General features: G+C 57.6%; 2 protein-coding genes across 2 annotated transcripts; both read right to left on the reverse strand.

The window, feature by feature from the left end:
* Positions 1-1,186: 1,186 nt before the first annotated feature.
* On the reverse strand, positions 1,187-12,462 carry SLC25A31 (solute carrier family 25 member 31; the record flags this gene model as incomplete). Its single annotated transcript, XM_084245612.1, has 6 exons — positions 1,187-1,387; positions 2,815-2,940; positions 3,948-4,102; positions 5,780-5,897; positions 9,459-9,586; positions 12,225-12,462. 6 exons carry the CDS (start codon positions 12,460-12,462, stop codon positions 1,187-1,189), a joined length of 966 nt encoding a protein of 321 aa, XP_084101738.1.
* A 3,003-nt stretch (positions 12,463-15,465) lies between these two features.
* INTU (inturned planar cell polarity protein) lies at positions 15,466-48,870 on the reverse strand (the record flags this gene model as incomplete). Its single annotated transcript, XM_084245613.1, has 16 exons — positions 15,466-15,577; positions 16,266-16,423; positions 17,254-17,443; positions 18,457-18,554; positions 19,808-20,290; positions 20,830-21,051; positions 21,652-21,714; positions 22,659-22,712; positions 24,819-25,008; positions 25,305-25,382; positions 26,827-26,916; positions 28,851-28,969; positions 32,083-32,286; positions 33,225-33,310; positions 37,812-38,347; positions 48,782-48,870. 16 exons carry the CDS (start codon positions 48,868-48,870, stop codon positions 15,466-15,468), a joined length of 2,772 nt encoding a protein of 923 aa, XP_084101739.1.
* Positions 48,871-69,842: the final 20,972 nt, after the last annotated feature.

Here is a 69,842-nt window from a genome sequence, read left to right on the forward strand (position 1 = left end):
CCTGTCCTCTGCTCTGGGGCTCCCTGCAGTCGGGGCACGGGGTCCTCGCCGTCTCTGCCTTCCCCGCGCCCGGCCCAGGGAGGGTCCCCAGCCTCACTGTCTCCTTCGCCCCAATCCACCGCCTCCAGAAGCAGACAGCCGGGTGTCTGGGCATCCTGCCGTGGAAGCAGCGCCTGCTTGAGCGCTAACTGCTCCTCCGGCGGTTGCTCAAAGGGGAGGAGGGACGGCAGCTGCTGCGGCCACCCCCACGCTCTCATCCTTAACACTGTTTATGGGACTCTTCTCCTCGGTTCCCATCGCCGGCAGTTTGTTACGAGAACCTGCTTTTCAGTTTTGTGTTCTCTTTATTATGTTTGTCTTTGATTTCCTGGGGATTCCAAGCAGCAGCGCTAGTTCCACAACATTCTGAACAGACGCCTGTGTCCCTGCAACTTTAAGCCAGTTCCTAATTCTGACAAAAATTTTGTTACTCTCTGCTTGGTAATAAAGTTTGAGTCGAGGAAAAAAGCCTCATATGTAACTGTTTTAAACTTACTTTATTATCAGTAAAATACATGAACTAATCTTTTTTTGTTGTTGTTCTAAGATAGATTGACATAGGCAGAACTTTATTTTTGAGATAAAAGCTAGATAATCATCACTTTAGCTTTTATTTTCCAACTATAGGTTTACAGAGACGTACGAGTCATGATCCACTTTTTATGATCAGGTCTAGCATCCACAATGAAAAACTACATCCCAGCAGCACTGTAAACGTACTCGGAGCTGGCGGGCAGGATGTGGCAGGAGAGAGCCGACGGAGCCCACAGACAGGACAGCGTCCCCAGACACACCTGCAGCGGCACGGCACGCTGGCAGATGCGAGGACGGCCACACAAAAGCAGTAGCTTTAAAAGAAGACACTTTCATTTTGGATTTTAGCACACATTTTATTTTTTCATCACAAAAGTAAGAAAAGGATTTTAAACTAATAGAAATAACACAATGTCTCATTAAAGTGAGTTTGAGGCTAAGTAGAAAGAGAGCCTACTTAGCAGTTATCTGATTTTTAGTATTTAAAACCTTGAAAACAGTCTGTGCTTTATAGTGGAATTAGCACTTAGAAGATACTGAGTAATAAACACAATATATTAAAATGTACACATGGCAGCTATGAAACTTATATTTAACAAGCTAGATGCATTTCTCAATCTCCTGAGGAATGACCTCCGATATCAAGATTAAGCAAGTATTTAATTTTGTCATATAACACCAACACCAAAGCACCCCCTGTCCCACGGAGGATATTAGAGAAGGCACCACGGAAAAACGCACCGACCCCCTCCTGCTGGTATATCTTCAGAAAGCAGTCCCAGGTTCCTTTATACTGCCGTTCCTTCTCGCCGCTCTAGGGAAAGACAGACTTTGTCATCATCATACCAGTATCTTACCTTTTTTTAAAGTTTGTTTTCTCAAATCGCTGCTCATTCTGTGTGGGATCTGATGCCCGCCCCCCCCGTGCAGCCCCACGGTGCTCCACCACCACAGCCCGCGACTGTCCCCACCGGCCTGGGCTCATCCTGCCCATGAGGTCCGGCCCTTCCCCTCCAATATCTTATCTTAAAATAGATTTTATTCAGCACCAAGGGCAGCTAAAATTCACACTGTATTTTAGTAAGTGTTTTGAGTTAACAGAGATATACTGAATTTTGTACCTAGTGGTTGGAGAAAACACTTTTTTCAGGGACACTTGAAAACTGGTCATCTACTGGGTTTCAACCAATTTCAAAAGACGGCATCGCACACCAAGGGAGTGAGTCCATGGGTCATTTACTGGCCTTGACTGCATCGCAAGTAAGTGAGAAATCAACAGCAAAGAAAGATAACTAGAAAAATGTGCCAAATATTGAAAAAATCCATCTACATAATATTTAAAACCTAATAGCCACAAACTCAACAACATTGTTAAGATGCAGTTTAAGTGGCAACTTGTAAGAAAATTAATGACCATGAAATATTAGAAAGGAAAGGCTGAAAATGTGAGCAACCTTAACATCTTTAGAGAAAGAATAAACCAAAAAGCAGAAATTAGAAAGTAACTAGCAGACATAAAGTGAATACAAAATAAACACCAGAAAGCACAACAAGTTGAATGTTATTAGAGGTTTAAAATACTTTATCAACAGATTTCTGGAATATTTAAGGAAACACAAAAGAGGCCCAAGTTACCAGAGACACCGAAGGTGACCTCAGGGCAGCTGTCACCCCAGAGGAAGAGGCGGTGTCGCACAGCTGCCCGAGATCGTCGTGATGACGCAGAAGAAATGGGTGAGTTTTGAAACAAGATGCGATTTACCCAGAGAAAAGAAACGCTGGGCCGCTGCTATAGCCATTAAAGACACGCTCTCACCTGAGGAAAACCCTCTCATCAAGAAAGCCACGTGTCCAACCGCTCTACCTGTGAGCCCGAGAGGACACTCAACTGGAGCTGACCCTGTTTACTTTCATTAAAATATACAACGGCGACCTGTCAATTCGACCGGCTGCTTTTCTACCACGTCGTCAAGAGTCCCGCTCGCCCGGCCCCGGCCCCACCCTTCGCACGCCTCGGGCGACAGGACGCTTCTTTCCCAGCTGCAGACATGGGAGAGGCCACTGGGTGAGCCCTGGTTTGGCCCTGGAGAGGATTCTTGGCAGACGCACTGGCAGATTAGTAAGCAGAGTGGAGGCAGAGGCTACTCCTTCAGCCAGAACCTCTCTAAACTGTGAGTAAGCAGCACCGAGCCCCACAGACAGCAGGACACCCAACAGAGCTCCGAGCGCCCCTGCACACACCTGCATCATCATGCGCCGCCTCACCGTGTCGAAGGGGTAGGACAGGAACCCAGAGCACGTGGTCACCACTTGGGCGATGAAAAACGACACAAGAAACGGGGTTTCCTTAGGTTTGGGGAGTAAGCCCTAAAGAAGAAAAATGTATAAAGTAACCACCGAAATTTCTGAAACATCTTAAATTCTTACGTCAAATATATGAAATATGAAAAGGATTAAATTATACCTAAAATGCAGTAAAAACAGTTGGATTTCATGTGGAAAGAACAAAATACTGACAGGAGACCCTCAGAGAGCAGAGCGGCGGCACGTGTGGCTGCACAGCACGCACAGAACAGAGAACTGCGTCTGCTTCCACAGAGACCGGTGGTGACCGCACAGGGCGCGCGGGGGGTGGGGGGTGGGGCGCAGGGTTCTGCTTGGCTCCTCCTCAGAGTTGGAGAAATGAAAGAATTCCCGCTATTTTCTTTAAAAGGGGACTCTGCAAAGCTCCCCTAGAACACCGTGAAGATGTAAAGAAATTCACAAGGCTGCTCCGAAATGGTAGCCAGCGCTGCAACTGTTCCTGTGCCAGCACAGACTTCGGGAGACAAGGATGTGTCTTTCCAGCTGCAGACGCAGGAGCGGGGACACCACGAACCCTGGAACCTGCAGAGGGCCAACTGCAGTGCCCAGCATCGCAGCCTGGTCCCCGAGGCGCCCATTCAGCGTCTGAGCTGGGCGGGTTCATCACACCCACTCCAGGTCTGCGTCGCCTCCTCTCCACAATGAGACAATCGACATTATTTGCAAGTAAAAGAGCGATAATAAAGTGAGTACAAGATCAGAAACGTTACAAGAAGTCTACTTGAGTATGATGAAAGCCCAACTGGCACGCTTTCGACGGGCAGCACGACGCGGAGCGTCTCCTTCATGCAAACAGCTCAAAAGCTCTGGCTTATGCTTTAGACCCAAAGTCAGATCCGTTAACAGTCGTGATTGAATCAGGTTATCGTGAAGCTGTGACTAAAGTTTTATTTCTCTTTTCATTTATTTTGATACTGTAATTAAAAGTAAACGCATCTGCTGAACATATTCCTAATTAGAACAGAAACCAATCATTTCATTTAAACACACTAGTTAGAGCCCCGAATTACCTTAACTGTGTCATAAGCTCCAAAGTAAGAGGCTCGGTACACAATGATGCCCTGGACGGAGACACCGAACCCCCGGTACAAGCCAACGACTCCATCTGATTTGGCTATTTTTATTATGCAGTCACCCAAGCCCTTGAATTGCCGCTCTTCCGGACCTGGAATAAAAAAGCCGTTGAAGGTTTATCAACAGCCTTTTCTATCCGAGAAACACTTTAATCAAAGTAAACTTAATTAAACGTTGTACAGTTTAACTGTTTGGAACAGACTCTCAGAAATCTTTCCAACAAGGCGCCCAAATCAAAATCCCCCATTTGTTTAAAGACAGTTAAGATTCAAGTAGTCTTTGAAATGATTTACCCAAAACAATCCCTTGGAGCAGCCATCTACTCGAACCTCACTCCGGTAACCTGGCAGGCCTAAAACAGTCCATACAATTATCAGATGCTACCAGCTGGGGCTCGGAAGATACTTAGGAATGAAAAACACAGATGGCTTCCCCTGAAGAGCAGAAAGACAAAGCTGAAAGACTAGGTCGAGGTCGCACACCCCAGAGAGAAAGTACTCCAGGTTTGGGCCCAGACCTGCAAGTCGGGTCACACGCGTGTGGCTTCCTAGTCACAGGAAAGCTAGGCTTGCGCTGTTCCGAAATCTGTGAAGTGTGCGATGTCATCGTGTGTACGGCAAACTTACACATACGTTAAAATACTGTATTGCTAAAAGATGCTAACGATCCCCTGGGCCTTGAGTAGTGAACACTTTTTGAGGTGGGGGGTCTTGAAACAGCATCTGAGAAGCGCAACAGTGCAAAGGGCAGTAGGACGAGGAGGGCCTCGAGCTTCAAGGATGGCTAATGTTCTAGATGACTCAAGCTACTCTAGTTGTTGTTTTTATTTTCCCTTGATTCCGAACTCCTTTATTGTACATGGGATGTCTTTCAAAATAAGCTAAATTCTCCCAATTTAAAGTAAAGAGAAAACTGTAGAACTGAACTGAAGATGCAAGAGTTTTCACTTTGTGGTCAGTACCAAGAACACCTGGACTGCCGGGCAGACACGACACAGAACTTGGGCATTTTCCCTGATCCTGCATCTAAAATCGTGGTCACCCGGTCCTCAAGTCCCCTTCCCGGCGCGGCTGCTGCACGGCAGCGTACTGCAGGCGCCGGGTCACTCCTCTTTTCACAGCATCCTCCATGACTGGCAAGGGACAGGAGACAGAAGCGGGGCTCCATGGCGCATGCGAGGGACAGGCACCCTGCACTGAGGGCAGGCACCCGACGGCACCCCGCTGATTGAGCCTCTGCTCCCCTAGGAAGTCCTATTATGGTGCCAGTAAAGGGATAAGACAGAGTGGAAGCATCTAGACCAAGAATCACACACGAGAATGAAACCCACCAATTTCAGGAAGCTGCAAGGAGGTGGAAGAGCGGAGTGACCATGCGGAGCAGGGAGCCCCACATGGACAGCTGCTTTGCAGGGGGAAGTACTGTGGAGAGCTAACCCATTTGACCCCCGAACCTCAGGAAGACAGCAAACAAGGGCATAGCACACGGGAGATGTGACAGAGTGAGACAGAGGCAGACAGGCCACGGGGGAGGGCGCTGGGCCCAACCGAGAGCGAGAGCCCAGCGCACGGGGATGGGCCTGGAGGGGAGGCTGTGCTGGGGCCGTCCCCGGGGGAGCAGGAAAAGGAGCCCCCTTCAGTGTGCACCACAGCGCGCCCGGCGAGATCATCTCCGGACTGCGCCAGCACTGCGGTCACAGCCCATCTCTCCAGAAACAACACAGCGGGAAAGCACAAAGACGGGCGGCTGCACGTCAGAAGCGCCGTACCTTTCCCGACGTCGGCGCCCAGCCGGGTGCGGGCAAAGTCCAGCGGGTACACCACACATAGGGACGTCGCTCCTGCCGCACCGCCAGAAGCCAGGTTTGCCAAAAACCACCTCCAGAACTGCAACGTAGCGAGTAAACAAAGTGTTTGTTACACTACAGACTCTGACTGCTTGAAATTCTTATTTCCATAAAGGTAAACAAATTGCTTTACAAAGTGGGCACCTACCGCAAGGCCGGTCAGTGCCGCAAGCCCGCTTCCTCCCCGCAGCCAGCCCTCTCAGCTGGCAGTCTAGATGCCCACACACAAAATTCCAAAACGTTCTTTTTGTGTAAAGATTTTTTATTTATTTATGCATATGAGAACTGGGGTACAGGCCAGAGATGTGGCGGGGGCCGGGGGAGGTGAGAGGATTCACCAGAGACAGAGCGGGGAACAGAAAAGGCAGACTGACCGAAAGCACTGCTGAGGGGAGCAGCGGGAGGGACAGGAGAGGTCTGCCGTGCCATGTGGGCAGCTCCCTGGCCGGGGATGGAACTCGTGCTTCAGTGGCTGCAGACAGCCTCACAGTGCTGAGACTAACCCCTTGTGCCACCAGGGAGGCCCAAAATTCCAAAATGTTCTAACGGCCCCCACCAAAAGCAGTCCATATGAGGAGGAGAGGCCACGCGAGCTAACCCTCTCTCCAGACCACATGTTCCCCGCCACTAGTCAGGTTAGGACTGAAACGCGGCATCTGTGCAAGCTTCGGCTGTGCCCTTCTGTGGTGAGGATGGGCGGTGATACTTCATCACGTTGCAATTTTATTTTGTAATTTTAATAGAACAAAATTTAAAAAGCCCCCAAGCGAGTATTATGTTCAAGCGCTGACGTGAAAATTGGCAGAGGCCAGCTGTGAGCACCGAAGGCCGTGAATAGGGCCTCACTGGCCTACAGTGCGCGTGGCGGGTTCTGTGGACAACAGCTGGCGTGTCCGCTGCCCCAGTCAGTGGAGCAGCGCCTGGCAGCTGGAGCTCGCCAGGCAAAGGCTGTGTGTGGAGCTTCCGCAAGCCCGCGCTAGGCATTGCCCCGGGCACGTGTGTGTTCCGGTCACTCGCCCACTCGGGCCGTGTTCTCTGGCTCTCAGAGCTGACAGGACTGCTGTCTCAGTAACTTCGGAGCTCTCAATTTTCTCTTGGCCTGGAATGCCCTTATTTTTCCAAATGACAAATTAGTGATTTATATTCTAATGCAATGCCTCTTTTTCCATGAAATCTGATTTTCAACCCATCTGAAACTGTGTGTGATGTGCCTCTTCCCAGAGTGTTTCCTTGCAGAGAACTAGAGGGGCACACGTGTCCAACGTGTCAACGAGCTCCAGATCCTCGCTCTCAACACTGCTCACAGGCACTTCCTGGGACATAAGTACGCCTGATCTTGCCGCCACAGATGACACATTTCTGGAGGTCGGAATAATTATTCTTATTTGGATTCCAGCACCACGTAACTTACCCATCTACAGCGCGCCAGTCAACGGGTTTAGTGTGGTCAGCGCTGTGTAACCACCACCACGGTCAGAATGTCTTGACCCGCGAGAAGCCCCGGCCCGCCTGCGCAGTGCTCCTCGGCGCCCCACTGTGGAACGGCGGCACGAGAGCTCTGTCTCCCATGCAACGCCACGTCTCAAGGGTCATCTAAACTGCAATAGGGGTCAGCACTTTACTCCTGTCCATGCCAACTATGTCCCACTATGTGGATTTCCCACTTTCTTTGTGGCCGCTTGGCAGCTCGTGGGTATCCTGGCTGCCAGACTCCCGGCTCACCCGCTGCTCCACAAGGCGGGGTAAGCCGTGTCTGGTGACGGTATCAGGCGTGCGCGCGCCGTCCTCAGACTCCCCTGGCAACTGTAAAGTGACACTCCTAAGTTCTGTGGGGCCACCAGGCCTCAGCGCCCAGTGAGATCGGCAGATCACACCTGACCCCAGGGGAGTGCATCTGTGAGCTGGCAGGAAAGGTGGGCCTGAGTATTCCTTGGGAATTTGACTCCAGAAATTCTACGCGGGTTAGTGGTGCAGACAGACCTGGGAGAGGGATTAAGTAACATTGAAAGGGGTCAGTCTACCCTGAGGCTGCTGTAGGCAACAGGCCTTCTTCCCACAGAAACTGCGCATGCAGGACAGCAGCCCTCACAATAAACGCATGAGGTAGGGACAGCCATACCCGATTCTCACCCAGGGAAACAGCAGAGCACCGGGATCCAAATCCGTACCTTCCGGTTCTAAGGCTACAGAATTTCCTTCGTTACCTTCATACCTTCCACTACCTACGGGCAGTGCAAAGTATTCATAGCAGCTTGTAAACGAAATGCAAATTGTGAAAAGGATAAAAAAGGAAATTAAAGGACAGAACGAGGAAGAAATATTCTATGCAGCTTGGTTGGGGGGAAGAGGACAAGAGACCAGCCCCAGGAGGCAGGAGACCAGGAGAGTGAAGCAACCCAAGATGCGCACCTGGAGGCGCAGAAGCAGAGACCAGACCTGGGCATAGCTCCTGAGTGGGCTGTTCTGAAACTGAGATTTTGTAGCCAAGGGCATGACTGACTACCTTGAAAAGACAAATCACCTCTGCCATAAAAAAAGAGTCCTTTAGGCCTCCCCAGTGGCACAGTGGGTTGAGCACCGTGCTGTGAAGCTGTCTGCAGCCTCTGCAGCGTGGGTCGATCCCAGCCAGCCAGCCCGCTTGCTACCCACATGGCACGGCAGACCTCTCCTGTCTCGCCTGCTGCTCTCCTCAGCAGTGCTTTTGGTCCATCTGCCTGTTCTGCTCCCTGCTCTGTCTCTGGTGAATCCTCTCACCCTCCTGTGCCTCTGACCTGTACCCCAGCTCTTGTGTAAAAATAAAAAATGAGCAAAAGAGATTCCTTTAGCCTAAATTTCTTATTTTCCTTTTTTGAATGATTTGCTCTTCCCACATACATCAATTTCAGATAAATAGACTCTTAGTCATAAAAAAAAAAATTCACTTCTTTAGGGAGCAAAGGATCTCAGTGATATGACTACATATCTTAATAAAAGCTGATAAAATGCCAAAATTTCCTAGTGTCGTAGACTAATGATCATAAAATAAGTCAGACTGGGCCTTCCTGGCGGTGCAGCGGTTGAGCGCTGGGTTGCGAAGCTGCCCGCAGCCTCTGCAGCGCCGGGTCGATCCCCGGCTGCTCCCCGGCCACCGGAGGAGGGTCCCACATGGCGCGCAGACCTCTCCTGCCGCCCGCTGCTCCCCTCAGCAGTGTCCTTCGGTCCTTCTGCCTGCTCTGCTCCCCGCTCTGGCTCTGGTGAATCCTCTCGCCCTCCCGCGCTTCTGACTGTACCCAGTGCTTGTATAAATAAATAAATAAAAACATCTTAAAAAAATTAGATTAAAACTTTAATTCAAAGAAATGTTGCCTTCAGATAAAACATCTTAGTTACTAAAACTATGTTGAGGTTTAAAAAAAATTCAATTGTTTTACATATGCAATTTCTATGATTTCTATGACTCAACACAAACTACGTCAACATTACTATTTTTGATCATTAACTTTTTACTGTGTTTAGATCATGTAATTTTCCCCACTACTGGAGCACCTTCTCCTCTAATACCACAGGTAGGATAAATGCAATTATTTCTTAGAAAATCTTAGAATTACTAAAATAAACTTACCTGCTTTTCTTTATTAACTCCAGACATGAAAAGTTGTTTGTATTTGTCCTTAAAAGCAAAGTTTAGAGCTTGTGTTGGAAAATACCGGATAACATTTGCCAAATTGCCACGCCAAAAGCTGAAGAAACCTACAAAATAAAACACAGTAATATAAATTTATATTGTCAGTAACAAGCTTAGCTATTTGAACTACCTAAAACTTTTTATCTTTTCTCATGAAGAAAAATGAAGTTCATGTGTCTCTTCTGGGGGAAAAAAAAGTGTCCAGTCCATGTACCACATTCCAAGTTTGTTGATTTCCAATAAAAAACCTTTAATACCTAAAGACCTATGGAAAACACTGTCAGCTAAGTATAGGGCTCTTTAGTTGCAGAACAACAGAATTGGTCAAAGAAGCTAGTAACCCCCTCCTCACTTGCAGATTGAGATGGACAATTGTGATGGTGATAAAGCTGTTAGAAAAAGCTGGTTTTGTATTTGTACTTAGAACAAGAAAGGGATGAATCTAAAGCATCATGTTTATATTCTAGAACCTAGCCAGAAAAGGAGTCAATTCATAATACAATCTCCAGAGGCCTGATGGAGTTCAGTAATCACCCCACTGCTAATCTCCAGGGACTGACCCCCTCACACCCCCCGCCATGGTGTTGACAGCCTTATGGTTCAGCCTTCAAGATCCAGCTGCCCAAGAATTCAGCAGGCTGGCGCTTCACTAGCCAGAGTCGCTCTCACTAGACTGAACATTGCCCAATGGCTTGACCCTGCTGCTCGGATGGGACACCCCCAGGCCCAGTTTGGAGAAGGCTGGGAACCGTCTTGTAAAGACAAAGAGACTGAAATGAAAACAATCTCCACCGACTGGGCTGCTGGCGCTCGGGCACTGAGAACGCGGGACAGAGGGAAAGGCAGTTGATAAATGCCTGTGTGGGGAAAGCAGAACCTTGGAGACTCCCAAGCCGACTATCAGCAGACACACAAGGACAATTTAAAAATAGATTTCAGAGCTGAGAAATAATCTCAGTACTCAGCTGGTACTCAAGGGACTGAGTTTTTAAGAGTTTTGTTTTTTAATGATGCAGGTAAGGACGATTCACACTGCATGAAAGTGGATGACGGGCTCTAGAATGAAGGGAGCAGCCACTGCCACGGGAACTGACCCAGCTTCAGAACCAGCACAGCCCACACGACCCCTTCAGAGCGCACGTCTCCTGACGGCAGCGACAGGGAGGCCTGCTGACACTCGGAACGTGGTTTAAAACGTGCAGGTTCCCTTGTACACAGATTTTTTAAAAACAATAATAAACTACCACATTTTGGAATCACTGACGAGTATATGAATTTACAAACATTGATGTTCAATTTCCAAAGATTTACCGCGGTATTTTCATGCGCACTGGTTCCACGCTGGCACTCCATAGGCATATGGCATAATTAGCTTACTTTTAAGAAATGAATTAATTTTTGGATTTTTTAAATTTTTGGACAGCAGAGGCTTCTCTCCCCTTCAGTGTGCTCGCCACAGTCCACCAGCAGGCGCCAGGGCGCATCACACCATCTTCCCTTGGACCCTCCCCCCAACCCCCACCAGACGCCCTATGTCTAGGGTCAGTTTTCAAGCCTGTCTTTATCTGGTTTTTCTGTATTGGTTCCACACATAAGCGAAACCATATGATACTATCTTTTTTCTTCTGACTTATTTTGCTTATTTTGCTTAGCACCAACTTTTCCAGCTCCTTCCATGCAGCCACAGATGGCCCGAGCTTCTCTTTTGTGACGAGTGAGAGGTGGCGACACCCCATCTTCCTGAGGCTCTCCTGTGTTTGGGGGCTTTAGGTTGTTTTCCTGTCCTGGCTATTGTCAACAGTGCTGCAATAAGCACAGAGGGTCGGTCTCCTTCCACATTAGTGTTTTTGTGTTTTCCGGGTAAATCCCGAGGCCTGGGACAGCCGGGTCCTGTGGCAGCCCCATCCCTAGAGCTCCGGGGCGCGGCCCGACTCGCTGAGACTCCGCAGCAGCGTGGGGGCCGGCGAGGGCGCGGGGGGCTGCCGCGGCCCCGAGGCGAGCGGGGCTCAAGAAGCCCGTTGGCGGCCGCGGAGCCCAGGAACGGCCGGTCTCGCGTCCGGACGGGCAGCCGGCGCTGGGGCGCGTCGGCGCCCACGGGAAAGCCCTTCTGGAGCGCAGCCGCGCGTCCCTCCGGGAGAACCAGGCAGGGGAAGCCGACGCCAGCGAGGGGCATCTGACTTGGGCCGCTCCCGGCTGACCGGAATTTTTTTACTTGCTAGAAAAAGTAACGGCCTCAGAACCGAGGGCGCCGAGAACCCGCCGGGCGCCGAGAACCCCGCGGCCCGGCGGGGCGTCAGGGGACCGGGTGTCGCCAGGCGGACGCCCGCGCCCGCCGAGGTGCCCGCACGCCCCGCCCCGCGGCCCCTGACAAGGCCCGGGGCGCCGGTGGGGGGTGGGGGTGGGGGGAGGGCGGCCTCGGGGCGCCCGCAGGCCGGTGGGGGGTGGGGGGTGGGGGGTGGGGGGTGGGGGGTGGGGGGTGGGGGGAGGGCGGCCTCGGGCGCCGCTGCCCGCGGTGGGGGGCTGGGGGCGGCCCCGGCGCCCAGGCGCCCGCCCCGAGGGAGCGCCGGCGGGGCAGACTCGCGCGGGGGCCTGGCCCCAGCAGCCGCCCTTGGCCTCCTCGCGCCCTGCCCGCGCGGCCCGCCCGCCCGCCCCAGCCGGTGACGAGCCCCCCGCCCGCCGCCCGCCGCCCGCCGCCGCACGCACCCTGCTCGCGCGGGATGCGCAGGAGGCAGTCGGCCATGCCCTTGTAGCGCCGCTCGGCGCGGATCTGCCGGGACGAGCCCTGCACCTGCAGCAGCAGCTTCACGCGCTCGATGGGCGCCACCGCCGTCTTGGACACGGCCGCCGCCACGCCGCCCGCCAGCAGGTCCTTCCCGAAGGACGCGGCGTCGAACAGCCGCGGGCCCTTCCGCTCCGCCTTCCGCTTGGCGTCGCGCTGCATGGCGGGGCGCGGCGGCTTCGGGCGGGCAACCGCCGGGCGTCCTGGCGGGAAAGCGACGCGGGGCACGACGGGAGCGCCGCCGCCGCCCAGTGCGCACGCGCCCCCAACCGCCCCACGCCCCGCACGCGCGACGCCCCGGCGCCCCGACGTCTCGCCGCCCCGGCGCCCCGACGCCCGCGCGTGGCTGCGCTGGCCCGGCGCGCCCTCTCGCGCTTCCGGGGGCGGCGCGGGGGTGACGTGCGCTGCGTGGCGGGCGCGGGCGGGGGGCAGCGAGGCCCGGCGGGGCGGGGGTGCCGGGGCGGGTCGAGGTTTCGGGGCCCTGATGGGGGGCCGGGGGCGCGGCTTCCGGGGTCCCGTCGGGGCGGTCGGGGTCCCCGGCCGGCCGGAGCGGAGCAGACGGGCGCCGCCAGGACGCCGGGCGGGCTCGTGTAGAGACCGTTTATTCACACACGAACCGGGCGCGGGCCGGGGGCGCGGAGGGCGCGGGGGGCGCGGGCCGGGGGCGCGGAGGGCGCGGGGGGCGCGGGGCCGCGCACGCGGATCTGAGCCCCCGGCTGCGGGCCCGCGCGTGGGGCGTCCGCGCGCCGTGGGGCCCCTGCGGCCGGGGTCGGGCCCGGGTGCGCCCGGCGTGCGGAGCTGCGGGCAGCTGCCCAGGGCCGCGCCGCCTGCGCCCCGGGAGCCGGGCGTGGGGCTCCGACGCCGTCTACAGTGTCCGGCCCGTCCCGGGCATCAGCCCCGCCGCCGGGCGCGGCCCCTCCCGGCTTCGGCCGTCTGCGCGGGGGGCTGCCGGCCGGCCGGCTCGCCGCTGCCGCTGCCGCTGCCTGGACGGGCGGGCCCGTGGGCGGTCGGGGCGCGGCTGGCGCTTCCGTCGAGGGACCGTGTCCCGGGCGCTGTTCACAGCCCCAGCCGCTCGCGGCGGCTCTCTCGAGGGCTCCGCGCGGGCGGGACTTGACTTCAGGTTCCAGTACCAGAGATTCGGAGCAGCCGCCCCGCACAGCCCCGCAGCCCCGCAGCCCCGCGGCTCGCGCCCTCCTGGCAGGCGGGAGCTCTCCCTGCTTTGTTCTCTCATCTGAGGAAAGGACACAGAGGGGGCTGCGGGGGGGGGGGGAGGACGCGTGTGGGTGCTGGGCCGGGACTGGTGTTCGCAGTGCGCGGCCCGGGAGTGGGGGCGCTGCTGGCTGCACACACCGTCCAAGTTCTGGTTCTGCATCTGCCGAGCTCGCCCCCGGCGCCTCTGCGCAGAGCCCGTGCCCCGTTAGAAAAGTGGCAGAGGGGCAGGCGCTGGGGTCACTAGCCAGTGGTTCACTGTCAGACGCGGGTCAGGACACCCTTGCCCGAGGGCGGCCAAGCTGGCCTGCAGGGCCCGCTTCAGCATCCACCTGGGGACGAAGACCAAGAGAACGTTTGCTGTATCTGGACAGTGCAGCACCTGGGCCACAGGGGCCTGGAGGTTTGCACCTACAACAGAGCGCGTGGCTTTCCCCCGAATTAAGACTCGTAGTTCTTTTGTCTTTTATTTCTCTTGATTCTTTGCCACCAGATCAAAATCTCATTAAATGAAACTTGTATGGAAAAACCCTAAATTCTTAGTTCAGCCTGTTTGAAAGTCTGAGATGGTCAATAGATCCATTATTCCTTAAAAATACTCAGTACCACAACTAGGCAATCGTGTTTTGGGGAAGTCTAGGACATCTAATAAAAACTTAAAGTGCTTAATGCCCGCTTGCGCCCCTGAGCAGCCCGAGGCAGCGTGAACAGCAGGCGACACTTCAGGACCCCGCGCGCCCAAGGGGAGGCTGTTCTAACCATTTCCACAGCTCACGAACCAACTTTGCTGCCCTGGTGTGGAAGTTGTCATTAAGGCCCACAAGTCCCTAATGGGGTGGAGTTAGTCTGCTGAGCTGGAAGCCCCCAGGGGAGGACAGGCCTTTCCCAAGACCCGCCTTCAAAGGGTGTGGCCCATTTGGTCTGACTGAGCGGGTCTGACTCATGTTTGAGGTGGGAAAAGCAGAGGCTGACCTCAGGCTGGAGTAATTTGCCCTCCCAAGCTTTCTTCTTTCTGAAGAAGAAAGAACCCAGTTTGTAAAGTCTTGGGGGGGCAGAGGGCAGGGGGAGGTATCTGTATCCCCGGGAAGACCCACCGCCTGAGTGAAGGTGCAAACTTGTCACGTTCTTCTTCCTCCTCTGTGCAGCAAAGTCTGAGCCAAAGGAAATTCTCCCCCCACTGGTTCCCTTTCTCTGCTAAAGGTCAAGCAAACTATTATTCATTAAAATGTCCCCCTCTGGGAAAACCTACACATGACAGAATTGTCGGCAATAATCAGCATTTAACAAAATAAGTCATCTACGGATTTCCTTAGCCAACTTTCTCCGTGCTTTTAACATAATTGGTTTTTAAAAAAGATTGACAGAGAACTCTCCAGCAATTCCTGAACGGTATAAGCTGTGTGTGACTGACGATACTTCAACAAAAAGTAAAACAAAGTTTATGGACAAATAGTTTAAAAAATATATCCCAGTCAAAACCGCTGACGTGAAAGAGTAGAGAAAATCAAATAAATGAGTTGAAATTTTAACTCTTCGCTCTCTCTGCAGTGAGGTAGCTGCTAAGACGCTTGCTTGACCTCGTGAGGAGCTGGCGCGTGGACATCACAAAGTGCCGCTGAGCCCGAGGAAAGGACACGAGATACACTGCTTGTGCTGAGAAAATACACAACAAATCGGGTATTTTTTCAAGACAAAGATTTCCTGTGCTAGTTTTACATAGAGCACTTCACGTTATTTCAGACTACTCGTAAAGCAACGCTGTACGCCAACGTGGACGTAAGCTGGCAAGCCCGGCCTCCTCTGCTGACCAAGCGTCTTCTCCGAAGTCTCACAAAACCACCAAAGGCGGTGCGCATCTGACCCAGCGGCTTCCAGCTCCATGTTCAGCATCACGCGGAGGAAAGACACCGGCCGCCCCTGCTTGGCCGCGGCTCCTGCTGCCTCAAGGAGACGCGGCTACAGGGTTAACCCAAAGAACAGCTTGAAAGCCATTTCCATGGCGATTTCTGTGACTGAGTCATGGAAACAGACGTAGAGTTCCTGCAGTTTGGGGTGAAGAAAGAGTCTCCTGTGGAGGAAAAGAACACATTTCTGGGACACAAAAACAAGAGAAAAGGTCTCGCCTTTCAATGTATTTTTTGTTCCGAAAGAACCAGTAGTAAATTAAAAACCACTCATCTAAATCTATAATGGGGGAAATGCAGCTAGATTTATTTTTAAAGGAGATATGCCTTTGGCCAATTATTTTTTATTTTCCCAGAGTATAAAGAGCCTATTTTATCCACCTGCATTACTCAATCTCAAATAGTCAGTGTGGTCAGTGCCGTCCGGCCGTCCCGGCAGCTCCAGTGTTTCAGGTACACCCCCTGTCCACAGGCAGTGCTGGTTAAAACCTTAAAGTGTAACAGCTGTTCTCTGCCAATAGTACTGAATAGGGATGAACATGGAAAACTTTAGTTTTCTGACTTAAAGTTTTAATCTGTATTGAATGAAATACGAAAGATTATACAGGTGAAAATTAGCATCTAACAAAAGCCACCTATAGATTTCTTCAGCCAACTTTCTCCACCACCCAGTAGGGCAGCACAGGCAGGGCTGTGCGCCCCAGCCACTCACCCCGCTGCCCAGGAGGCCAGGCCCCGGCCACTCACCCCGCCGCCCAGGAGGCCAGGCCCCGGCCACTCACCCCGCCGCCCAGGAGGCCAGGCCCCGGCCACTCACCCCGCCGCCCAGGAGGCCAGGCTCCGGTTACTCACCCCACCACCCAGTAGGCCAGCACGGGAGGGGCTTTGCGCGGGTCAGCCCAGGGCTCAGGGGAGCACTCGAACAGCACACCGTGCTCCTTCACGGGGGTAAGAGAAGACCCAGAATTGGCAGCGCCGGCGGAATCTCCACCATCTAGTGCCTTCCTTTTCTGTAAGGTAGCAGGTATCAGACCCAGCAGCGTGACTTCCCAGCGCTTCCACGCAGACGCGCGCCGCTGGCCCTAACCGCGCAGCACTGCGGTGCCTTCGCCGCCCTGGAGCTTGCTACCCCCTCGCTGACTTGCTCCCTTAAGCCTGGAGTCCTCTGTCTGAGCAGTTCTTCACAAATGCGTTGTTCCCTGCACTGAAATGCACAGAAGCTTCCTGCTTTTGTCATTTCTTTTGAGTCCCAGACTCTCACGGGACTCACCTATGCGAAATTAAGTGTTTTTCTCCTGTTTGTTTGTTCTATGTCAACTGAATTGTCAGACCTGCCAAAGGACCTACAAGGGAGAAGGGAACAGTCCCCCTGCCCTACAAGCCTTTGCTCTCTCTCACAGTCCTCATGGAGTTCGCCAAGCACCCTGTGGTCCACCCTCTAGAACACATCCAGAACCCAGTCACCCGCCCATCTCTTGCCTTGAGCCGCCCTCCTCCTGCCTGGCCTCCGCCCCCCGCTGCTCCACACAGCAGCCCGGTGGGCCTGCGGATACGAGGATGGGTGTCCAGCCCCTCGCAGAACTGCCCCCCCCCCACCACAGCTCCTCCCATGTGCGCCCACACCCCCCGGGCAGGACTCCGGGATGCCAGGCTCGGGGTTATGAAGCGGAGCTGCGAGGCCAGGGACAGTGGGGACAGTCCTTTGCCCCTCAAGTTAGGTTGGGTGACCATAAGAAACACGTTAGGTGGAATAGTCGTGGCCCGGCAGACTGAGGAGAGGGCTCGCGGCGAGACCACGTAGGGAAGGGAGCGCGGGCAGAGCCGCGCCGGTCAGGCCCACCTGCGCCCGCAGCGTCTGCTGGAAGACGGCTCGGATGGAGAGGCAGCAGCGGTGGAAGTTCCGTATCAGCTGCGGGTGGATGGAGCCGCTGAGCTGCGCCACCTCCTCGTGGGTCGGCGTGATGAGGATGCCTTGCACCGTTTCTAAGGCCACGTAGTGGAAAAGTGTGTTCTCAGGGCCCGACGTCAGCCTGGAAAAGAAGGAAAACGAGGCGTGAAGTCAACTTGGAAGCACTGCTTCATGTTGAATGGTTAGGCTCCGCGTAAGCCTCGTCCACCGCATCATGTCCGGGGTGCAGCGTGATGGGCCCAGGAGCTGGGCAAACACTTGGTCCCCTGCTCCTTGGCTGAGGGACAGCTCCAGCGCCCGCGGGCCCGTGACAGGAAACAGCCCGGGGGCCGAGGGGTGAACCACACGGACGGGGCAGCCTGGCCATCCGGGTTGGCCAGCACCCCCCAGTCCTGAGTCACAGCCTGTGCCCAACTCAGGTGTGAGCCCAGAGAGGGCTCAGACAGGGACCAGACCAGACGGCTGAACGCAGCCCGCAGCCGCGTCAGCTCTAGCGTGGAGCCTGCGACCACGACGCTCAGGCATGACCACCATTAACAAGGGCGAAGCTGCGTCCAGAGCCGGAAAGCCCGAACATGGCGGCTGGCCTGGCTGCGCCCTGGCCTCCTGCCCTCCCCGCGCTGCCCCTCTGTCACGTCTTTGCTATTCCACTCTCCATGCGCGCCTTGCCGGCCCTTCCTTCCTTGCCTCTTCAGGCCCGCCTGCGGGCCCCAACAGGCCAACAGAACCTCTCAGCGCTGCTGCCGCCACCAATGGTGAGCACGGCCGAGGAGAGGTCCACTGTGAGCCGTGGCCCCTCGCCCGCACGCACGGAGGAGCTGAGGGGTGCCGGGGAGCCCCTCGGCATCCGCCAGCGTCTGGGGAGTGAGCGCAATTCAAACGTCAGCTGTACGAGGGGGAGGCCATCGTGGAGGCCAGAGGCAGGGGCGCTCACATTTAGAAATAGCTCTTTGTAGACGTTCTACCCCTTCCTGGGGTTCCTCGAAACCAAGCGCTCTAGGGAAGTAGCACAGCATCGCCTGCAAAGTGTAAGGCGCGTCACGCCCGACTGCCAGCACGGACCTGGCCTTTCTCGCAGAAAGCCGCCAGAGGGCACGGGGTTTGGGTGGAAGGGGCACGCGGGGAGAGCCTTACTTCACCGTGTTGTACGCGTCCAGGTCTTTCTCTGAAGCGCCCTTCTTCGAGCTGCCCAAGTTAAAAGGACTGGGAAGGGCAGGCTTCTTCTTAGTGACCTGGAAGCACAGCAGAGGCGCTCGTATCCGAGGGCGGAAACCAGCGGCAGAAATCCCATGAACACGTCCAGGTGCGCGCCGGCCTCCGCAGCGCCGCCTCCGGACATCCACATGCTGGCCTTCCCGTGCGGCCGGCTGGGCAACCCCCGGAGGACGCGTATGTCCCCCGCCTGCTCACAGAGCTGCATGGGGGTGCTGAGTGCACCCCTCAAAGGGGGGGCCGCATCTCACTTATCTTTGGACCCGCTCTGTGCCACACAGCGCTCGGCACACAGTAGGCGTTCAGGCAGCATCTGCTGCCGCCGGGTCTTAGTGTTTATTCAGCCTCTCGTGGGAGCCGCCCGCCCCTTCCTCCGAAGCCACGTTTCCTGCTCGGCTCCTCAGCGGGGCCAGGACAGCAGGACCAGCCCGGGGCCTCCGGCAGACGCTGGCGGGTGCGGGGAAGCAGGAGCTGGCTCTATGGCTGTGCCATCCGGCCCACAGCCGGGACTGAGCCCGCTGCTCCTCCACGCTCGCTCCCGGGGGCGCCTCCAGCGGCAAAGGCACGACTCGGCCGTTTCAGAGCGCGGCTGCGCACAGTCACTACAGGCTGCTACTCTGCCGCCCACGCGGGTGTCACGGCTTTTTTCGTGGGGAAAAAAACCACAGAAAGGTGACAATCAATCTGGAGAACGAGCACTTTCTTTGCTTTGCTGTCACATGTTAGATTCCTGAGTATAGAGTCCAGACCTTCACAGGGGCAGGCAAGGAAAAAAATCTATAAAACAGAATCTATAAAAATTTATAAAAAATAGAGTAGGGCCTCCCCTGGTGGCGCAGAGGTTAAGTGCTGGGCTGCGAGGCTGCCCGCAGCACCGGTTCGTTCCCCGGCCGCCGGCGAGGGTCCCACCAAAAAAAAAAAAAATAGAGTAAGACACAAATATCCACGTATATATACTTTTGTTTTAAGTTTATGAGTCACTTTTTGTGTCTGCTGAACATTTTAGGGCCTATTTTGCCCAGTTGGCCCCCAGACGGGATGCACTGTCAGCCGCGAGTGGAGGCGGGGCTGGGGGAGCAGGCTGGGTTCTCCCCACTTGCCATCGGTGCGGGGCAGCAGCCTGCGGCGGGAGAGTCCCTGGTATCTTGTTCTGCCACCCAGACAACCGCCAGTGCATTTGCACAGTGCTCTGCCGCGGAGCTGCCCTGCGGCTCCCCGAGGGGACAAGGAGGCAGCGAGGCCTGATGGGCACTGGGCCCAGACAGACACTCACCTGCAGCGAGGCCCCGCCGTCCTCTGGACCCTCGGAGCCCTGAGCTTCTCTGGGCTTCCGGCCCCCATCAGAGGCGGGGTGGGGGCTCAGAACACCGCCTTCTCCATTTTCACAGCCACTGTCGGAGCCGCCGCTGCCCCGAGGAGGACTGGGCTTCCGCGTCCTCAAGGAGGCGTCCCCGAAGAGGGCCCTTCTGCAGGCCGGGGAGGCGGCCGCCCTGGAAGCTCCCTGCAGCCTGCTGAGGATGGGGGAGCTCGTCAGGCCGTCTGGCTTCTCCTGTGACCCCGCGAGGAACCAGTCAGCACAGGACAAGCTGGGGCTGGGGGGAGCAGCCAGCCGCGCCTCCAGCCGGGCCTCCGCCCCTCTCAGCTGCTGCAGCGTGGCCCGGACCTGGTCCACGTAGACGCAGTCTGGGCCGGGACTCCCGATGGCCGTGGACGCACAGCCCCCGGCCTCCAGCAGGACGCACAGCACGTAGTGCCTCTGGAGGAAGGAAACGCACACTGTGGGGCTCGCGGCACGAAGGCGTCTGAGTGTGACGCGTGTGCACACATCCGTGAACATGCCGGCCTGGGCACGCACGAGTACGCGGTCACCACCAGCGCTGCCCTCACTTGCCTTCTTTGTTACTCTCGGTGCCCTTGAACACCCTTGGAAACAAAACCTCCTGACACCCCCTCAGAGGCCACTCCCAGCGTGTGGAGACTGAGCAGCTTTGAAGGGTCAATGGCGGGGCCCTCCCGCCCACACGTCTCGTGCCCCCACAATTTCTCACAACAACCCAGCAGTGAGAGCACCACAGAAGCGGGGGGGCAGGCCCGAGGCCCCACTAATCTCATGGGGCTTCAGGGTGGCATTGCCTAGTGTCAGAGAGTGTCAAGGAGAGGGGACCAGTGGCAGGACTTGCTGGATACTGGTGTTGGGAGTGCTCCCATTTTAAACTGCCTTGTTTGTTTCTATTTAGTCAGGAAGTGGCCAAAAAAAAAAAAAAAAAATCCCAAGAGAGAAGTGCAGAGACTCACCAGGCCAACGATGAGCAAAAAGTACCTGCCGTCAGGGCCCTGGAAGGCCGCGCTGTCGGAGGGCACAGGCGGCGTCGGGTGGTGTCCGGGGAAGACCTCCCGCCACACCAGCAGCTGGCCGACCCGCCGCTGGGCCGCCAGGGGCTGCAGGCCACGGTGGCGGCAGTAGGCGGCAACGTCGGCGAGGTCGTCCACGGGCAGGTGGCTGCAGAGCAGGTAGCCCTGGGAGGGACCAGGCGGCAGGCAGCGAGCGTGAGACGCGGCGTCACCAGGTGTGTGGGAGTCCCCTGGGCCTTCTTTGGGGCCGTAAAGTTTCCCGTTTCAAAGGGGACGAGTGGAGACATGCTAGGAATAAGTGCTCCCCTGAGATCCAGCTAGAGGGCAGAGACTGACACCTGCACCCCACGCCAGCAGAGGGGGTGGCACTGGCCTGCGGGTTTGGCAGAGTCACTTCCCCCACTCCTGGGGGAAGTGCAGAGGCAGCAGTCGAGGCAGGAAAAGCCTCACCACGCACCCTGGCTGCGCCAATGAAAATATTTCAATTCAGTGGACGCTTAACTTGCTTCACGTGCAGCCAGGGACCGAGCGGCAGGAGGGCACTGCGGCAGGAGGGCCTGCCCCGGCACTCGGCGCTGGAGGAGCGAGTCTCCTCAACGTGCCTGCCAGGCCCGGGTGGCATGAACCAGAGACGCGCTGGGCGGCAGAGGCGGAGTGTCCACGCCCAGAGCAGGGTCGCGGCGGCCTCGCCTCTGTGAGCGTCTGCGGAGTGTGCGTTAGGCGGCGCAGCGGTGAGCACTGCTCAGCACCAAGGCTGCTGCTTACCTTGTAAAACAGAGACGACCCCACGATGGTGTACAGCCGCCTCCGGTCACAGTGGTCCTCGGACTGGGGGACAGACAGACGGGGGGGAGGGGTCAGAGAACGCCCCGTCTACCGCCTCTGAGACATTCGATCCGCGGTAACGGGCTCTCCATGAGGCCTCCCTTAGGGGCCAGGGCACAGGCGCGCGGGGAAAGACAACGTGCACGCATGTCTACGCTGGACCGAGGACAACTCTGCCACTGGTTCTCAGTGGCTCCGAGGACAGAAGAGCCCAGAAGAGCCGTGACCCCAGGAGCAGCTGCAGTGAGGCTACCTGACCAGCATCAGCGCATGTTGCCCTCACACCAGGCCTGTGGGTCCCTCCGGGAGCCACGTCCTGACTCTGACAGTCACTGCCAAGATTCCCCAGTTCTCTGGACGGCGACACCCCCATGCTGCCGCTTCTGTGAGCACGACCCGGTCCCCCCAGCTAACCCCGGGGAGGTGTGCGGGGAGGCAGGTGAACGCGGCGGCCCCTCCTCCGCATCAGGTCTCTCAAGTGTTGCTCCTCCTGGGTGGATGCCCGGCCCCCTAGGGCTGGCGAAAGCTGCCAGGTTGTGACATGAGCATACGCTGCCAGGGGCATCTGGTACGTTTCTAGCCCCGACTCCACCCCCGTCACTGCCCTGAGGAGCCCTGGCTTCTCTGCTTGAGCTGCTAAGTACACAGGCAGGTGCCGGGGCCTCACGGCCCGGCCACCCCTCTTCTTGGCCTCTCTGCTGGATGGAGCCGGGACACTTCTTTACAAGGCACATCCTTACTGGCACACGCACACCCCCTCGAAGCCGCGAGGTGGCACTAATGCACCCCACTGCAGAGCTCCTGTGGCCACCGCCCCTGAGCAGAAGGGCTTGGGGGAGCAAGGGGACTGAGCCCATGTGGAGAGAGCCCCAGGGCTGCGGCTCTCCGTGGGACGCGCCCGAGGGCTGAAGGCAGCAGCAGCGGGGCCCGCCCTGGCCCATGCTCACCAGCTCTGCAAAGTCCGCAGCCTCCAAGTCGCTCAGCGCCATGTCCAGCTCAGTCTACAGCAACAAAGTGACACAGGATTTAACTCCCGTTAGTAAATTTTTAGTAATGGCCGTAAAAAAGCATTTCACAATATCTTAAGACACGAATACGTCTCTTTCTCTTGTGTTATTCAAGAAATGTCTCAACATGGAACACCTTGTATTAAGCTGTGCAGTGACCAAAAAATGGGTCCTTGCAGCCACAGGCATTTCTCAGTCAAATCTCAAGTCTTGCCAAATCGGCTTCTCCCTGGAGCCAATGCGAACCACCCGCGAGGTTAGGAGACTGTTACCCAACTTCAGTTAGAAAAAAATATTAATCTATTAAAATTCTTAGAGTGACAAAATGGCAGTGCAGCCAACCGACTTCGCTGCTCTTGCTTCTCTGCGTCCTGTTTCCCCACAGTTGGGTCCTGGCAACCACCAGCGGTCTCTGCTCTCTCTCGCCTGTGTTCTGCATGAAGTGCCCGTGTGAAAGGATTGTTCATCTTTGTCTGGGGATTAAAACACGGAGGCAAGCCTGCCCTGGGAGCTGGCGGCGGGAGACTGCCCCCCAGGGTCGTCAGGAAATCCCTCACTCGGGCTGTGGCCTTTGTTTCCATGGAAATACCCAAAGGCTTCCCCGTTCTTGTTCCTCTCTGAAGCATTCACAATTTTTAAATAGCCTGAATTTAATCTGCGGTTTCATCTGTGACCACGTACTTCCCCTGAAAGTGACTGGCGGCAGGAGCGCGCGGCGTGGACCACGGACGTGAGGAAGAACCTCCCCGCCAGAGGCCAGGCACCCTGTGGGCGCCCCAGAGGGTGCCAGTCACACCCCAGTGCCCCGTGGCCTGACTTATCCCCCTGTGACCCACAGCCTCAGCTTCTAGCAAATTCTTCATGTTCTGCTGTTGGGGCGCTGGCTTCTCTTGTGAGAAACCGCAGGACAAGCGAAAGCCGCCCCTTGGGGTGTCTGCTCTGGGGCAGCTGGGGGGCTCAGTGGGCTGCCCCCTCCCCAAGGGAAAGGGAAGGGGTGCCCCTCTTATTCCAGCAAACCTAGGAAAGGTGACCAGGGAGAGGAAGAACAAAGCAAGGAGCTTTAAACAGCTGGGGACAGCCGGATACGGCAGCAAGAACAGGGAAGTTTTCATCCAAGTTAAAAAATAACCATTTCCACTCAGTTTATGCGGCACCAGTTACTCCACACACGCTTCTCACTAGATTTCTTAGGCATGAAATTTCATTAGAAGCTACATTGTCAACAGGCCCTATGATTTTTAACACAGCAAGGAATAGCAGAGAGAGAGCGCGAGCGAGCGGGAGGGCGAGCGAGCGAGATCTTTGACTTTGCTAAAAAATCAAACACACAAACTCGAGGGGCGACTGTGTTTCAAGGTCACACTCATCAGCGATGTGACTCACTCTCCGGGGCGGCTCCCAGCTCCCCTGCAAAGACGCTGTCACGACCCCCCCAGATGACAGAGCCCTGGACACAGCCGAGCCACAGCCTCACAGCCCCCCGCGGGCCTGCCCCTGCTGTGAGGGAGCGGACGACCCTGGCCCACAGCCGAGCGCGGGGCGAGTCCCCTCCGAGGCCGCTGTCCACAGGGCGTGCGCCCGCCCAGGGATGGGGCAGCCATGGCCTCGGCGAGGGCCCCACGGCGCCTCCGGTGGGACGCGTTTTTCGGCTGAAATGTGTAAAAGTGACGAGGCGCCAGGACGAGGCCTCCTGCTGAGCCACCCTGCTGAGCCAGCCGGGACGGGGCAGCGGACCCCGATGTTCCCGTGAAGGAAGACTCTGCCGTCACCCGCCGGGCCGGCTCCAGGTCGTGGCTGTCACCGCCGTTGACCGCTGGCGTCTGTCCAGCGGCGCCGCCCCAGCACCATCGGCTCGCGATACACAGAGTCACAGGACTCAAAGCAAGACACACCGTCTGGTCGCGATTCCTAAAAAGGCTGTGGACCAGGCGACGTGCTCAGGTGAGGGGAGACGGTTCCTAGCAAGGACGAACAATGTGTATGCGGCCAGCGCCCCTGGCCCCCCTCAGCCACCGACTCTCACCGTGACCCCGAGAGCAGTGAGGCGTGCAGGGAGGAGGCCCCAGTGAGGGTCCTGCTGGTCTCTGAGAGCCTCAGTACCTTGAGGTCCCGGGGGAGCATCAGCCACCGGACGCCGGGCAGCGTGTCCAGCAGCGGGGTGCTGGCCGCCTCGTACCACTGCGCGCAGGGGCCCACGCCGCCCTGCAGCCTCAGGGGTCGCAGCACTCTTTGAAAGAAGGAGCTGAAGAAGTGGTCCAGGTGCGGAACGTGGTCGGCCTGGCAGAAGGCACTGGAGGCAGGGGCTGGAGTCAGCACCGGCGCCTCCGCGAGCCCCCAACCCCCGAGCAGGAGCCGCCGCCCTCACGCTCCTGAGGCTCCGGGGCAGGAGCCCCCTCGCGTTGTCACCCCACACCCTACTCCGAACTGCACGGTGGGTGTCCCGTGAGGGGCCCATGGGGCCTGGGCGGTGGCTTGTCTGCCACAGAAAAGGCCCAAGTAGGGGGCTAATGTGACAGCCACAAAGCCACTGCTTGGGAGCAGGAGCCCGCGCCTGTCCACGGCCCTCACCTGTCCACAGAGCCTCACCTGTCCACAGAGCCATACAGGAACGTCAAGGTTCGGGCGACATCTTGGATCATGTCTCGCTGCTGAGGAAGAGGGACTCTAAAAAGAGCAGACACGGCTGTGTCTGTGACACAGTCATGGGCGCCTCGCTAGGGAGCCCGATGCCCCCTCACACCTGGGGCGGGCGTGCGGGGTGTCTGCCAGCTGCGGAAGGCGGCTGTCTATCACACTAGTGGCGGCGGAGTCTGCAGTCTAGACTTGGGGCCAAGCAGGGAAACGCTCTATCACTATTTCTATGCCAAGGAATTGACCCTCTTTTGGGGTTCAGGCTCCCCTTGTTAAATGCACTGATAACCACCAGCCCCTTCTCAGGCCCGCACTAAGGGCAGAGCTGGATGGGGCCAGGGAGCAGGCCTCCGGGGGCCTGTCCAGCGGCATGTGGACAGCAGCCCCAGGGACACCCTGAGCCTTCGGCGCAAGGGCTCCTGACCGTGGGACCCTCATGAGCACCGGCGCTGCGTCTCGTGTCCCTACGTCTGGGCGGCTAGTTATGTGGGAACAGGTAACTGCTGCCTAACGCAGGGGCTGGTTCCCAGTCACTGGTCACAGCAAACAGCCCGGCCGTGCTCACACAGGCTGGCTAATGGTGCGGGTAGTTTGATGCAGAATCAAAAGAAAATTCATCCGATAGGGAGTTCTACAAGCTTTGTCAGGCACACCCTCTAGCATTTGTTCTGCCATATGATTGTTATCTGGGGCCTCCCTGGTGGCACACGGGGTTAAGTCCCAGCACTATGAAGTTATCTGCAGCCTCTGCAGCCTGAGTTCATCCCCGGCCAGGAAGCTGCCCACAGGGCGCAGCAGACCTCTCCTGTCTCCCCGCGGCTCCCCTCAGCAGTGGATTTCAGTGGATCCACCTGATCTGCTCCCCACTCTGTCTCTGGTGAATCCTCTCACCCTCCCACACACCTCTGGCCTGCACCCCAGTTCTTGTATCCGTAAATAAATAAAATAAATCTTTATTTGGTCATTACTCGGTAGACAAGATGTGATCAAACAGAAGATGCAAGTGTGTTTAACAGTTTAACGGGGCCAGCCCAGTTACTATTTAAAAGAGGCGAGAGCTCAAACTTGGGGTCTGAAAAGTCCTAGGACAAGGCCGGAAGCCTCGCCCATGTCCCTGGGCTGCCCCCGGTGCCTGCCTGCCCCCGGCTCTCAACATCCTAAGACAAAGCACCGGGAAAGGCGGACCACGGCCAACCCAGTCAGAGGCGCTCTGCGGGGACAGACGCCTTTCTGCAGAACCTCCATTCTCCAAAATCCCCACGGAGAGGAGCCCCACAGAGACTCAGAGCCTGGCGCTGCAGGAGCGGGCGAGAGGCGGGCGCCTTCCCCCGAGGTGTGGCTACGGCCTGGCTCGTGACCTGGACCCCCGGCACTGATGAAGGAGGAGGCCTTGGCTGCCAAATGTCATATTTTAGGGGAACAGACTTTGTTTTGGAAACGACTTTAAGGGAAACAACGACAAAAAGTCTTGACTCACTCTTCGGCAGGCAGGCCCATTAACAGCAGCTTGTGAGATTCTTTCCAGTACGTCACGTGGATTTGTTTTCCATCTACAAGGAGGGACGAGCTGCGGAAAAGCAGAGGCAGAGGTGAGCTGTGAGCCCCACGGCACAGCCCGGGGGCACAGCCCCTCCAGGCTGCCATAGCCGCTCATGCGGGAGGCCTGAGGCCTGACTGAGAACTGAGAGCCCATAAACGCGCTTCTCGCAGATGCCTGGCGGCCACAGAAACCGCACAGGACTGTGTGGTGACAAGGATTCTTCTGGAACGTTAAAAATAAACAAAAACCTCTAAGTCAAACAAAAGCAGATCCATGGCAGAAAAAAGATATGCTGACTTCTTTGCTTACATTTTTTTCTCCTAAAAAGCTCCCGCTGCAGGGCATTAATTTAAACATATTTCCTGGTTGCCTGTTAACGAGCATCAACAAATGTTCATCACTAAAGGAGAGGCCCAAGAAAGGAAGACGCAGTCCCAGCTCACGGGACGACACTGAATACGGGTCACGGGTGTGTCAACGAGTGACCGGGAGACAGGTCAGGCTGGAGGGCGGGTCTACACAGCGGGGACCACGCAGGGTCACATCAGTGCTGCTCGGACTGAGCCCCCACCCTGCAGCTTCTCCTGCCTCAGCTAAACGAAGGGGAAGAGACAGTTGTGTTCTGGGGGGGGGGGGGGGGCTGCGACTTCTGCCGGTGACTGTCGGTGTGGGAGGAAGAGGAAAGAAAACAGACTGACCGTTTTCCTTCCCTGAATGAAAACCTGTGCCTCGGCATCTACCGGCTGGATCCTCAGGGCTCTGCATGGAGGTGGGGGGGGGGGGGGGCTTCTGAATATGAATTGCTAAATAGGATTTTTCAAAAAGGATTGTACTTTTGCCTTAACAGAGTTGAAACATGCACATTTTTCTGGGAAATATTTCTAGTCAGACAGTACAACTTGTACTGGGTGTTAAAACTGTGACAAAAGACACGTTACTAAGAAACCCCTGAAATAATTAATTTCATATTTATTGTCTCACAGATTTTACTTTCAGCCTGCACTTAACTATTTTCCACATGTTTCATTCACATCTTATTAATAATAAGATCCAAATATCAAATAACATCTATCCTCAGGAGTAAAAAAAAAGATCCAACCCATATGGAGAATCTTAAAATAAATTTTCTGTCTTTCTAGTAGGGTTAGAAAGGAGGCCGTGCCTTGGAAGTTGCCCCGTGGAAGACAGCCCTTCCAGCAGCGTCTCAGCTGCCGCCCTCGGGGACTCGCTGAAGCAGGGAAATCCACGAGACAGAGAGGAGCGAGCAGAAGCCACGAACTCACAAACCCACGGGCTTTACACGGGTTAATTTTGTGATAATATGAACTATATTCTGCAAAGTCATTAAAAAAATAAAAGGCGTGCAGCCTGCTTTTGGGACTGCACACTCCACCGAAGCGGGCCCGGCCCCTGTGCCCCAGGAGGTGCTCGCGCGACTGCGACCCGACCCACCCAGGCCCACCCAGCCAGGAAAGCAAGGCGGCTGGGATCTGGGCTCCGGGGTTGGCTCCACGAGGCACTTTCTCTCTCAAGAAACCACTGGGCATCGCAGTAATTGCCCCAGGCCGCGTGGGCGCCTCCCCCTTCCCCCCGCAGGGGGCTCCCCACCCGTGTCTCCCCCTTCTTTGCGTGTCTCCCTCTTCTTTGCGTTGTGGGAACTGGAGGTTCTGAGCGAAGCGCTCCCCTGGCTCAGTCTCCGCAGCCTGGGGCCTGGCAGGCTGGCGGCCAGGATCCCAGCAGGAGGCGCCAGACACCTCAGGACCTTGCCCCCAGAGCACTCACTGCCTCTGCTTCCAAGCGGACCGGACACCAGGCCCCCCGCTGCCCTGAGACCCGGGCCAACCCCCGCTGCCACGGTGTGGACGGCACGGAACCCCGAGTCTCAGATGCTGGCTGGCGTTCTGTTGCTCGGGACCGCGCGCGGCAGAGGACGGCGGACAGCTGATGACAGGGCTCGCTACCTGGTCAGGCGGGTCCCGGTCACGCTCTCCAGCATGTCGCAGAGCGTGAGGAAGATCCCCCGCACGGCCCGCAGCCTCTGAGACGCAGCAGACACTGGGTAATGGTAAAGAATTTCCTGCTGGGGAATGAAAAGAAGCCAAAGATCAAACTCCTCAAATTTCCCAACTTTTCTTTTTCGGTCCTGGGGAATTCAGGCTTTGTAGTAAGGAAAGAACAGAACAAAACAAAAAGAATCCTTTCGGCCTCATGAGGGTTTTGTGCAAACTTAAGACTGCGTGGAATTTTGAACACACTTCGCATTTAAAATACCGCATCTGAAACTCAGTTACAGTCAAAGGTGGTCACGGCACCAAACTACATGCCGGGTGGGGCAATGATTAGCTGGAACACTTTCAAGTCATTTCAGACAATGTTTTACATTTTAATATCCTTTACAATAAATCCAGACACTGCTATTTTTTTTTTCTGTTTAATGATGGATAGCGATTTGCTATCTACACGAACACCACATGCAGCTGCCAGGAGTCTTTACAGTCAATTGTGTTCATGCTGACACTGAAAAGAAAATCTTCACCATCTTTGGTGAAATCACTAAGTCTTTCAACCCCAAACAGACTAATCACAAAGCGAGAATGTGAAACCAAACAGGAAGAGAGAAGGACCTCCACGTTATAAAATCTTCTGTCTTAAGTTTGAGAGGTTTTGCTCACCAGAAATCAACCGGCATCAAACCCTAAAAGGAAGCTTATTTTAAATCAGGGAAAATACTAGATACAGCAGGTGATTCACAGACTGCGCGAGGTTCCCAGGAGCCAGGTAGTGCCGGCAGGTGCCTGGTGCTGGCTGGAGCGTCCCCACGGCGGGGGTGCACCGTCTCCCCTCACTTTTTGGCTGGCATTTAAAGCAGCATGCTATTTTTCTCACAAGGCACATTAAAAACAGGCAAAATAAACATTTCTAGAAAGAAAATTTGGGAATTCAGAGTAAGCTCTAGCTACGCTGTTTATTTTATTTTTTTTTTTAGATTTATTTATGCATATAAGAACTGGGGTACAGGCCAGAGGTGCAGGGGGGTGGTGGTGAGAGGATCCCCCAGAGACAGAGTGGGGAGCAGAACAGGCAGATCCACTGAAATCCACGGCTGAGGGGAGCAGCAGGGAGACAGGAGCGGTCTGCTGCGCCCTGTGGGTAGCTCCCTGGCCAGGGATCGAACTCCTGCTGCAGAGGTTGCGGGCAGCTTTACAGCACGTGATTAATCCCTTGCACCACCGGGGGGGGGGGGGGGGGATGACGTTCACTGACCATACCAGTGAACTATTAACACAGCCACATGGAAGCCCCAACACCTAGAAGCTTGGTTCTTCCTTGATCGCCTGCCTGCTACAGCTTGCTGCAAGCCTTGCATGGGCTCTCGACAGGAAACGATCATGTGACATGGCACATCTTGGCAACTTTCACATTTGGACCAATTGTAACTAATAATAAAAGGGACATCCACGTTTTTTATAATTTTTTATACTCACTGAGCCCATACAATATATGCAAATTGCTACGGAATAAGCTGGCCAAGTACACGCTGCCTATCGATGATCTTTCTTGTTATATTTCCAGTGTAAAAGCAGTTACAGGCATTTCATTCTAGAGCTTAAGACACATAGGGGCTGAGATCTGCTGCGTCTGCTAAATAGGTTTAAACCTTGACCAGGACATGATCTCATTATATTCAGCCAAATATCAAATACTACTTTTTTTTTTCTTCTCTCTTTCATTTATTAGTTTTATATTATAAGATCTGGAAGGGTCAGTTTACAATTTATCAAATGCTACTTTCAAGGGATAAAGGTAAGCTTGTTGATTAGTTTTCTCCAAGTCCGAATCTTGTGGCCGGAAGAACACCAGCTTTTATTAAATATGTGACTGACAAGAAAGCAAAACGTGCCCTCGCTTGTAAAGTCACAGTGGTCACGACAGTGGTCTGAGAAACCTCTGTTCTGCCTCAGCAGCAGGAGGCGGAGGCCTGCAAAAGCCCGGCAGGCCGTGGTTCCCACCGACCTAATTAGCTGCCTAAGCCCTTGTTAGCAGCGGCACGGGGGGGGGGGGGGGGGGGGGGGGGGGGGGGGGGGCCCGGCTACGCCTCTCTGGGGCCAACGAAATCCTCTCCTAATTAAAATGTCGGCACAGAAGTGTCACGAGACAGAACCTGTTCCTTTGAGCAGCAGCGACGCGCTTTCCCAAGGAAAGAAAGGAGGCAGTGAAAGGCCTCTGTGGAGCCCCCACCAGACAGGCGCCCCGGGCTGCGCATAATGGGTGCTTAAGTGTCTCGCTCCTCTCAGACAGAAAGGATCAGTGATACGTGCAAGACATCAGAATCGCCGGCTCGGAGGCGGCGGGGTGTTTCGGGATGCAGAGACACCTCCCAGCGAGTCCCTCTTCCATTTCAGTCCCTGACCCCGTGTTGGCATCTGCAGCAACACAGGGACGGGGCAGCTGGTGAAAGGCGCGGCATGGAGGGGGCTGCGTGGGCCCCGGAGCCATGAGATGAGGCTGAATGAAGCCTCCAGACCACACTGGGGACACGGGGGGCCAGGCGGCCAGACACCGGGCAAAGCGCGCTGAGCTGTGTGAGAGGTCGAGGGGCTCCCGCTCCCGAGCACCCCTTCCCACCACGGCAGGGCAGCTGGACCTGGCTGGCAATGGGGGTGGGCAGGAGGGCAGGGCAGGCGCCTCCGAGGACCCCATCCCAGGCTTTGGTGGTGAGCCGAGGTGAGCGGCGCCTCCCGCCCCGGGGTTGGGCCGGCCAGCCCAGCAAAGACCTCTTCGGGAGGATGCGAGCTCGCCATGATTCTCCGAGAGGAGAGCTGGGGGGCCTCCCTGGGGGCGCAGGGTGAAGTCTCGGCACTATGAAGGTGTCCGCAGCCACTGCGGCCTGAGTTGGATCCCTGGCTCCCGTCTCCCCGCTGCTCCCCTCAGCAGCGCATTTCAGTGGATCCGCCTGTTCTGCTCCCCTCTGTCTCTGGTGAATCCCCTCACCCCCGCACCTCTGGCCTGCACCCCAGTTTTTGTACAAATAAATAAAATAAATCTTTTTTTAAAAAGGGGGAGAGCTGGAGTCAGTCACCCCAAGGAACACATGGAGAGCCCCAGGACCGGGGTGGGGTGCGTGGGGTGCACAGGACAGTGAGGTGAGGGGTGCTGCAGAGGCCGCAGCTCTCTGCCCTCTGGGCCGCTCACCTCTTCCCTCGATGTCTCGGAGTCGAGCTGCAGGGTCAGGTACATGACGACGTGGGGGGGGCTCGGGGCCTCCTGCGGACCCCCCGCCGCTGCCCCTCCCCACAGAATTCTCGCCAGCTCAGTAGTGCTCGTCTGCGCCTTTCTCTGTCGGGGTGGCGACACCTCCTTTTTCACAGCATATGCATTTTCGAAGGTGAGTTTCACCTTTAAAGATGAAAACAGGGTGATTTTCACAAAGAAGGGTCCGCCTGCGCGCCTCCCCCCAGGGCCTGGAGGGCGGCTCCACACACCGGCCGAGCTATTACTCGGAAAGTGTCTGTGTGGACGAGGCCGGCAGAGGCACTGGACGTCCTCGCTGTGCTCTTGGCCACCGGGACAGGCAATGGCCGGAGCCGCGCTGGCGCGGGCGGCAAAACAACAAGAAGCTGGAAGGACAGGAGCGGCTGTGCGGGGCGCGGAGGCCGGACCCACCACCCGAGTGAGCTCCCGGCTGACACCCAGGGGTCCTTATCACAAGTAAAACACCCACTTGACGCGATGGCGGCCGTTCTGAGTTCCGAGTGGCGGTCACTGAGCAAGGCTGGGCCCTCCTCTGCGCCTGGAGCGGCAGCCTGTCCGCTCTGACCGGGCAAAACCCCACACACGGATTTCCTTTTCTGAGCAGGTGGGGAGGGAGCTGAGGTCCGAGCTCCTCAGTGCAGGCAAGGTCTGATTCAGGTTGGGGCGGAGCGGGCGGCCTGCGTGGAGGGGGGCGCTGAGCAAACGCACTGGCCACGCGGGGGGCCACGCCTGGACGGTCGGTCGGTCGTTTCTTCGCAAAGCTGTCAGTCACCCCAGCGAGAGCCGCCTCTCCCGGGCTTGCTCTCTGGCCGGCGAACCTGACGCCCAAGGACGTGCCCGGGGAATCAGAGCACGGCGTCCACGGCCGGCACGGAAGGGCAGTTGCGGGGGGAACGTCAAGCAGGAGGAAAAAGAAGCAAAGAGCCGGCGCGCTGTGGAGGCGTCTGCAGCCCCCTCGCTCGTTCAAGCGCCCCGGCCCGCCAGCGCGGCCGGCCGGCCCCTCACACACGCCGGCTCTGAGCACTTATCAGAGGAGACGGCGCCAGACGCACCCATCGGGAGCTTCTCAGAAATGCACCCACCTGTGCTGGCCCCGGGACGCAAGACAGGACCCTCTCCACGCTCTCTGCGGTGACCTCGACGTCGTTCACAGCCACGAGGACGTCACCTGGAGAGAGAGTCATGTGGACGACGGCCCTGGGGCCCCAGAAGCTCTCCAGCCAGGGGTGGGGGGCCACCAGGGGCCTGCCCGGGGCCTAGCTCAGCGCGCTGCTGCGCCTGCTCAGCCCCGCACCGGGCACCGCCCGAGGCGTCAGAGGGGAGCGCCCCACAGGTGGGAGAAGCACAGAACTCCAGAGAACAAAAACCAGGTACCTCACCCAACAAAAGTGGCCTGAGCCACGGACACGCTGGATGAGGGCGAGCAGAAGAGGCCTCACAGAGGCGCAGGTGGGGGAGCCAGCACGGGACAGAGAGAGCCTGGCTCTTAGGGGCGTAGGAGAGCCGAGGGGCTGCCCCTCCCCGCCTTCTGCCCCGGGGAGGTTGGCAGCCTGTCCCAGGCTGGGCGCTCGGGCTGGACACCCGGCCTCGTGCCGGTCACTCATCACAGCACGTGAGCAGCCTGGTGACTCTTCAAGCAAGAACTGGCAAAGGACGACACATTGCCAATTTCAGATCAACTTGGAAAAAAGTAACATTCCCTTTACTTCTTTTTAAGTAAGTGATTAAACACGTGTGTGCATCAAATTCTTTACAGCTGCGAAGATCATGAAAAAGGATCAGCGAGCCCAGTTTGTTTCATACAAGCCCCTTCGAGACGGTTCTAACTTAGAACATTGAGAATGTTCCACAACCTTGACCTTCCATGACTGTCGGAGGCTCCCCCAGCCCTCCGTTCTCCCTCAACGCTGGGGGCCCAGTTCGGCCGCGAGTGTCCGGAGTGTCCCGCAGGCGCCTCCAGAGCCAGCAGCCCGGAGGCGAGTCTGAGAGCGAGCCCGGGGCAGGCGCCAGGGAGGGAGCCGGAGACGTTTTCTCTGCTATGAAAGAGCTGTAGGATCCCACTTCTCTCTGTCCCAGAGTTTGTTCCCTTGCTATGGGTGCCCCCCTGGGGAGACAGGGACAGATTCTGAGCCCACGCGGGGAGCCTGTCCAGACGGAGAGGGGCGGGGCCCAGCTTGGATCGTTGAGGGAAAACCGGGCCTGGGGACTGAGGGGCAGAGAAATGGGGGCGCTTCTTCCATCAAGACAGGCGCCAGGACCCAATACAGGAAGAGGGTGATCACGGGCTGGGCCCCACCCCTCACCGTGGCTGGTCACTGGAGAACACCCGCCCTTCTCCTCCGGGCTGGCAGGTGGACGTGCTCGGGCAGGGCTGGGGCCGCTGCTCTGCCCACCGTGCGGCCCGACGCCCAGGCTCACAAAGTGCTTCCGAAATGAGGTCCTGACTGCTGACTGTAGGAGCAAGGACTGCGTGAAAATACAGCACCGGGGAATGCGCTTTATCTTTTTTGCACAATTGTATTTTCCAAACTGTCTGCAACAAGCATATACGATTACTGTTTCACTGAGAAAAAAATTTAAACTCACGTTTTTAGTAAAAGAAACCCACCGCCATGGCAGGCCGCGTGGCGGACGAAGGGACCTTGCAGCTGTGGGTGAGGATCGTGAGCTGGGAGGCCCCAGGAGACCCGACGGGACACAAGTGTCTCTGGGGGGTGTGCTATCAGCCGGAGGCTGGGCCCGGTGGGGACCGGCAGCCTCTACAGCCGCCCAGGGAGGTACCTGCCCCGCGTCCACCTTGTGCAGGACGGCCCGGACACCCTGAGGTCCTGCTGAGCCCTGGGGCAGCGCTGACCTCCACTCTGTGAGGTGGTCAATGTGTCGTTCTGGTTTGGTTTTTGCTTTTGATTTACTTTTTTGTTTTGGGGGAGATTTTTATTTTGTGTGTGTGTGTGTGTTTCCCTTTAAAGGGTGTTGTTTTAAACCACTGAATTTTGGGAAATTTCATGGCAGTGAAAGAATAGGCATCCCCAGCCCACCAGTGCCAGGGCGTGCCAAGGCGGGGAGCAAGTGGGGCTGGCGCAGGAGCCGTAGCTGGGGACAGGGGGGAGGCCTCGGGAGCAATAAACGGGGGGTGCACAGCACCGGGAAGTGTGTGGGGAACGGGGTGAGGTCAGACTGTGATCTACTGCGTCAGGTCAACTGAGTCAACCTTGACGTCAGGGCAGAGGCCCAGATTCCTTACAGCTACCTCGTGCCGTTCTATACGCACAAGCCAGCGCCCCTGCTGACACAGCCCTGAGCGCTGAGAGAATGAATTTTATTTACGTTTTGAGCTCTAGTCTGGGTCTCATCCACAGCATGCAGACTCCACACCAGAGACAATCCAGGCCCTCCCAGCCTGGAGCCCTAGGAGTCCCGGCTGGGGCCCGGGCACCGGACTCTCACTCAGAAGCCCTGGTGGACGGAAGTCCCTGACCCTCTCCCTGATGGTGGGGGGGTGGGCGGGGGTGGGGGGGGGGACATGCACCATTGATGGTGGGGGGGGTGGGGGGGTAGGCGGGGGTGGTGGGGGGGACATGCACCATTGTGGTTCTCGTGAGATGGAAAACAAAACAATAAGGGTGCTGGAGAAATCGCTGGGGACCCCAGCACTGGCCTTAGTCTCAGTCATTACAAACCTTCACACAAGTGAGGCATGAAGGCCTTTTATCCTTGGAAGACTCACAACTAATAGGGATTTTTATGCTGGTATGTAGTTTTTAGAATTGGAATTTTAATCACCAATAAATAATTAATTTTATGGAGATAAACACAATTTCATTAACATACATTTACATTTAATAAATAATTATGATGTAATTGTTTCAATAATTAAAACGATGAACATGCTTAATTTATGAGTACTTTCTACTTAATAAATGATCAAACATGAACTTATTAAATTTAAATGACCATATTTCTGCCTGAAATGTTCATGCTTTTAATTTTTTATTACTACTGAAAAAGCCTTCAAGGAGTGTTTCCCTCCTGGCCCGTGGGGCAGCGCCTTGCCATGAAGGGCCAGCGAGTCAGCGCCCTCCAGGTGGTCTCGCTGCCCCACGCCCTGCTCGGCCTGGAAGCGCTGGACGCCAGCCAGCTCCAGCTTCTGGCTGAGGCCCGACCACCACGGGATCTGCTCGTCAAACATCACGCCATCAGTTCCTCTAACCACAGAAAAAGGTCCAGGCCACTCGGGGCTGGCAGGGGCACAGAGGGCGTCTGACCGGCTTGGCCCACTTCTTTAGGGTGAAGGCCTCAGAGCGGATGGACTGGGTGGAGTGGCACACTGGGCAGGCTGATGCCACTGCGGTTACTGGCTGAAAGGACGCAGCCACTTCCTCTCGTTGCTGCAGGGAGGGGCGCTCTGTTCCCCTCCCCCACCCAGGGAGCATGAGGCAGGAGCACGGTGTGGCCAGGCCCAGCATGGCCAGCGCAGCATCCCCACCAGCCCACACAGGGTTCTGTGGGGAGCCACAGACAGGTGGGGGGTGGCTGCAATTACCTGGAAGAGTCACTGCCCTGGTCTGTGGGGGTGCCACGGGGTGGCCGTGGGCTAAGGTGGGCCTCCATGTGGCCGTGGGGTTCCGAGGGCACAGCGGAAGCCGCATCACCCCGTGAGCCCACCTCTCCAGCCGCTCCGGCCACAGCAGCAGGCCCGCCCACCCGGCTCTGGACCCGGCTCGCAGCTTCCAGCCAGCCCCGGTGCCCAAGAGGAGCTGCCCACCAGTTTTGGACCCGTCTGTCCCCGCAACTCGACTACTTTCTCCAAGTAACTACACCCGGCGTGGTCTTTGTAATCCTAGAACTGAGCAGGTGCTCAATAAAGCATTTGTTGAACGAACGAACGCACACGAAATTCAGATGTCAAGTAAGATCTATTCTTAAGTGTTTCGAAAGTCTCCATCAAAATTCCTTTATCACAACTCGCAGGCGGGCTCGGCCTGAGACTCGGCTTTTAGGATAGTTGATAACATGTGAGCGTCATCACTAACATCCTCACCTATGACTAGTGTATCTTTGAGCAAAAGCTGCCTCGCCCCGGTCCAGCCCCTCCCACAAGTGACCGAAGACATCAACACGTTTTCTAAGCAACTCAAGCATCTTCCGGCAGCGTAAGGCGCGCCGGGCAAACGATATGCTCGTCTGAGCACACGCTCTGACTGGCGCGTGGGTTTACCGTCCCCTCAACACGGAGATGTCCGTGATAAGCACCTGTGAGAGGAGATTTCCATCCCACACCACCACGGCTCGGCCGACGGGAAAGCTCAAAGCCATGTAAGAACAGTGTCCTCCAGGGCAAGGCTGCAATTTAAAAGTATTTCTAAATACCTTTAAATCACATCTGTTTGTACCATGGTATTGGACACGGGCCCCCAGACCTCGAACATCACTGTGCCGTCAGCTCACGTCCCAAAGTGAAGGCGATGTCTGAAATTCATAGCCCAGAAGGCGCAGGTTCCCCCGGCCTGCCAGATGCCCGCCCCCGCACGGTGGCCTGCCTGAGGAGTGCCAGCCCCCAGCGGCCCTGTGCGGAGCTCCAAGTGGCCCTTGCGCCCTGCCTGCCCACCCCTCCAAGGCGGGGACCCCGCATTTGGGGCACCAGGCCGGGAGAGCACGGCCACACTTACCGATGATGACCTGGCCGCTCTTCATGGCAGGGCCCCCGGGTCGCAGGCCGTGCACCATCAGCCCGGCCCCTGCGCCCGGCCGCCCCGGCCTCCTCCAGCTCCACTTGGTCTGGTGGATGATCCCCAGCAGGGCCTCCAGCAGCCTGGGCGCCTCCTTGGCCTTGGTGGCAGCCAACGTCCGGGGGTTCACGTAGACACTCACGTCTTTGTATCGCTGCTGGACCACGACCCCCGCCCTCGGGTGGGACTGATGCTTCAGGATGGACACTGGGCCCTGGGCGCAGCTATTTTTCTTCTTGGAGTGCTTGGGCAAAAGCTTTTTGCTTTTCAAAATTTTGGTGAAGCGCTTGAGCGTGGGTTCACTCTTCTGCCCCGCCTCCAGGTCGCCCTCGATGATGACCTCCTTCTCGCTGAACCTGACGCGGGTCCCGGCGGGCGACTCGGGGAGCAGGCTTTCCTCCTCCTCCTCGCTCAGCTCCAAGTAAAACAGCTCCCCGTTCTGCTGCACGCTGTCCAGCCACTCGGGCTCGAGGTCACTGTGGAGAGGAGCAGACAGTCTGACGGCAGCCGGGCCTGAGGAAACGGCGGTGTCTCCCTGGGGGGGCGGGGGCCGGGGGCAGGGGTGGAAGCGCCCTGATTATTTCCGTCTCCTTCCCATTTCTAATTTATCGTGCGCCTCCACTTTGTTTCCCACTATACAACCTGGAGGAACGGGGAGCGGAGGAGACGGAATCCTCTCCTGGGAGCTACGGCGACAGAGGAGAAAGCAATAAAGGAAGAGACGGCCCCTTCTACAAGCTGCGGTTTTGCTGGACTTCTGTCAATTAACTCAGCCCGTTAGCTAATGTCACTGGACGGTAATTTACATCGGGACTCAAGCGTGCGAGTCTATCCAGACGTAAGTCCTTGGAAACTGCACGTGCAAACCCCTCCTTCCACTGTCAGGTGGATGGACGCTCACCCACCGCCCCCAGCGGCCTTTGTGCGCACAATAAAGTTCCGGAAAAGAAACGTTCCCCTTCACGAACCGACACCCCTGCTGAAAACCGGTTCATAACCACGTTAACAGCGGCCGCGCCTGCAGCCCGGGATTTCGGGGGACGCCCCTTGCGCCCAGCTGCCGCGGGAGAGGCCAGCCGCGCCCAACCCATTCCTCACAGGGCTGTTAAATGCCTTTTAACTGGGAAGCAGCCCATGAAAAAACAAAATTATTGTTACTAACTGCCCGCAACGGCATTAAACGGACGCGTCCTCGGATAACCAAGCTCGTGTGACCCTCGACCCGACCCCACGCCGTGGCCTTGCTGGCTGCAGAGGAAAGACGGATGCGGACAGACTTCAGAAACGCGAGCTGGATTCTGGTGGGAAGGTCTGATCTGTGTGCGAATCACGGGATCCGATGGGAGACATTTCTCTTTTTTGCAATTTTTTTTAGCAACTCTGGTTCTTTTAACCGAGAATCCAAGGGCTCTTCTAAATACCGTGAAGATTAAGCCTGAAACCACACTGTCCTATTACTCGCCCTGGCACTGACCACGCCTTTGCCTGAAGGTGACCCGGACGCATCCTGAGCACCAGGAGCGGCGCTTTGACGGCCTGACAACTGGCGTTCCCTGCCCTCGCCGGCTCGGGGGCGCCATGTGGCCCTGGGCACTGAGGTCCCGTAGAGAACAGCAGCCCCGAGCCAGCTGCCCAAGCCCGCCCCGCCCGGGACCAGGACCAGGCCACAGTTCTACACGGTCACGTGTGAGGACATCTGCCCACGGAAAGAGTGAGCGGACCCGCTTGCTGTGCAGCTCCCTCTGCGCCTGAGGTGCCCCAGGGACGGGCGCTGAGACACAGCTTCCTCCTGCGAACCTGAGGCTCGTCTCAGCCTCTCAGACCTGAAGGGGAAACACTGGGCCCAGGCCAGCACTGGCGGTGGAGCCCAGGCAGTGCCCGCACTGGGTCCGGCAGGATCACTGGGTCAACACGTCGCTTCCTCCAGTGGGAAGTCGCCAGAAGGAATCAGGACAGCCCCTGGCAGTGGAGGCAGAGGAGACCCTAAGGGAGGTTCAAGAGGATAAGCAGCCAGGAGGGGGCTGTGAGCTGACGGGGAGAGGGGAGGGTTCCAAGAGGCACCAGCAGTGGAGGCCTGAGGGGCCACATCCAGGGCTCCATGGACATCCAGCGCTTCGCTGGTCAATACACCGTGTCTGCGTCGCGCGACATGAATGTCTACGCCAGGGTCAGGTCTCTGCCGGAGCCACGCCAGTAACGACCCTCCCTGACCGTTCGCCCCTCAGCCAGGGGGCCGATCTAACCCTGGCAGAAGCAAATCAGAGGCCAGCAGACATTTTGTTGGAGCACTTCAAGGCACTTTTGAAAACATCGACGGGCAGAGAGCTCTCTGCGGAGTGTAGGAGTGAGGCACAGAGGTGCCAAAGGGGGGCCGAGAAAGGAGAAGTTAAGGCCAAGGGGGATGACAAGGGGTCGAGGAAGGGGCGGCACTTCAGTGGTGGCCAGAAGAATGGGTGTGCACGCCAGGCCTGCGTGTGCAGGTGTGGGGTGGGAAGGAAGACGGGAGAACAGACGCATTCTTGCTGCCCTGGGGACCTGGTCTGAATGTCTTTGCCCCCCACCCCCAACCTTCCCCGCCAGGTGATGGAGTCAGGAGGCGGGGCCTTTGGGGGGTGATCAGGTCTAGATGAGATCACGGGGGTGGAGCCCCCAGGAATAGGTTCCTGCCCCGTGAGATGGGAGCGGGGGAGTCTGCCCCTCCTCGCCCTGCAGATGTGGGGGACCAGGAGTCAGCAGTCTGCATGCCAGCCGGGCCCTCGCAGAGCCTGGACTCAGCATCCCAGCTACGGCTCCTTCGGACTGTGAGAAATAAACGGTGGTGTACACGTCACCCAGTCGGTATTGTTAAAAATAGCGGCTGAGCTAAGACAAGAAGGAATACGGTGGCTGGGAAGAGGAAGCGTCAGAGGGGAGATCAGCAGGGCCGGGGCTGACACAGGGCGCGGCCGCACCCTCAGGCTTCTCCTGGGAGTGGAGCAGAAAAACTATGTTGTTAGAGAACCTTTAGGTTCACAGGAAAAAAAGGCATTTTCCATGGACTCCAAGGCCTCAGGCAACAGCCCCTCCATGATCCGCACCCCCGCCCCCCCAGCCCCAGCGGTTTCCGTCCAGGGACCACCCCCTGCTGCCCGCTGCCCACCGCCCTGCCCACAGCCCAGTTCCCACCGGGGTTGGGGGGGGTCTGGGCCCGGACAAAGGTGGATGACACGTCCCCACGGGGCGCCGTGGGCTGACGGCGGCTCCGGACCTGAGCTCTCCCACCACTAGGCACCTCGAGCTGCCACTGGCTCCAGAAAGGCGCTGGGCCCTTAGGGTCAGGGAGAGGCTGCCCCCGGGCCGCGGGCGCGACCACGGGAGCCGGGCCTGGCACTCGCCCCGCCCGGGGTTCAGAGACGGCACTGGGGTGCCACGGGGCACCCCGGGGTGCTGGGGGACGCAGGACACCGGCCGGGCCGTCGGTCCCGGGAACGGCACAGCCCTCCGGGCGCGAGCCCGCGGGGACCTGGACGCGCGTGGGGGCCCCGAGGGCCGGGCCGGGCCGGGCCGGGCCCGCGAGCGCAGCCGACGGTGCCGGGCACTGTCCGCCCCCCGGGCCACGCCCACAGGCGCCCCGCGGCCAGCTCCGGCCCGGCCCGCTTCGCGCCGGCGGCGATTGTCCCTCCGCGCGACCCTTACTCGCCGCTGCTCGCGGAGCCGTCGGACTCGGAGTCGCTGGCCCGGTCCCCGGCACCGTCCTCCCCCTCTTCGCCGGGGGGCCGGTGGGCGGGGAGCGCCTCCGGGCTCCCAGGAGAGCCGCCCGTCGCGGGCGACGCCACCCCGCGCCCCCGCGGCTGCCACAACGGGACCCCGGAGCCGCCGCGCCCGCGCGCCGGGGCCGCCATGTTGCCGCCACGCGCAGGCCGGCCACGTGACCGCCTCCCTTCGCCGTGATTGGCTGGCCCTGGTTGCCGGGCGACGGGGAAGCGTCGGGGAGCGCTGGGAACACGGAACCGAGAGGGGAGTCGAGTTTCCCGAGGGCGTCTCGGTGGGCGGGAGGGGCGGGCGCCCCGGTCGGTTTCCGCAGACGCTGTGCCCGGGCCAGGGCTGCCCTGGAGAAGAGAAACGGCCTGTCCGCCTCCCGGGGCTCTGCCTGGGGGAGGGGTCTGGGGGTGCGCGTCCAGGTCGGGGTGTGGGTCAGAGCCTGCGTGGGGTGTGGGGTGGGGCACTCGCCAGGCTCGCCCTTTAGGTGCTAATGTAAACGCCACCCGTTGCTGCTGGTTTCCACGAGTGTTTCCCAAATGCCGGAACACATGACAGAGCTCCCAGCAGATGCTGGAAAGCGCTTCGATATTGCTAAGTCAAGCGTCTGCTCATTTTCTAAGGCGGCATTTTATAATCTGATGAAGCGTTCTCTTTCCTGAAGTAGGTAAAACCACCTGTCATCTGCAAATACCTACTGTAAGTGGTTTTTAAGTACAAAACAGTAACATTTCTTGAGAGTCAGCCGCTCCTCCAACTACTTGTTCTCTTTCTATACACTAAGTGTCAGCCACAAACTCCAGGAGGGCACCAGAGAAGTAAAATATGATTGTTTGAACTCAAAGAGTTGTAATTCAGGGTGCACTGATTCAGCTAGAAACCTAAACTATACCCCAAAGAGGAGTAAATGTCAGGGTAGTTTTAGAGAAGAGGGGAATGGTGGGGGCAATGGGGTGAGGTCATGGTGAAACAAGGTCAGGTTGGAGGGGCCCCTGGTAAAATGGGCAGTGCCTGGATCACAAGGTGAAGTGATCAGACACGAGATCTCTACCCCAGTCCTTTCAAGGAGGATATTATTCTTGCTGGCTTGTCAGACAGTTGGGCCTTTGGCCCAGCCCACGTAAGCAAATTCCTCTGGAAATGGCTCCATTTTTAAACAACCCCACTTATGTTAACTTATTGCATAAGTATTCTCATGCTATTAAATAAGAAGCCCTGCACTAAAGTAAGGAAACTGGTGCTTAGAGGTTTTCTGGCTGCTTAATGCTCACGTGGTTACCAGGCAAAATTTAGGTTAGAACTGAACTGAAACAGGTTAGATTCGAACCTGAGCGATTAACCACGAGATTATATTTTCTTGGTGGAAATAAGATTTATCTGAAGTTATCTTGTTCTTTCAGGGTATTATGTTCTAACAGCCAGGGTCTGGGGAGTGGCAGCACCCGGAGGCTCAGTGCCACGGGTGGGGACTCAAAGGAACCTGGGCACTAGAAACAAAACTGACACTTTGAAGCTGCAGTTTCATTTCCTACATCACATTACATGTTCAGTTTGCAAGTAACTGTGCCTGTTCCGGAAGCCATCGTCTCCGTGAAGGACAGGGCTGTCCAGGAGCCTGGAGAAGGACGTGGGAACCTCTAGTTCACATGCCCTAGGGAGACTTAGGTTCAAGCAAACTTGGGAAACAGCGCTAAGCCACCCCCAGTTCTGTGCCTGCAGGCACCAGCCATGGCCCCACCAGGTGGCCCATCCCCACACCTGGCTTAGAACCTGGCATAGAGACCTCGCATCTTCGCAGCCCTGGGCAAATCCAGCTTTCCAAGCCATCTTATTTCCTCGTGAATTCAGAGAGTGTGCCAACCACACACTGCTTGGAATCCAAGGGGTTAATGAGCATAGATGACCTGGCAGTGAGACCTCACTGCTTATGTCTCCCCCATGCACAAGGCTCTGCCCGGTGGAGTGCTCGCATCCGAATACTACACTTCAGGACCTGATTCAAATAGAACCTGCCAAGAAGCATTCCCAGACTCTTCCTGCTTAGTAAGAATTCTTTCCATTCTTTTTTTCAAAAATTTATTTCAGTTATTTAGGCATATAAGAACTGGGGTGCAGGCCAGAGGTGCAGGGGGTGAGAGGGTTCACCAGAGATAGAGTGGGGAGCAGAACAGGCGGATCCACTGAAATCCACTGCTGAGGGGAGCAGTGGGGAGACAGGAGGGGTCTGCTGAGCCAAGTGGGTCAGCTCCCTGGCCGGGGATTTAACTTGATGGGGGAAAGGATGTCCTGAGCAAACTCCATACAGGCTTTGTGGACCCCACCCCCAAGACACTGGGAACTACAAATCCCGTGATCACCAAGGGGAGGGTTGCGAGGACCTGAGGGCGGAGTTAGGCAACTAGGCTCTCTCAGTTTGGGTATTTAACTGGCCATTTTGGGGGGCGGGGTGTCACTGGCTTGGCTAGGAGGTGTGCTAGGTTTTTGCCAGCTGGGAGGGTCATTGGGATTCCAGGTCAGCGGAACCGGCAGGACGCATTAATGCACTTATCTCCCTCTTTTCCCCCCTGAGTTATTCATTTCCCCAGTTCTTCCCTTGTAAATAAACCTTTTATCAACCTTTTGTGTGTGTCTGCAGTTTAGCGTTCATAGGTCCCCTTTAACACGCAGATGAGGACCCACAGTCAGGCAACCCCATTTTATATCAGGGTTTGCCCTGTAACACAGTCAGGCCTCAGTGGCTGGTGATAGCTTGATGATGCTGAGACTTAACCCCTGTGCCACCAGGGAGGCCCTCTTCTTTCCACTCGTATCTCATGAAGTTCTAATATCAGTCTCTCTAGTATCCAAATTATTTATGAAGATATCTGTCTCTGCCAGCCAGTGACAAGCTCCTCCAAGGCAAGCCTAGGTACCCCCCCAATCCTTCACCATCTACACAACTGAACCTGAGCAAGAAAAGCCACACACAAACCTGCCTGTCATCGATGAAATGTTCCATCCCACCAGCCAGTTCTTTGCGTTGTCATCTTCCTTGGCTAATTTATTTCTATTTGTTAGTTTGATGAACCATCTTAACTCCCTCTCCCCCCACTCAAAGTTACCACTTTACTTGGCCTTTCACAAAAGAGGACCCAACTGCAAGCATTTTGGGTCATTAGTTCAATTTTTAGGATGTAGCATCAGCCAGTCAGATTTCGAACTTTATCTTTCATTTTCATGCTAATATTTAACAACCTTACATGTATGGGGAGAATGAAGAAAGGAAAAGGTAAGATACCATTTCAGGGCATATAGAAGAATGCTCTGTCTCACAATTAGCGATTTCTGGAAGACATAAAAGACTTAAACTGAGGTGGTTCTCATTTTATTTCCATAGATTACCATCTCTGCTGGCAAACAACACAATCCCGACAGAAAATGCTCCAGATGAGGCAGTTAAGTATTTAGTATCCTCAGCCGGCCAGAGGGCTCTGTCCCTAGCAGTGGTAACAGAAGCCGGCAGAGGACACCTGAGCAGGGAGGGCATGGCCACTGACGATGTTAAACTGCAAGGCCAAACTTCAGGTAGGAGTGCTCTGTCAGGAGCTGTAACTGTAACCATGGAAATAATTTGTGAATGATGTGGTAAACCAATGGCCACCGTCATTTTTAAAATCACAAGTCATTTGCAGACCAGCACAATAGCATTTTAAGAATTGAGACCATGATGTGGAATTTTTAAAAAATTGGCATGGAGCCATAACGTATAAGAACAATTTGTTTATGGACTAACATCTAACCCGCCTCTATGAAATTCGACCTTGTCCTCAGGCCACCGGCTCTTCACGTGAGTAACACTGGGGCGCAGACGAGAACCGCAAGGAAGAGGAAGCGTGACGGCGCGTGAAATTCAACCCAAGCCCTAGTTGGTTCTCTCCTGCTTGTCGAGGGCCACCGGGGAGAGGGACAGACAGGCCCGACTGTCAAGGAGCATCCGGTGCCTCATGAGAATCACAGCGTCCGCGCCACAGTCATCTGGACACGAGAATGCTGGGGGTCTGAGCACCAGGTGTGCCCCTCAGAGCAACGGGCTCCCCCTACTCCTGCAGTGACCCCAGTGAGTGAGGAGGGAGCCACGTCTCCCTGTGGACAGCAGACACCCGCCTCCGCCCTGCTCTTCCAAGGAGAAGGCGCCAAGCCAAGCCTTTGCCTGTAGGCGTGGGCGGCTGAGAGAGGCTGCACTTCCATGATTGTAGTAGTCACTGGCAGAGCTCACAGGGCATTCCGTTCATCAGGAATACGCCCTCGGGGTGTTGTTTAGCCCCAAGGTCTGGAGAGGTGACCAAAATAAGGACTCCAGGCCATCAAGCATTCTCAGGGTGCCTCCTGGCCGAGCTGGCCTGGGGCAGCGTCGCCCTCAGGAGAGCCAAGTCTCCTTACGGGGTTTCCCCAGAGGCGTGGGACTAGCTCTTTTCGTGTGTTTTAATTTTTTAAAGGCAGTTGTTAACATCACTCCTCATATTTGATGAGGTCCATCATCTGAAGCGGCTGGGCGCTGCCCTGTGAGGAGGGGAGAGGCCCTTCTCCCGCAGAGGGGTGGTAAAATAGAGTCAAGTTCAAAGTCCTGCCGAGTCTGCCTGCCGAGAAACGGATCCGTGGCTGATTAGATCGCGCTAAAATCCCGCAAATATTAACAAGCACTAATAGGATAATTTTGATACTTCTTTTAATGGAGATTCCAGGATTTGTTCATTCACTTATGTGAACTTGATTGAGAAATGCGAGGCTGCATTTTCCTGGGCTCAGACATGTCTAAGTGACTTTCTCCGAAAGGATGGCTGAATATTTTTTGCTGAGTGACTGTTACTTGAACATGTTTTGAAGCTACCACCTCACACTGAGAAGTTTGCTGCAATTTTGGTTTGGCCGACTTATTTTCAAAAGCACAACCACTCACGCTCTGCAGTCTGAAAACCATATTTGCAATGAAAAATATACAATTTAAAAAATAAACACAAGACCTACCCTTTAAAATAAGATGTAAAAATACAATAGAATTGTAACAGGGTGGTCCCCAGGAAAGGGGGAGGTTCCAGGTTCCCTGCCCCACCCAAGGGAGGGTGGAGCTGAGCAGGAAGAGGAGAAGCTGCAGAAGAGACTGAGGAAGGAAGCAGGATGGAGCCAGGAGACCTGGAGGAGGCGCATGGAGCCTAGAGACACGTGAAGAAACTGCACTTGTCTTTTGGTCGTGGACGGGGTGACACAGATGTGGGTGAGACCCATGGGGAGGTGACCATGGCGGGTTTTATCTTGATGTTGATTTTGCTCCTTTCCTTCCGGGCTTGTCTGGTTGTTTCTGGCCCTTTTCTGTGGGTCCCCACTGGAAGATGCTTTAGACTTGCGGCAGGCTTTGGGGCCTTGCTCTGGTCCAGTCCCATTTGGATGGACTTTTACCCACGAGGGGACGGGTAACTTTGGGTGCTTCATTGAGAAACTAGACTCTTTGCCTTACCTGTATTGTTTCCTAGTTTTATTAAAGTTCCTTCCCCTTAAAGTCTCCTATGTTTTCTGTTGATGCAGCGTATGGCAGAACCCATTTAGAATAGGCAGGTTTGCGGGGTTTGGGCAAACCCCTTTGGGCAAACCCCTCTCCCTGTCCTATAACAGATTCATCGGCTATTTTTTCTTGTCTATACATTTTTCTATGACTCAAGGGTTTTTTGATGCAGTTGCCAAAACCATGTAGCTACCTCACACGGGATGTTTTAAAGGAAAAACAGCATTTTATAAAGCTGATATCAAACATAAGCCACACACTGGTTTAGTTCATGAGAATGGAGGCGTGGAGACACTTGAAGGACTATCAATTTCTTTGACACTGTGTCTAAACTAATCTCCATATAGGTCAGCAGAAGACATTTGATTAAATACAAACTTGTATGAAAAAACAGCTTTCCGTGTAAAAAGAGGCACTAATGAAAATCATACGTTGCAAAAACGAGAGGGTTTTCCTGTGAGGCTGGAAACCTGGCGCTGGCAGCGTGACCGGCAGCGGCCACCAGAGTCCGGTGCCGCTCCGGGCGCCCCTGGCTGTGGGAGCACCTCCTTGTCCTTCCGGAGAAGTAGCTTTTCCTACTCTGAGCAGGCCTGTTCCAGAAACACTCTGCTACTTGCTTCCCGACAGTCTCCAGCGCGGTGGAAACACATCCTCTCGCCCTGGGTGGGTCATTGGGCGATTCGTGTTGTGGATTTAAGGCCCCGCAGCAGGAATCAGCCTGGAAGTTCTGGGCACCCGGAGTCCAGCAGGAGGGGTCTGCAGAGCATGCCAACACCTCAAGCAGCTGGCACAGTGCCGGGTGAGTGTGTTTCCAGCTCTGGCTCGGGGATTGCTCCCAGGCTACCATTTTATCACACGCGGGGAGAAGCCACCCCCCTGGCGCTGGGCTCTGGGGAGTGGACCAAACCAGGGTGGAGGACTCAGCTTTGGGAGGGGGCTGGGGGCTGGGGCCGTCCCAAGGGCTTGCCCCTCAGGCCTCGGGCAGCGTTGGGACCGGCTCCTGCGGCTTCCAGGGCTCACAGGGTCCCCCAAGGCTGGCAGGTGACGGGTTGCCCCGGAGACTCAGCCAGCCACACTGGCGCCTCACCCGCCGTGTCCCTCCCCCAGAGGCTTTGCCCCCTGCGGGTCTGGGCTCCAGGCTCCCGCCGCCGGCCGCTGTCCCTGGCTGCTGTCCCCTCTGGCCGCGCCACGACGCCCTGTGCTGACCAGCCGCCCTCCCTGGGCGCCGCCGGCCATAGCGCAGCCGCGCCGGGCGGAGGGGGCTTCTCAGCCTCGCCCGGAAACCCTCAAATTCCTCTCGTGTGCGGCATGTCCGCGGGGAGCCGAGGGGCCCCCCAACCCCGCACCACCAAGTCCAGCACCGACCCGCGGCCCCCCCTGGGAAGCGCTCGCGCCCTCGCCGCTGCACGGGGCGAGTCTGCCGGGGCGGCCCGACGCGAGGGGTCTTGGGGTTCTGGGGCCCGACGCGAGGGGTCTTGGGGTTCTGGGGCCCGACGCGAGGGGTCTTGGGGTTCTGGGACACGCCGTCCCTCCGCCTTGCAGGCTGCGCGGCCTAGAGGGAGCCGGAGCCAGACGCTTCCCGCTGGACCCCCGGTCAGGCGCCCCCCACGGCGCCCCCCGCCCCGCGGGCACTGACCTGTGCAGGAGGACGCGCTGCACCGAGTCCAGGTCCTGCAGGCTCCGGGGCGCGCGCTTGGGGAGGCCGGGACGGCTCCCCCGAAACATGCCCGCGGGGCCGCCCCGCCCAGGCGTGCAGGGCGCGGAGTGCTGGCGAGCCGGCCGGGGCGACCCGCGGGGTCCCCTCCCCCGGGCCCGGCGGGGCGGGGCGCTCTGGCGGGGCTCGCGGGGTCCGCGGTCCCGGGGCCCCGCCGCCGGCTCCCGGCGCCCCAGCCCCGACCGCGCGCTCCGCTGCCTGGTGCCGGCGTCGGGCGGCTGGGCAGGGAGAGGCGCGGGCGCCGCCCCCCCGCCCCCCCCCCGCCGGGGCCACCTGCCGCCGGGAGGAGCCGCCCGGGACACCCCGCCGCGGGGCGGGCGTCGGTCGTGCCCGCCTGAGCCTGTCTGTCTGGGCGCAGCGCGGGAGCAGCGGACTTGGGGACCCCAGGGTGGGGGAAAGGTGGGGCCGCCCCGGTTGGCGTGGACCGGTCATTCGGTGGCGCAGCAAGTGCTCTGACAGCACCCGGGGCCCGGTGGGGCGACGGGACACTGGGGGGACCGGGGGGCCTTTAAACAGGGCCCAGAGCGCGTCCTGGGGGCAGCGGGGGGTCTGCGGCGCCTCCGTGCGCGCGGGGGGGGGGCGGGGCGCGGCGCGGCGCTGAGGACCCCGAGGCTCCCCGCGGGGCTCGCCCCCAGGAGCTGCGGACGCGCGTGGCTCACAGAGGCCCCGGGGGTCCCCGGCCGCCCCGTCGGGGCTCCCGGCGCCCGCCACCCGCTGCCCCGGGCAGCCGCGCCCCTGGGTCGGGGAGCGCAGCAAGACTCGGCGCCGGCGAGGCCCGCGGGCCGGGCACGGGCGGACCCAGCTCAGGCCCCGCGGGACCGCGCCCCCCGCGCCCGGCGCCCCCCGCAGGGGCAGCCCCCGCCCTGCCCCGCGGCGGACGCGTCCGGGGGTCCTGACCGAGCGGCCCCTCCTGCGCCCCGGGCTCCGCGCCGGTCTCAGGGCCCTGCTGGGCCGGGGCGCGCGGGGCGGCGCGGGGCTGGGGGGGTGCCCGCCGCCCCTGGACGCCCCGCCCGGCGAGAAGCGGCCGGTCCGCAGGCGGCCGGAGCCCAGACCCGCCCCGACCCGCCCCGACCCGCCCGGACCCGGCGGCGGGACCCGCCGCGCAGCCCGCGGGCGGCCCCTGGTGGCGGCGGCGCCTCCCCCCAGCCGCGCGGCGCCCCCGCTGGAGGCTCCCCGGGACGCGAGCCCCCCGCGGGCGCCCGGCCGCCCCCCGCCCTCGTGGGCCGCGGGGAGCCCTGCCGGGGCGCACCGGGGTGGGGGGCGCGGTCCCGGGGCGCCCGCAGCTCCCGAGCAGGCTCCGGCTTCGCTCGTCCCGCACGACACGTGCGCGCCTCGACGGTCCGGGGTGCAGCCCCCGCCCGCTGCTCTGTCCCCGGGGGCAGCGCGTGTCCAGACCCGGTCACCGGCGGCCCGCGCGGGTCCAGCGGGCCAGAGCCGCGCCTCCTCCCGCGCCTGAGGCTCCGGCGCCCTTGGCTTGTCAGCCCCGCAACGAGACATTTTTGCTCTGATCCTCTTTCCATTGTGGTCTTCTGGAAGTTTCTGGGAAGCGCATTAACAGTGTGAGGTACCCCCAAATTCTGGCTCGAGCTGTAGCCGCGGAGCTGCTGTTGGAGGCGACGCGCCCCCCCCCCACCCCCCTGCAGGGCCGCAGCGTGAGGGCCCCGGGGCTGGCGTCCTGGTCAGGAGGTGGCTCTGTCGGGCGTCCCCGCCCTGGTCAGCACAGCTGGGGCCCAGCGAGATGCCGGCCCCGCCCAGACCCTGGGAATGCCGGCGCCGCCGGGCTGACAACAGGGCCTGGGGCAGCCGCGGCCCCCTGTGCTCTGTCCACGCCTGACCCCCGCGGGGCCAGTCCGGTCACGCCCCACGCCGCAGCCGGCTCCTGGGAGCTGAACGCCTCTGGCGGCAGGAGAGGTGGCCCCGAGGCCCCGGCCTCGACGTCGCAGCATCACCGAGGCCTGGCGTGCTGGCTCAGTGTCCCCAGTGCTCTGGCCGCTCCTGAGTGTCGCCGTGGCCCCCGTCACCGCGATGACGGGCAGCAGCCTGCGGCCGTCGCGCCAGCCCGGCTGTCCACCAAGGCGGCGGGCGACTTGCTGCCCGTGCTCAGCAGGCGCCTCTGGGTCTGGACTGGAGCATCCGTGGGGCCTGCTCCATGCGGTTGCCGCTGTGCCAAGCAGGGGCGCGGGGGACGCGGAGCCGATGCGCGGCGGGGGCGCTGTGAGCCTCTGCTTCCCACTTTCAGCATGGCCGCGCGGAGGGGGCCGCACGGGAAGATGCCCGAGGCGTCTTCAGAGAGCTGGGCTGTGGCTGTGTGTCCAGAGCACGGGTGGCCTCGGGGCGACGGCCAGTGCTGCAGCCTGGACACCCCGCACCCTGCTGAAGCTGGCTGGGAGGGGCACCAGAGGGTGAGCTGGGCGGCCAGGGTGCCGGCCCCCGGCGGCGAACTTCCCAAGAGTGTGTGCCTGCGGGGGGGCAGCCAGTGTCCCCTCTCCGTTTTTGGGTGATGTTTGATGCTGACTGCCCGGGCTCAGGGCCTGTGGGTTACTTTGCGAAGGGGCCGGCCTGGCGCTCCCCGCAGGCGTGTTCTGCCGTCCAGGCTGATGTTCTCGCAGGACGCACCAGAGGGCGCCGGCTGCGCTGGCCAGACTCGCCCGGGACTCGCTTTTCAGACTTTCGGGAGCAATTTCTCCCAACGCTTGAGAAACAAAGTAGGAAAAGTTCCATTTTCTAAAATATCTCAGCGCACCCCGGGGTCCCGGAGGAGCCCCACGAAACCCAGAGCCTGGGGCGGGTGAGCGGCCACCGGGCCACGCGAGGCTGGAGCGCAGACCCGCCCGGGTGATTTTTCATGCGACTTGAATTCTCCTGAAGGGCCCGAGCACGGTGAGAGGACAGGCCTTAGGACGTCTAGCGCAGGGAGAGCCCGGCCCTCCACGGCAGTCGCCTTTGCTGAGCCGTGGGGCTGGAACGCGGCGGCCGCGTCCCGGTGCAGCAGCAGCGCCAGGGCTACCTGCGTGGTCCCGGGTCGACGCTTCATCAGAACCATCACGGAAATGGCCCCGTTTTTATTTCTCTTTTCAGTGTCAGTGTGCGCCCCTTTGTCACTCCCGTACACCTCAAGTTTCCATTTATGAGCGTAGCTCTCGTTGGGGGCCTGTCAGGCGCAGGTGCGTGTGGGGTGGGGCCCTCAGGTGCTGTCATGGGCCGAGACCCGGAGGAGGACGCGAGTCCCGGTGGCCACTGCGCCTTGAAGTGGCCATTTCGATCGGCCTCAGTTTTGGGGGGATAGGTTTTTTTGGACATAGGGCGAAATATTTATTTCCTGGCTTTACACTACAAGATTTAAAATCATGCTAGCAATTTATAACAGGCCACTTGACATTTTCTTATTTTTAAGGTTTTTTTCCCCCCCAGATAAACAGAGATGACTGACGTGCATGACTGTGAGCGGCAGGCAGGCAGCTGGGAGGAGTCGTGGATGTCCATTGTGGAGGCTTCGGCTGACGTCCGTCCTCTCCTGGCGGCACGATAACAGGGAGGGGAAGAAGGCCAGGGAGCGTCTCCTGTGAGGGGACACGGGATGGTCTCGGCCGCTCCCTGCAGGCCTCCGGTGGGTCTGCCGGGGCCGCAGACCCGGCACAGGGGCCCCTCCAGGGGCCTTCAAACCAGGGTGTTGCTAAACCACCCAGTGTACAGAAATTCAAGATCTAAAAGCATTTTCTTAGCACTTTACCCGTAATTTGCTATTTATAGGTGATTTCTAAAAATCCCAATATCATAAATTTAAATCTTCATCTATCTCCCCCCAGCTCTTAGCAACGCACTTTTCAGATCAAGGAAGAATCTAATGGAAGTTAAATATATTCAAATATTTGCTCGGACACCCTCCACAACGCCCCGCTCGGCTCCGAGAAGCCGTCACCTGCGGCCTGGATGCCGCCCGGCGCGCCAGCCTCTCCTCCCGCACTGGGTGGAGGCCCGTCCTGAGAAGAGTCCAGCTGGGGAGGCGCCAGGCCTGTCAGGAGGTGGGGGTGCCTCCGGGCGGCCAGCAGATGCAGGTCCAGCCAGGGAACGTCTTGGAACTTTCCGCTGTGGTGACGTCAGCCCGCGAGATAAGGAGAAAAGCCACCCAGCTCTGCAGCCTCTCTCCTGCGTCGCTGCCCAGAGACTGTCTCCTGCGCCACTGTCCATATATGGGTCTGAGTTGTTTTAAGGAGTTTTACGACATGTTCAGAAACTCCCACTGACCCTCCCCATGGGCTCCGGCTTCTGTTTTGTTTCCTGCGTTGTGCGTCGGGCGGGCGGCATCAGGAAATGCAACAGCGCAGTGACCAGGCCTAATTAGGAAAGGAAATCGTTAGGGTTCTGAAGTAAAAGTTATATGACTTTTGGATCACTCACTGTTATTTTTTCTTTTTGCCTTTAGTTCCCTCCCCTAGTGTAGATAATTAGGAAGTTTACTGAAGTCGCCCGTCTTTGAATGTGGAATTAGCTCCCAGGCAGCCAAGCGCTGTTTCTGTCAGCCTTGGCTGCTTGAGAGCCAGAGTTTTGCTGAAATGTCTCAGACGTGGCCGGTGCGGGGTGGGCGCGTTCCGGGAGGCAGCTGGAGGTGACATCAGAGTTGAAACAAGCATATTTACTGCTAAAAAGCACATTCGATGGTTGATGTATTGTCACATCATTATTTTAGGTTGAAATTTCAAATGCCATTGAGAAAAGGCCTGAGATTTTTAGGCTTTTTAGAAAGTGTTCACAGGTCTGGGGAGCGCAGGCGAGGAGCAACGTCGTGGGCAGCTTTTCTGGGGAGGCCTCTGTTTTGCAGAGGAACGCCAGCTGGAGTCGCGGGCTGTGGATACAGCTTGAGATTTTAAATGTTTATTTATTCCCGGGCTGGGCTCTGTATCTACTTTGGAAATGAGCCGTTTTTTCCCCTCACATGTCGGTGGTGCTGGGCAGCTCCCGGTCTGAGATTGTCAGGGAGAGCGAGGCCTCTCGGGGGACGGCCGGGCCACGGGCCAGCTTCCCCGGGGAAACGCCGAGGTCCTGGAGCAAGTGCAGGGAACCTGATTCTGGCCACGCTTGGCAGCCGTCCCCGGCCTTGTCTCATTGCTTCCACGGATGTTTGACAGCCCTGTATTTTGTCTTCTCCTTAGTCTGGAGACGTTCTGGGATCTCCTGAGTGGATCTTGCTGATCCAGCAGCATCTGCCAGGCTGAGCTCGCGGTCCTGGGCTGTATTTCCTCTGAACTTAGGAACCACGTGGACCCCAGGCCTCGTGCACTCGCTGTCCACCCCCTGCAGGCCAGATAGGGGCTCAGTCCTGCCCTGACCCCAGCCGGTGCCCTGCCGTGATCCTGGGCTGCTCTCCACGGGCCTGTTGCTGTCTGACCCGTGGCCTGGTTGTCTGCCCACATGCATCTCTGCACATGAGCGCAGAGGCTGGCTTTGCTGTGGTTCTTGCTTTCTGTGCGTGTCCAGGCAGAGAACCTGGAACCTCAGAGCTCAGATTTTTTTATTTTTAGTATGTATCTATTTTATATACATATACATGAGTGTGTGTGTGTATGAACTGTGGACAGAGGGAACAGACAGAGGCTTCATCGAGCACATTTTTGATGTCCGTGGGCTGCAGCTTTGGATCGAAGGAAATGGCGGCCCCATCGCTCCACATGGACGCGTCCGAGCGGCTCTGTTTGTGGCCCGGCTCTCGGCCCCGGACAGCACGTCCAGCTCTCAGCCTCACGTGTCACCTGTGAGCCTGGCGCGGCCTGCCCCTTGACCACAGAGGCCTCCCGGTGCTGCCCTTGGGCTGCCTGGGTGCTGGCCTGTGGGAGTTGCCCCGGGGACGCTGCTGGTCCCGCTCCTCTCCTGCTCTCCCGCAGCGGAGGCTGCGCCCGCTTGGCTGTCTCTCTGCATCCTGAAACAGCTTCTCCCTCTTTTTCATCTGTCCTGAGCAGGCGCCCTGTGGTGGCTCGGGTTCCCCTGCCTGAGGTCGGCTGTTAGTGCCAGACTCTGAGTCAGTGCATCCCCGAGGCTGCAGGGCTCTGCTGTGCCCCCGTGGAGGTGAGTCCCCGCGGCGCACCTGCAGCCTTTGCGGGCGGGGGGGGGGGTTGGGCCCCTCCTCCGCAGGGGCGCTCCGGAGACCCCTGACCTGCCCCCGCGGGTGCCGTCCTGTGGGTGTCGTGGGTCTCCGTGGTCAGGCCACCCGCACGCTCCGTGTGTGTGAGGTGCATGAAGCCGGAAGAGAGAGTACAGGAACATGGAAGGCCACAGCCACCGTGTGAGGCGGGACCGAGAGGAGCGCTGAGAGGCCTCCGTGCCTCGCTGGTGTTCTGCACACACGCGCGTAGGTGCGTCTGGAATCTCTTTGCTAAGCTCAGGCTTGGTTTTACGTTATAAGCAGAAACAGCCCATTTGCAGAATCAGCCCAGTGGAGAGAGTGATGTCATAGGCGTCCGAGGTTGCCCGGATAACGAGGTGCGAGCCGGGACCTTTGAACAAAGGCCAGCGCTGCGGGGAGGGGCTGGGCCTGCGTGTCGGTCGCTCGTGTTTGGCCTGCATGTTGAACAAAGCCCCCAATCTGGCCCATTCTCAGGGTCATTTTTATTAGCCATAAAACAGGTCTTCAGTCAAACAGAATTTCAGCTGCTCACCCAGGACAGGACGCCGTAGGCCCGTCCGCACAGGACGTCATCTACACGTCTTCAAACCCACGGCGCACACGATGGGAGAAAGCCGCAGCCGTGGCTTCGCAGCCCCTCGCCAGGCGAGCCGTGGCCTCCAAGGTCGTGGCTGCAGCTCTCCAGTCAACCCGAGGAGAAACACCGGTAGGAAGTGAAACAGGTCAAGAGACTCGGTGCCCGGAATCGGCTGGGGGTTTGGGGGTGGCCAGTGCCGGGCCGGGGAGGGCCAGGCTGCCGGACCCTCTACTTCCCAGGCTTCCAGCCGACCCGGGGACCCAGATGGTCTCAGGCCACCCCCTTAGTTGCAGCCAATGGACTCACCGCACCTCTGAGGTGCCTTGGAACGGGCCCCGCGGAAGGCGCTTTCTTCATAGAAAGCGCTTTCTTCACTTTTGCTAAGAAAAATCTGAAAATGTGCAAAATCCTGAGTAATGGGGAAGTGTTTCAGTTGTAACACGTTGGCATTCTGGGTGGGGCACACTGGGGTGGGTGGGACCGCGGAGCAGAAGGTCGGGTTGGTGCGGGAGCGCCTGGCCGGGTGGGCGGGGAGGCTGGCAAAGGGCTTCTTCCTGGGCGCCAGACGCGCTCTGGATGGGGGGGTGGCGCTGCGTGGGCTCCCGGGTCCTCTGACTTAGGGTAAGTGTCTGCCATGCGCCCGCGGCCACGCTGTCGTGTGGAGCTCTCCACTTTGCACGTTACATCTCGCCGCGCCCCTGCGGTGACAAGTACCCCCATTTAAAGGCGAGGACACACAGCTAAGAAAAATCAAGAAGGACTTAAGTGAGACCGGTGCCCCCATCCAGGCGAGCCATGTCCAGGCAGGGCCTCCTTCAGCCGCGGCCAGGCTGCTCAGCCGAGCTTCCCTGCAGTAAAGCCTCACGTCTGGGCTCCAGGACCCAGTGTCCGGCGCCGTCACTGTGGGCGAGGCCTTTGTTAGCCCTTGGCTGGACTCCGAGATGGGGCTCTGCCCTCACGTGCTGCTGCTCCTAAGTGTGACCCTTCCCAGGTGGGCGATGCAAGAGTTGGGTCTCAGGCCACAGTCGGAACCAGGATATATCCTTTTGTTATTCTTTCAGAAAGCCACCCCGCTTTTGAACACCCCCCCTCACCACCACCAGCAGGTCCTGCAGACCGGAGGGACGTTGGGGCCTTTCTCTCTCCCTGCGCCTGTGCCTGCCCAGGGAGCGCTTCTTCGAGTTTGGTCAAGGTCACCGTCACCTTTTCCACTCGCCCTAAATTATTTTGGATGTTGGTCTAGGATTGTTTCCAGATGAAACTGCACGGGGATTAAGGAAAATAATTCTAGCAGTATCGGTTTTTTTCCTGAAGAAATATTAACCAGGGGAGAAACTGGAGGAAAGACAGAACATGCTCCACGGCGTGGGTCGGGCTGTTCTGCCAGGAATCCTCCATCCGCTTCATTCTTTTCTGTTCTCCAGAGGGAACGCGCAGAAGGAAGACATAAAAGGTAACGTCTTTGGAGAAGAGAGAGACGTGTTATCGGAACAGCAGCGCCTGGGCCGTGGTTTGAGAATGACGTAATACCCAGAAATACCGAAACCAATGGGCTGCAGGTAAGAGCCTCCAGCGTTCGCTTTGAGCCTCTGCCTCGTCTGTGTTGTTGTCCCGCGGGGAAGCCTGTCACGCCGCATCCCGGGAGGGCTGGCCAGCGCCGTGCTCTCTCTCCGTCCGCGCCTGGCAGGACATTCTTCGGCACTTCAGCTTGGGTGATGCTTGGACTCACTGACCGGTGGGGTGGGGGTGGCTGTGTGGAAGGAATGAGAAGATCCAGTGAGCAAGAAGATTACAAAGGACTGGAAATCTTGACGGCTCTGCAGTGCACTTGGCAGGCCGCCTCTGGACGTGCAGTCGGGGGAGAAGTGGGCCCGGGGAGCGGTAAACATGGAGTTTCTCCTCGGGGCGCGGCGGGGATGATGAAATGGGAAGCGCGTGTACAGAGGAAGGCACGGGGTGGGACTGTTTCAAAAATCGGTTATGGGAGCGACAGCACCGTGGCCGAGTGGGAGCCCTCGTCTGCGCGCTCCCCACAGCAGCACTCTGGCGTCCGCCGCGGGCAGCGTCTTGGCGGGAGCCGCGGCCCCAGTACCACCCGAGGAGGCGTCCTGGAGGGCTGAGGGAACTAGGGTGTGGACTAGCAGGTTAGGCTCCCTCAGTAAGTCCTTGCCCGTCGGCGCTCATGCCCAGCGTCAGTGGAGTTTTTATGGACCCTGATGAGGTAGAACGGCCGTAGGGACGGAGTCAAGACCCAGCTCTACGCTGCCTTTTAGCTCAGGGACACAATGAGGGTGTCACTCGCGACACCCCGATTCAAGACAGCGCTGAAGTCCTGGCCAGAGCAGTCAGGCGTGAGAAACAAACACACGTCACATGACCCAGACAGGAAGAAATAAAACTGCATTTATTTGCAGATGACATGATCACATGTAGGGAACCCTCAAAGACTCTAGCAGAAGACTGTTAGAATAATCAGCTGATTCGGTCAAGCTGCGATCAGTTGCATTTCTATAAATTACAATGAAATATCTGGAAAAAAAAGAATCTTATTCATAATAGCACAAAAACCAATAAAACATTTAGAAATACATTTAACCAGGGAAATGAAAGATCTGCACACTGTAAACTCTAAGGCTTTAATGAAAGAAATGAAAAGAGACATACACAAATGGAAAGAGATTTTGTGCGCCTGGATGGAAAGGCTTCACAGTGTTAGAATGTCCACACTACCCAACGCCACCTGTAGACCTGGTGCAATTGCTGTTAAAACCCCAACAATACTTTTCACAGAACTAGAAAAACAATTGCATAAAAGCCAGAACTGGCCTCCTGGTTGCTTCTGCAGAGGAAAGACAGAAATGGGGTGAATGTGCTCTCAGCTGCCAGAGGAGACTGCGGGAGGTGGGGGGCAGTCAAGCCACAAAAGATGAGGATGCTCAGCGAAATAAGCCAGAAAGAAAAAGAAAAATACCGGATGGTCTCACTCATAGCAGGAATCTAGAAAACCTAAATAAGGGAGCAGGAAAAAGAATAACTACAATAAAGAAAAAATCAAAATCAACAAGCAACTATAAAGCAGAGACACACTGCGAGGGCGGGGTGGAGAGGAAGGATTGGGGTCAAAATAAGGGGTGTGCAATTGTATGGGGAATAGAACCAAGATGAAAATGCACACATTGTGCAAAAATGAAAAATGATGTAAAAAATATTAAAAAAAAAGACGCGCCTGCAAAAGGAGACAAGAAAAAGCAGGACAAATAAACCCCAATATGTATGATTTTAATAAATGTTTTGAATAAAAATAAATTCACTCCTGTTAAAGTGGACAGTCACATTGGATAATGCACACACACATGCTCGTGCACACCACACATGTGCACAGTCACACACGCACACACACACCGCACACTGAGAGCGCAAGGGCACCAAAGGGCGATAGAAAAATACAAGCAAATATGTATGAAATCAAAGCCGGTGCAGCTACGTTAATGTTGGGCAAAACAGACTTTAGACAGTCTAGTGGGCATGTCGATCGGCCCGTAATTAATTTTAAAAGGTTTAATTTAGCCCAAGCTGAAATGTACCTGTTGACATCAGCTCATGGAGCAAACACTAACAGGGCAGCAAATGGGCGCAGAGATATTTCCCGAGCACCCGCCTTGTATTAAACTGGCAAATATCACCTATCACCATGGGACAATTGAAAATACTCTCAGTAATTTGTCACTAAATCAACAAAGAGTTGCTAAAGATGTAGAAGATTTAAGTCACAGTTCCGGTGTGGAAAAGGAAACGCTGTGATTGCTGCGTATACGCACGTCCCAGCTCGTGCGCCTGTGTACACACCAACTGTATTCCAGGCTGTGGAATGAGAATTCACGGAACCAGCGTCATGTTGCTTGGCTATAAGTTAATTATGTTAGAAATCAATAAGACAATAAGATAACAACATAAGCCCCCCCACGTGGAAATTAAAAAAGCCCCAACCCTCCGATAGGTCATTGGTCACAGAAACCATTGGAAACGAGAAAAATTTGACCTGAAAAAAGAGAGAATTTGGGGGAAACTTGAACCCTGAGATACTTGCATTACAAAAGAAGAAATTTAAAAGCTGTGGACCTAGCCAGGTCACTTAAAAAATCAGTTACATAAGAGGAAGGAAATAATAAAGATAAAAGAAATATTAATAAAATTAAAAATAAGACACAATAAAGTGAATCAAGAAGTCAAAAGTGGACTCTTTGAAATACTAGTAAAATTATAAAATGACAAGATTTACATCAAAAAAGAAAAAGGTCACAAATTAATGAAAGGACGGAGAAGGAGGACACAGCACTGATGTGGCCGAGACGAAAAGGATCAGAGGAAACTAGAAGCAACTTTGTCGATAAATTAAAAACAAAGTGGACAAATGCCTAGCAAAAGGTTACCCTAAATGACTTAAGGTTTTAAAAACCTGAACCGACCCATAACCATGAGAGCAATTTAATCAGTAGTTCCGGAACTCCCCGCAAAGGATGCGCTAGGCAGGGGGGGTGTTTCTGTTGAGCTCTAGAAACATTCAATTTCAGACTTCAGAAAGTTGTCTCAAATACTTGATCATTTGAAAAGGACCGCACGGTCTTGACGTCAAAGCCAAAGCGGAGGAGCAAGGAAATTGCTGACTCATTTTACGCATAAAAATAGATGTGAAGGGCCTCCCCGGTGGCGCAGCGCAGACCTCTCCTGCCGCCCGCTGCTCCCCTCAGCAGTGTCCTTCGGTCCTTCTGCCTGCTCTGCTCCCCGCTCTGGCTCTGGGGAATCCTCTCACCCTCCCGCGCTTCTGACTGTACCCAGTGCTTGTATAAACAAACAAACAAGCAAACAAACAAAATAAATAAATAACATGCCTCTATTTAAAAAAAAAAAAAAAGACAAAAAAAAATAGATGTGAAAATTCTAGACAGAATCGCCTCTCTGGTAAGGGATTACAAAACCATGCCGAGTCAGTGTTAGAGCTACATCACTGACCCCATCGCACATTAAAACTTTCACCCATGAAGACAAGACTGAGCAAAGTGCTTGTATTAAAATTAAGACGTGCTTCTGAAAAGACACTTTCAGGCCGCGGCAAGCAGGGCTGCAGAGAGCGCTGCCACACGCTTCCCGGGGCCACGTGGCGCAAGTGCACAGGAGCCTTGGGAGCTGGTGAGCAGGGAGGGCCGGCGGCGGGACTGGGCAGCGCCCCGGAGCAGCGGAGACGACCAGAAAACCAGGAAAACGCCCGGCCCCGCGGGACATCAGAGATGCAGAGACGCGCGGGTCGAGCCGGGCTGGGCTCCGTGGGGCGCGGCCGCAGGCCCCCCGCTTATAGGGCAGAAACTCGCCGGGGCCGCTCAGGCTGCAGGCCGGGCTCGCCAGACGTTCTACCCACTGCAATGGAGGTAGAAACCGGCACAGAATCTTGGAAAATAATTGACCTGATAATAATAATAATAATAATTGAGCTGATAACAACCACCCATGTGGAAGCTGGGTGATTTCACGAGGCAGCAATCACTCGCCTGCTTTCGGACCCGCGAGACTCCGGCACCGTGAGGGGGTGTGCGGGCCTGTGGCCACGGCTCGTCATTGCCGGCTGCCCCCCAGGAGACACCCAGGTTTCACGGCAGGAGGCTGGACAGGCTCAGCACGGCCGGTTGACCTGGGGCCTGCGCCGGGGTGGACAATGACCAGCAGCGACGTAGCTCACACACGGGGCACTGGGTGAAGGAACGGGTCGCAGAAGACATGGTGCAGAACTGCTAGGAATGTGCCAGAGCCCAGGCACATCCTAACGGGGCACTGGTAGAGGAAAGAGCCATGGCATGCGCGTCAGGAAAAGCCAGGCCGAGAGTCCGCACGGTTGGGAGCTGCGGGGCGGGGCAGTGGGCTCCTGTGCGGCCCCGGGGGCGCCCTGCACCCGCCTCTGTGCGAGTGACCCTCCCCAGCGGCTCTCTGTGAAAACGGGCTCGACAGCAACAGGAAAAAGAAAATTAAAATAGAAACAGAAGTGGAGACAACCCGGGGGCAAACGCTGTGCTCTCTCGCCAGCTCCACGCTGATGTGAAATGATGTCATCGCTGGCAAGTCCCTTGGCCTCATTTTTCTCGTTTAACGGGCAGTTACGGGATCAAGTGGACTCGAAAGCATCTAGCCCGTGGCTGGTGCAGTGGCACCGTCGCACGCAGCGCAGGTCTCTCCACACGGAGTCACCGGCTCGGTGCCCAGCACCAGGCCCGCCCCACGGAAAGGGGCGAGGTGGTTCCCTGCAGCCAGGCAGCCGCTCTTGGGCCAGCTGACGTGTTCCGCGGAGCTAGAGAGGTGGGTCTGGACCCCGCTGTCGCTCCCTGGCTCCGAGGTCTTGGCATCAGCTCTCGCCCGCCCCAGGGCTTTGGTGATAAAGTGGCGGTCGTGTTGGCATTGTCCTAAAGAGGGAACTGCGGCCTTTTCTTCTTTAGCACTTTGTTTTATTTCATTTACTTCCTTGTTTTACACTGAGGTAACGCTGGCTCGCAGCTGTGTGTGTGATTCGGAGGTCAGGGCCCTGGCCTCTCGCGGGGACGTGCAGAGCCGGCGTGCGCGAGTCAGGTCCTCCCGGGACCTTATCCGGCCGCCTGTCCCCTCATGGGGCGTCCTCAGGTGGGTGCCGTTTAGTATCCCACGTGCGGGGTTGTGTGATGCACCCGAGATAAACAACACTCCGTCACCATGAGCATCTCTCGTGTCGCCCGTTCCCAGCGTCGCCCTCCGCCTAGCTCGCCTTTGGAGAACTAGGCTCCTCCTCTAGAATGTGGTCACGGCAAGAATGTTACAGGAATCGGGTCGTTCTCCACGTGATCTCTGTGGATTAACTGTTTCACTCCGCGTCATCTCCCGGGGAGCACGAGCAGCAACTGTTCCTTTTCAGGGCCGCGTCGTGTTCTATGACGTGGGTGTTTGAATGTTCATCTGTTGAAAGGTGTCTGGGCGCTTTCCAGGTTTTCTCTTAAGAACAAAATCGCCATTAATATCCACACACAGGTTTCTCTGCGGGCTGCGTTTTCATCCTCCGTGGCAGATGTCCGAGGCCACCGCCCCGTGTCCCCTGATGGGTGTGGTGGGGTTTTGTGAAAACTACCAAACCATGTCTGGAGGGTCTGTATTGATTTACATTTTCCTGGCAGAATCGGAGCGGCCCAGCCCCGGTCACGACTGGTGGCGCCCCTGTTTTTTATTTCTGTCCTTCTGATGGGCTGGGCCGTGATGTCGAGCCTCTTCCCACGTGTGATTGTCTCCTGCACAGCCTCTTAAAAATACCATTCTTTTTAAAACTGGATTTTAAAATATAATTGAGTTTTGAGGGTTTTTCATTCACCCTCGAGATGAGTGCTTGGTCAGACAACGTGGTTTGCAAGTCCTCTCCCAGCGCATGCGTTGTGCGTTCACCCCTTCTCGTGGTCTTTAGCAAAGGCTTTTAGTGCCGATGAAGCCCAGTTTGTCAATTTATCCTACAAACTCAGCGTGGGCACCCGCCCCGCTCACCGCCCCTTGCTGAAAGGCTGCCCTCCCAGTCCAGTCGCTGACCCGACTTTGCACCTTTGTCCAACCCAGCGGTGGCTCGAGACAGTGACTGCTTGACTCGTGGCACGAAGTGGCTGTGGCTTTGGGCCGACTGGGTGACCTGGGCAGCGGCCTGGGCAGCTCCCGCGTAGCTGGTCTGGAATAGCATTTAGTGATGATCAAATGAGGAAATCAAGCTGCAAAGCAACACGTGTGGATTATGACGTAGCGCAAAGCCCCCTGTTGCCGTGTCTGCCCGTCCACACGCTGCATGGCCCTGGTGGGGGTCACTCTGGGCCCTCGAGGGTGGGCGAGGGGCTCTTTGTGGCCACATGTCATGAATGGTGTATGTGGGCGACTGTCCTCAGTGCCACCTGGTGAATTGATTCTTGATTTAATAAATATTTTAACAAAATCGATTGTACAGCAATTTATCACTCACCGTTGATTTCCACCATACAAGCAATTATTTGTAATCAAATCCGTATATCCTCAAATGAAAAATAATTTCACAAAGTCGGGCTCTGCTGTGCCGCTCACCGGCAGCGAGACAGGAGAGCCAGCCTGGCCGTGTGAGGGGCTCTCTCTTCGCTTTCTCAGTGACCCCGGCTCCGGCTGTCTGGGAAGCCACTGACTTGGGGTGGGCGAAGGTGTGGAAGGAAGGTTGGTCCTGGATTCAGATTTGCTCCAGGCCCCTTGTCTGGACAGCCAGGCTGTTGGCAGGGAGGGTCCCCCTGGCGTGCCAGGGAGTGAGCTCGGAGCCCCCGCCCGCAGGGAGCCCCCCCACCGGCTGGCCCACCTGGCTGCTCGGCAGAGCCCTGGCTCTACCCTGGCCAGGCTTGGGCTTGTCGGCCAGTGCTTTCCCCTCTGCCCAGCAGGGCGGAGGCGCTGCCAGACTGTGAGCTAGCGGGGCTGCCTCCCTCCACTCCTGGCCCTCCCCACAGTGTCCCCCATGTCTGCTCTTCACTGCGGGCAGAGGCTGCGAGTGGGCAGTGGTAGGCTGCTGGGTCAGGTAGCATGGTCTGTCCACCCAGGGTCCAGCAAAGCGGATGGGGTTGGTGGGAGTCCTGCGGTGCGGCACCTAGAGCCCAGGGGCCACGTCTGCATGAGCGGGCGGATGGTCGGAGCCGCGGGAGTGTCCAGAGAGAGCCTGTGATGCTACCACCCGCGGGCTGGGTGGGCACTCTCCTGGGCGCCCAGCCTGGGCTGCACAGGGCAGGGCTCTGGGGTTAGAGCAACGGCGAGTTGGGGGCTTGGAAAATGCAGGGGTTCCATTTATGGGGGTCACTGGCCGTCCTGCTGGTGCAGACAGAGGGGCTCCGGGGTCTGACGTGCTGGGGCAGGGGCTGTGGAGAGGGGTCATGGGGAGCCGATCCTCACGTGGTGGGCCTGGCTGGCTGCAGTCACCATCCACTGCCGAGCCCACCGGGAGGGTCTGCTTCCTGAGGAGCAGCGTGGGGGTGAGGAAGGCGGTGCTGCGGGCAGCCGCCGACTCCTCTGTCCACCGCGAGGCTCGCCGGACACGCTGCCCAGTGACCAGACGGACACGTGACGGCTCACGGCACCGCAGGGCCTGCCGATGTCTGGTAAATGGCCTCCAGATGTGGCTGCGTCTCTTCCTGACTGACTCCAGCCACATCACGGTGTTTATAAATAATGCAGAGGATTCCTTGGCGATGACGCCCTGGGTGAGCTGATGGACACCAGATGGCGCGGGGAAGCGGGGCCCTCTGCGGCCCTGGGGCGCCCTCCCGGCCCGCCGTGCCCTTGGGGAGGAGGGGCGGGGCCCACACGCACACGGAGGTCTTGTGAGGACGCTCGGACCCTCCACTCCAGATGTGGCCGGCACGGGGCGCGGCCTCAGCGCCCAGAGAACACGCGTGTCTGACCCTTGGGCCTCAGCCTGTGGGGTCTGGAGCGGCTCCCGCGGCCCTGCACCGGCACCTGCGAGTAACGACGTGGGAGGCTGCAAGCGGCGAGGGCCCGAGGCCTGGGAGGGGGGGATCTTCAAGGGACGTCACCCTCTCCCGGCCCTGTGCCGGCCCCTGCGTGGCGAGCAGGCAGGTGTGGCAGTGGCCTGGGCAGCTCCTGGCTGGGCGGGGCTCTGCGCTGGGCACTGCTGAGGTCAGCACGTCCGTGCCAGCTCTGGGGAGCCCCGAGGGTCTCACGTGCGGCCTGTCCATTGTGCTGGGAGGTGAGAGCCGGCCCCAGAGCACCCCAGAGCCATGCGGTAGCCAGGAGGGGACACTCCACTGGCCACTTCGGAGCCATCTCCCCCTGCGATCGGGAGACGCTGTTCCCCAGAGCCCCGACGAGAGCCAGCTGGGGCAGCTGGACACGGGCCCGAGGCAGAGGATCTGCTGGCCGGCCCCGGGCTCTGCGGAAGCACCCTGAGAAGACACGGTGGGGAGGCCGCTCGAGCACTTGCCCTGCGGGCCCTGCACGCAGACGTGGTGTCTGTCACCTGCTCTGAGCCGCTGTTGGGCCTCGGGTGGTCCCAACCCGCCCAAGCGCGTTTCTCCACCTGCACAGACAAGGGAAGCGACCCCCCCTCCCACCCCTGGGTTTCTGGGAGGAACAGGTCAACGTGAAGGAAATTCTGGGCTCATGAAAGGGATTAGAAACGGCTCCTCTGCTCCGCCCGCCCGCCCACAGGCCTGTTGTGCCCTCACGCAGCAGAACGCGGCCCTGGGAGGCCCTCAGGCCCTCGGGGGCCCTGGGCCTAGACGCCGCGGGGACCCATGGGCAGATGTGAGAACCTGGTTGTTCCCAACTAATCCAGACACCAAAAGGGTTTGCAAACATCTGAACAAGCCAGTCTTCTCAAAAAATATGGTTCTTTTTTTAAAATAAAGAATTGTTATTTATGTTGACATCAGAAGTTTGTTAGTACATTTTTAAATGGATTCACAAAAAACCAATGATTTTTAGTTTTAATTTCCAATATGATAAACATCAGTGCTCTTTGGGGTCCGTGATCATTTTTAAGGGTGCAGGGGGTCCCTGAGACCAACACCCTGTGTGTTAGTGGAACGGCCAATACTCCCCCCCACACCCGCCCCGTGTCTGTGGGGTAAGTGATCGGGATTTCCCGCCCTCCTGCCCCAGCCCGCCACGGCTCCTGCGGTCCTGTGGGCATCCGCACGCCTGGCGGCGGCCCCGGGGCAGGCGTGGGCGGGCACGGGTGGGCGCGCCTGGGCCGAGGGGCCGGGCTTCTAAGGGTGGCGGCGGGGGGACGCCCGCGGAGGCCAGAGAGACGCGGGGCCCGGGACGAGGGAAGCCTCGGGGGGCTGGACGCCTGCCCGCCCCGGCCCGCCCCGCCGTGGCCCCGGGAGCCACGCGGCTCGTGGCGTGAAAGCTCAATAAACCCTGCAGAGCCGCCCAGGGCTCCAGGCCGCTCCTTCCCCCGCCGCTGGGGAGAGACCCGCTGCCCTGCCCGCCGCTGCGCTCCGCGTCTTCCAGGAGAGGACAAAGGGGCTTAGAAGAGCCCAGAGAGACAGATTTGGGGGCGACGCCATGGGTTCAAGTCGCTGCAGCCCCAGCCTGTGCGGCAAAGGTCGCGGGGTTCTGGGAACACACGTGCAGTTTCCTTGTGCTTAAATTCAACGTTTTCCCAGCCCAGACCTCTCTGGACCGCGGAGGGCGGACACAGCTGGATTGCTCCACCGCCCCGAGCAGGGCGGGGATGCGCTCAGAGGGCAGGAGCCACCCCGACGGCATCAGAAAGGAAGAGCGGGCGCTAGACACAGGCCAGGGCCCCACAGCCACCCAGCGGCCGAGCAAAGGCTGGAACCTGCGCTTCCGACCCGTGACCCAGCCTTGATCACTGTCGGGGAGCGCGTCCGGCGGGGGGAGGGCGAGCACTTGGGGCCTTGTCCTGCCGTCGCTGTGCTGGGTGCACATGCGCCCCGGCCCCTGCCCATTTTCCTTTGCACAACTATGTTCACAGATAAACAAAGTAAAAAAAGGGGTCGCGGGACAAGGAGAAGAAAATGAGCGAGGGAAAGAAGGCTGCTCCCTGTGGGGGCGGGACCCGGTTCCTCTCCCAGCCCCCCTCGGCGGGCTCCTGCTCCACCGCCCTTGCGGCTCACTCCCGCACACCCGTGAGGCGGCCACTGCCGTCTCCTTCAGACCAGGACACGGGGTTCGGGTCATGGCGGGTGGTGCTGATGCAGGCTTTGCACCCAGCCTGGAGCGCCCCAGCTTCTCCACGTCCTACTGTCAGGTGGTCGTCCTTGCACGGACTTCCAGCGGCCCAGATTCTCGGCTTTCCTTCAAGACAAGGAAAGTAAGCACTGGTGATGCCCCTGAGGATCGGCCACTGACAACGGCGTCCGCCGCCTCATCCTGTGCCGCCGTGGCCCCGGGGCGGGCCGTGTCCCGCGGCTTCGTGTGCTAGAGGACATTGATGGGCGCCATCCGCAGCGCTGAGTGAATACTCCATCCACTGAGCTTCCTGGCCTCACCTGGGTTAGGGCCTTTGCACGCTCTGCTACGCGGGGTGCCTGTTGAATGCGTTTGTTTTGTCTTTCATAAGCGCAGACCTTTCTCCCTTCCTCAGGAGAGAGCAAGACGTTCCCCCAAACCCCTGTCAGTGCGTTCACTGCAGACACGCGCGCAGGCTGTCCGGGCCCGGCCAGCCCCTGGAGCATACAGCCTGTGGACACGCCTGCCTGGTGGATCCTGACGTGTGACCGGCCGAGTCGGGGGCTCCCCAAGTGCGTCCACAAAGAATCAGCTCTAAGACTAGGCTTTTGCAAAGCGGGTGCCATGGTCAAAGGTGCAGAATGTAGCAAAGCTGCCCCCTCCCTCGAAGAGCTTGAACCTTAGTGCAGTCACTGCTCTCAGGCACGCCGGGACCGCGAGGCCCTCTGCCTGAGAGACTGCGGCTGCCCTGCTCGCCATCCTCTTTTTCTTTCAGGGCAGCACTGCCTCCCAGCTCCCCGTTAAAAAAACAATTATTGCAGTCTTACTTGTTTATGTCTCACTGAAATGACGTTGCCGCTTAACATTCGATAGGTTTCTGCTGTGCGTCGCCGAGAAGCAGCCTAGGTGAGGCCACGTCCACGCCGCGCACCCCTGCCCAGGCCCACGCCCCTCTCCCTGCTGGGTCTGCTCCTTTCCAACCAGCTGTGGCCTGGGGATGAGTTTCGCCCGCAGGACAGGGCAGCATGGTCGTGGACGAGCTGTGTTGCCTCCTCGCGAGAAGCTGCTGCCCCTGCCTCTCTCCTCCCCCTTCCAGCAGACTCAGCTGCTGGCCACTGGACTCTGGCCACAAGGGAAGACCCATTCGGGGGTGCAGGGTCGGAAGGCCCCATGCCCCGGGTCCTGGGTGGCTGCATGGACTGGCCTCCAGCTCTCAATTGTTCCACGGAAGGAAAATGAAATTCCATCTTGTTCAAGGGACTGCATTTGGGCGTCTTTGTTACAGCGGCTTCACTGAAGTGCCACCGTCCCTGCCTTAGACTTCTCCAGGACGTCAGGCTTGGGTTAGCACAGACTTCCTGAATTCCACTAGCTTTTCTTAATAAATGTTTTATGGAGAAATTCCTAAATGCCTTAGAGGCAGCTGAACATTAAGGTCAAATAACATTGAGAATGAAGATAAGTTGTAGACGCAGCAGTGAAACACAGGAGGAGCACTCGCATCGGGAGCACTGCTCGGCTGAGCCGGGTGAGGGCGAGACCTCGTAATGAGAGAAGACGGGGTTTTAAATAACCCATGTTATGCAGAGCATCGCTAATCTCCTAAGTGTGTTTATGCACACACGTCTCAGGCTACTGAAATAAATGAGTGATTCATATTAGTTTCAGAAAGAAAGCCTTTGGGGTTTCCCTGTCTGCTTGGTATTTTCACTTGCCATTATTTAAAGGCTCATTCCAGTCCGTCGGCAGCAGACACGCTGGCAACAGCGTCAGCTCCGACCTCCGTCAAACGTAATTGGAGAGAGCAAATTGTGTTTTCCTCGGAAAAGAAAACCACAGCACATTTCCCTCCTGGAATAATTTGATTTCCTCTTGCTGCAGAAAGTCCGGAGGAGATGACTGGGCTCTCGGCTCGCCCGTGAGGCTGGACGTCTGTGATTTCTCTCCTCCGGGACCTTTCTGTGCTGCGGCACTTGGTTTCCGTTCTGGGGCCCCTGGTCCTGGACGGGCGGCAGGCTCCTCCCATGCAGCCCAGCCCGGGCTTGGCTTCGCCTTGGGGCGCGGGCTCGCGGCCAGCTGCTGTGAGGGACGCGGCCAGCACCAGTCTCCAGGGTCTCGTGGGCTGCCTCTGACAGTCATGCAGGCCCTGTGGAATGCTGGGCAGCTCTGAGTGGCCGCGGCTCCGCACTGACCCTGTTCTAGTTGGGCCGCCAGCCTGGCGCTGAGGGGGACGGTTTACTAACCAGGAGTCAGGCAGGTCCCGACTGCTCACCGCGGCCTCTGCGAGGCCGTTGGAGATTTGATCAGTGTCTGGAAATCTTTGTTTAATTTACTACCAGGAGCAGATCAGGTTTCAGGTTTTCTGGCCTGGCATGAGAGTCAAGATAAATCTTTTCTAAGGCTGTACAGAAAGTCTAGAGAAAAAGTGAACCCAGTGGCTTCTGAGCTTTTCTTTGTGCATATTAGGTTTCCTAGAAGTGAAAATGCTTTCGGAGGAGAAAGTTAGAAGCTCCTTGTGCAGAAGGAAGGGGAGGTGGGGTGCAGCCGCTGCTGCTGGGGGGCTTTGCTGCGCTTCCGGTTCC

The sequence above is a fragment of the Talpa europaea genome, assembly GCF_964194135.1.
Source record: "Talpa europaea genome assembly, chromosome: 10".
Taxonomy (NCBI): Eukaryota; Metazoa; Chordata; class Mammalia; order Eulipotyphla; family Talpidae; genus Talpa; species Talpa europaea.